Genomic DNA, 72,089 nt, shown 5'->3' on the forward strand with positions numbered 1-72,089 from the left:
ATTTCATTAGAATTTCTAGAAAAAAATTTAAATAAATTTTGTCCAAAAAATTAATATAAGAACTGACCCTACCTACAACCATGCCCGGCACGGCTCGGCTCGGCCGGTCGATCAGACGGCGGCAGCGCGCGCGCGTGTGTGGTGGTTTAGGCTAAGGTTCAATTTGTCCATAACTCATCCCTTCTATAAACTTGGGGTGTCCCTTGGGGCCCAACCCAAGTGTTGCAACCTAAAGCTTATATACATACACAAGCTCTCTTAAAGTTTCAATGTAGGACAACCCATTTCAAGGAAACCCATATTTAATTCTTTAATTGTCCATTCCACGAACCCGAAAACGATGTCAAGTCCCCATTTACTCATAAATGGTTTTGATGAACCGTCTTCACCGTATGACTTGCCATGCGGCAAGAAACACATCACTTCTTCGGACCCACCTCAAAAGATGTGTGGTCCTACTCAATTTTGGGCTCAAAGATGGCCCAAAATAAGCCTATATAAAACCAATTTTCCAACAATCCCCCACATGAATGGAATTTGACGAAGAGAAAATGTAACAACGTGATCTAATAACAGAGAGTATAGAAATTGGAAATATTCTGCAAAGGATAGGTAGCTTTTGGCTTTGAACCTTCCCTTGTGAGACACTATCGGATTTACTAGCTAACCAGTGAATATGGTGTCTTGAACTGTTCAGCCGTTTGTGTAAACTAAGATAATAGAACTCACACAGTATATCTCCAGACACAGTTTAGTTCTCACTATTGTGTTCATTTTGGCCCTAAACAACCTGGTCTTTTATAAGTGCTCTAGAGAATTGTAACCCTTCACAAATCTCATAGAACCGGCCCAGTTCACACTCACATAGGTGATTCTTATGAAGAGTATCCCGTCATACTCCACTAGGTTTATCTAGATATAAGAATCATTAAAATTTTACTTAACCTAAAACATTGTAGACATCACTATTTCATCCTAGAAATTGGTAAGAGTTTGACTCCTCAGTGATCCTTCTGAGTCATACACAACTCGGTTGTCCTTTTAAACCTAGATCTTGGGATCTCCAGTTAACTAGGTTGGGTTGCCTTTGAGGTAACTCTTATTTAACAGGCTTATGTCTCATTCCCCTCAATGAATTCTCAACTAGCTCTCTTGCTAACCCTTTGGTTAGTGGATCCGCTATGTTGTCTTTAGACTTCACATATTCAATGGAAATAATTCTATTAGAGAGTAGTTGTCTCACGGTGTTATGTCAACGACGAATGTGTCGCGACTTACTATTATACATATGACTCTCTGCTCTACCAATTGTTGATTGACTATCACAATGTATGCATATAGCAGGCACCGGTTTTGGCCATATTGGAATATCTTCAAGAAAGTGGCAAAGTCATTCTGCTTCTTCTCCAGCTTTATTTAAAGTTATGAATTCTGATTCCATGGTAGACTTAGCAATGCAAGTCTGGTTAGAAGATTTCCAAGATACAACCGCACCACCAAGAGTAAAGACATACCCACTGGTGGACTTTGAGTCTCTAATATCCGATATCCAATTTGCATCACAACACCCTTCAAGTACTGCTGGATATCTAGTATAATTCAGCCCAATGTTACGAGTAAATCAGAGATATCTTAGAACCCTTATAATTGCTTTCTAGTGTTCTACTCCTAGATTACTCGTATATCTACTTAATTTACGTACTGCATAAGTTATATCTGGGCGAGTGCAGTTCATCAAGTACATTAAGCTTACAATAATTTGGGCATCCTCTAATTGAGAAATACTTTCTTGTACATTCTTAGAGAGAAACAAATTAACATCCACAGGTGTTCTAGCAAGATGATCATCATCTTTGCTGAATTTATCAAGTATTTTCTCAATATAACGAGATTGTGACAAAGCATAACCTTCTGATGTTTTGATAATTTTCATACCAAGTATTACATCAGCAATGCCCATGTCCTTCATGTCAAAATATTTATTCAACAGTTTCTTGGTAGTTTTAATCATGTCATTATTACTACCTATGATGAGCATATCATCCACATAAAGACATACTATAACATAACCTTTGTCTGTGTTTTTAATATAAACACATTTGTCACACTCATTAATTTTAAATCCATTTGACATCATTGTCTTGTCAAATTTCTCATGCCATTGCTTTGGTGTTTGTTTTAAACCACATAAGGATTTAACCAATTTACACAGTTTCTTTTCTTTTCCTAGAACAGAAAATCGTTCAGGTTGTTCCATGTAAATTTCTTCATCTAACTCATCATTTAAGAAAGCAGTTTTCGCATCCATTTGATGAATTTCTAGATTGTACAAAGATGCAATAGCAATTAGCATTCTAATGGATGTTATTCTAGTAACCGATGAGTATATGTCAAAGTAATCAAGACCTTCTTTTTGTCTAAAACCTTTGACCACAAGTCTTGCCTTGTATTTGTCAATTAATCCATCTACTTTCATTTTTCTTTTGAAAATCCACTTGTACCCAAGAGGTTTACAAACTAGTGGTAAGTCTACTAATTCCCAAGTGTGATTTTGCAAGATGGATTCAACTTCGCTATTTATAGCTTCTTTCCATAAAGGAGCCTCAAGACTGGGTATAGTTTCTTTAAAAGTTAAAAGCTCATTTTCTAACAAAAAATTTAGAAAATCTGGACCAAAAGATTTTGAGGTTCTAGCACGTTTACTATGCCTAGGTCCCTCTTCCTCATCTTGATATATCTCTTACTCTTGATCTTGTTCTTGATCATTGCTAATAATAGCATGAAAAAATCTTTTCTTATTACTAGTCTCTTATCCAATTTTATTCGGAAACACATGTTCAAAGAAAGATGCATTCCGAGATTCAATAGTAGTATTTACATGCATTTCGGAATGTTCTAATTTATTAATCAAAAACCGATATGCACTACTATTCTTGGCATAACCAATGAAAATGCAATCAACGGTTTTAGGACCTATCTTAGTCTTTTTAGGATTAGGAATAGCCACTTTAGCCAAACACCCCCCACACTTTTTAAGTATTTGTAGGATGATACTCTTCCATGCCACATTTCATAAGGTGTTTGATTCACTTTCTTTCGGGGTACTTTATTAAATATATAGTTAGCAGAAAGTAATGTTTCCCCCTCACAAGTTCTGAGGCAATCCAGAACTTATTAACATGGCATTCATCATTTCTTTTAAAATCTTATTTTTCCTTTCAGCAATTCCATTTTGTTGATATGAGTAAGGAGCGGTGGTTTGATGAATTATTCCATGTTCTTTACAAAATTCACCAAAAGGTGATTCATATTCACCACCTCTATCACTTTTAAGTTTCTTAATTTTCTTACCAAGTTAATTTTCAACTTCATTCTTGAATTGAATGAAAATTTCCAAAGTTTCATCATTGGTTCGAATTAAATAAATATAACTATATCTACTATAGTCATTTATAAAAGTGATAAAATACTTTTTCTCACCTCTAGTTTGAATTGATTTAAAATCACAAATGTCACTATGAATTAATTCAAGTGGTTCCGTACTTCTTTCAATTGAATGAAAAAGATTTTTGGATAATTTTGCCTCAACGCAAATTTCACATTTATGATTTGAATCAATGTCAAATTTAGGTAAATATTCCATATCAATTAATCTACGCAAAGATTCATAATTAACATGTCCAAATCTGCCATGCCATAAATTTGAAGACTCAAGCAAGTAAGAAGAAGATGTATTTTTATTAATAACAGAGAGTACAACAGTCATTACATTCATTTTGAAAAGGCCATCAGGTATGTAACATTTTCCTACATACATCCTGTTTTTGATAAGTACAAACTTGTCACTTTCAAAAACTAGCCTAAACCTATTTTTACTCAACAAAGATTCAGAGACAAGATTCTTGCGAACGTCCGATACATACAACACATTGTTGAGAGTGAGTTCCTTTCCAGATATCATTTTCAGTATAATATTTCATTGTCCTTCAACTTTGGAAGTTGAGTAGTTGTCCATAAAAAATTGTTCACCGTTGTCCACTGTAGAATAAGATGTGAACATCTTTTTGTCAACATAGATATGGCGAGTAACACCAGTGTCCACCCACCATTCTTTAGGATTTCCGACAAGGTTTTCCTCGGAAACAACTGCAGAAAGATTTATGACATCTACACTATTGGAAATTTTATCCACTTCGGTCATATGGGCTTAAACAGGCTTCTTGCTTGTTCTTCTTTTGCTTTTGCATTTGCTACGGCAATCTTTGGCCCGATGTCCCTCTTTGTCACAGATGTAACACTTGCCATTAAACTTGTACTTTTTAGTTCCCCCCCCCCTCCCCCCTTTAGAGCCTTGTGATGAACTTTCTCCAGAAAACTTTCATTTCTTTGCTTTTGGAGCATGTTTTACCACATTTGCCTAAGACTCCATTGGATGCTTACCAGCCTGCTTTTCAAAATTACGGTTGTCCTCTTCAATCCTCAAATGCACAATCAATTCTTCTAAAGACATCTCTTTGCGCTTGTATTTGAGGTAGTTCTTGAATTCCTTCCAGCCTTGTGGTAATTTCTCAATTAAGGCAGCAACTTGGAAGGATTTACTGAGAGACATGTCTTTTGCGTGAATGTCATGCAGAATGAGTTGGAGATCTTGAACTTGGCTTATCACAATCCTAGAATCAACCATCACAAAGTCCAGGAATTTTCCAACCACAAATTTCTTTGAGCCCGCATCTTCTGTTTTGTACTTTTTTCTCCAAAGACTCCCAAAATTCCTTTGCTGTCTTGATAGGACTGTAGACGTTGTACAATGTATTGTCAAGTCTGTTCATGATGTAGTTCCGGCAAAGGAAATCAGCATGTTTCCAAGCATCGACTGTAACAACTACTTGCCGGTCAGTTTCATCCTCTTTCAGAATAGGAGCATCTTCATGGAGAAAGCGTGCCAGGTTTAGAGTTGTAAGATAGAACAACATTTTCTGTTGTCATCTTTTAAAATCAGTTCCTAAGAACTTCTCTGGCTTCTCATCGTGATTGACTGGCACAATCATAACAGGAGGAGGGGTTGGCGCAATTGCAGCCACCATACTCGTACTTGTTTGAGCATTACTTTGACTAGTTTCAGTAGCCATGAATTCTAAATTATAAAACAAAATTATAATTAGAATTTTTTACTACACAGAAAATTTAAACCAAAACCACATAATTAAATTCTGTAAAAATAAGAAACAAGAATTGTAACTTTTATTTTCAATTAATTTGGAAATAAAATAAAATTTTATTTAACCAAATTAATTCTACACAGAAAATTAAATTTCTGTAACACTTCAATAATTAAAATACTGAAACAGAATTTTTATTAATAAACACTCAGATATAATTTCTAAAAACCAAAATTAATTTCTGACAAAATTCCACAAATAAATATTCTGAATTGTTAATGAAACCAGTATATTACTACTAGTTGTAAAAAAAAAAATAGACAATAAATTACTACAATCTGTCAAACAGTATATTACTACTATTTATTTTCCAACCAGAATATTATTTTGTAAAATCACAAAAAATAATTTCTGTAAGAAGAAGAAAGAGAAAAGGAAACAAACTAAAAATTCTGTGAACAGCATAATTCGTGTCTATCTTAAGATTGTAGGAACAATCTTCTATGTACAATAAATAAATTGAAACTAAATCAAACAAATAAAATAAATAACTTACAGAATTTATTTTATCGAACTGAAATGAATATTTAAAAGATCAAGTCGAGTGTGTGACACTTTGTTCTTAAGACAGATTCGCCCCGGTACAGTGCTTACGAACAAATGGCGTCTATCTTTCAGAATACAATGATCTTCACAAATTGTAGTAGCACTCCAAACAATTTTTACGACAAACAAAAACCTTATGTTCTATACTCTCTTTAATTTTCCTAAAACTTAATATGAAGAATTTATGCAAACAGAGCAAATAAACAACAAAATGAATTTTTTCAGACTGTTTTTCGAATCACCAAACTGCTGGAATTAAACTAGTATTTATAGGAAAAAAATCTTGTCCGAACAGGTGCTATAAAAACCTGAACAGATATGAAACTGTTTTGAACATATTCAATTCAAAATTTGAACAGATCTGCAAACTGTTGGCAGTTTTAAAACTGCTCGGAACTGCTAGGCAGTTTTCCCAATCTATTGGATAGTTTGAACCTGTTGAACTGCTGGAAACTGGACTGAAAATCGGGTACAATTTTGGACAAAAAATTAAATTCAATTTTGGCACAAAATTTGAATTCAATTTCATTAAGAATTTCTGGAAAAAATTCAAATAAATTTTGTCTAAAAAATTAATATAAGAATTAACCCACAACCCACACCCACGCCCACACCCGGCACGGCTCGGCTGGCGGCGGCGGCGCGTGTGTGGTGGTTTGGGCTAAGGTTCAATTCGTCTATACTCCTCCCTTCTACAAACTTAGAGTGCCCCTTGGGGCCCAACCCAAGTGTTGCAATCTAGAGCTTATATACATACACAAACTCTCTTAAAGTTTTAATGTGGAACAACCCATTTCAAAGAAACTCACATTTAATTCTTTAATTGTCCATTCCACAAATCCGAAAACAACGTCAAGTCCCCATTTACTCATAAATGGTTTTGACGAACCGTCTTCACCGTGTGACTTGCCATGCGACAAGAAACACGTCACTTTTTCGGACTCATCTCAAAAGACGTGTGGACCCTACTCAATTTTGGGCTAAAAGATGGCCCAAAATAAGTCTATATAAAACCGATTTTCCAACACTTGTTGTGTTAAAGAGGGTGATTTTGGGAAAGATGTAATTATATAAGTATATTTTACATATAAAACTGTTACATTTAAAACTGTCACATTACTTATATGATGTGATGCATTCATGATCATAACTATCTGTATGTTGTTATTATTTAGAATCATTTGAGATCTCTACTGGATTTTATGTTCATGCCATGTTGCTAATCATATTTCAAGTATAAATTGAGAAGTCGTTCAAGGTTGAAGAATCTTCTTAAATTGTTGGCCAAGAAGCCTTTTATTTGTTGGCGGGAGGCCATTGTAAAAGGGTTAAGCCCTTTCTTTTTATGTAATAATGTAAGCTTATGAGCATTTCTTCAATTGTAAAACATTTTGCATCCAATGTATATACGAATGAAAGAATTTCCATTCATTTATGAATGTGAATGTATATAGCTTCCACATGTTATTAATGAAGTTGGATTATAATAATGGATGTGGTAATATTATTCAAGTAACAAAAAGTGGGGTGTGACATTGCAGTTGGGATTTTCTTAATGATTTGTATGCTCTTTAGCTTTGTTATGTGTTATTTTGTTAAACAAATGATTTGAGAAAGTTAGAATTTGATTAATTTATGTATTAGTGCATGAAATGTGGATCTCTCTTTAGTTTTGCTTATTATTCAATTAAATGTTCATGTGGTTATCTTGTGACTTGGCTTTTAGAAGGAAATTGAGTTTTGAGAAAGAAGCCCCAACTTTTTCATAAAATCAAGAGGTATGAATGTTATTGAAAGAGGATTTGATCGAGAATATTCATGAGATCCTTGGAAATGTTGAGTATTTTTGAAATGTTGAGATTGTTGGAAAACAATTTTTTTTTTTTTTTTCGGAAAGTTTGAGAAAGACTTGAGTTTTATACAATGGTTGTCTTTCAATTATTGTATTAGAGAAAAATATAAATGAGCTATTTGCAAATCATGGATTTGTGAACTCGTTATTTTGTACTTCGGAAATGATTTCATTTTGAGAAAAAAATTATGAATATCATGGTGAATTTGGTTAAGGGTGTGGTTGTGAATAATTAATTTGGCTTTAGATTCATAGTGAAAGTCCAAAAACACGCACAGTGTAGATACCAAGTTCCTTCTAGTTAGAAGCCGGTAAAGTGATTTTTGGGTAGTGCTTTAAGAGCCTACTTGCAGACATTAACTCGTGGATTACCAATGTTGTATTTACTATCCTAATTTCTATTTAAAAGAACCTGTTTGGAGTGTGATTTTAAAACCCTTGCATGACATTGTTTAAAAAATGAAAACTCATGTTTTTGGGCATGTCATTTCATATGAATTCATTGCATGATTTTGTTAAACATCATATATTTTATTGGGTTATCTCTATTGAGCTTTTTGCTCGCCCTTTGTGGAAACAACTTTCAAGTACTAACGGTGTGCTTATGCCAAGATGATAGTTTGGGAGGATTTTGGAGTTTAGTTTTGTTGTATTTTCTTTTGTATAACCCAGGGTTTTAATGTATTATTAGGCTTATGACCCACTTTTGTTATAACCAAGTAAAGTCTTGGCAACTTATAACCTTTAAGGCATAAACTTATTTTTGGTTTAATGTTGTTCCTTATATATAATATGCTATAGATTCATATTTTATGATCGATGAATGTATTAATGCATGTGATGCTATTCTGTAAAACTCAAAGAACATTATGAAGGAAACACAGCTTGGACATATTTCTACTATCAAATTTTTTAAATTAATTAGACTTCCGCATGTTTAATGAGAAATATAATGTGTAGTTCGGTATCTATATGTTTTGGAAGTCACACCGAAGATAAAAGGGAGAGAGAGATAACAGTGCGGTGGGTTCAAAAATAATTAATTATCAAAAAGTAATAAACATTATAAATATTAATAATTAAAATCATAAATTTTTTTATTAAAGTATAATAATTCTTGAAAGGAGAATTTATTAGAAAATCATCTTTCAAGTACTTATATTTCAATTAGTACATAAGATAATTTTGTATTCCAATAAGTCCTATGGACATTTAATTCACCAAATCCTAATTATTATATTTGAGATATGTTATGAATAATCTTACGCTTACAAATATTTGTTGAACCCTTAGCAACTTGGTTGTGTAAACATTCACATTAAATAAATTTAATAGTATGAATGTTCACGTCATGAAATATTCATACTATTAATGTAAATATCAATATGTTTCATCATATTATTATGAGGGGTATTTTGGTAACTATGTCACCTATAGACTTTATTAAAATATAAAAAAAATAATTTACACTAAAAGGTTGTTTGTGATAATATAAATAAGTATACTTTTTGACTTTTTACTTAAAAGATGTATAGAAAATAAAGAAGTGACGTGACCTAAATAAATACACTTGTCTAAATAAGTATAATTATTTAATTTATGTCAAATAGTGCTTAAGTGAAGCATAAATAGGTGAGGAAAAATTTATGAATAAATTTTAGATAAGTATACCTATTTAAATAAGTATAATTATTTAATTTATATCAAATAGTGCTTAATGAAACATAAATATGGAGGAAAAATTTATGAATAAATTTAAAAGTTGACAACTAATTTTTCAAAAAAAAAAAAAAAAAAAGAGACTGTTTTGACACATTTATTTCCCCTCTCTTTTCTATCTCCCCAAACCAAACAACGATCCTATTTTCCAAAATGACTGTTTAATCTTCTCAACTACCCACTAGGAAAACTTCTACCGTTAATCTCTCTCTCTCTCTCTCTCTCAACACTTCTTTGAATGTTAGTTGGTGTCTTCTCTATATCTATATAATTCTAGTATGGCATATATGTCTTCTCTGTTTGTTTCCTGTGAAAATTTTTCAAAACAATCCCGACCCAGAATTTCTGCACCTCCCAAACTTCCACGAATCAAACCCCTACATTTTCCCAATGCTTTAATGCTAAATTTTGGGTTTTTCTTTGGTTTTGGTGTTATTTTTACCAAAATCAATGGCTTCTTCTACGCCAGTACCCAAATTATTTATCTTCTTTATCATCATCTTCACTTTGACTTGTACACTAACAACCACATGTTCTCTACCTTTTGTCGTCTTCCATGGTAATTTTTCAATTTTTCTCTTTTTTTTTTTTCTTTTGATTATGTAGTCATTAGCTAGCTACTTTGTCCTTTGTTAGTACTCTCACTATGCTCAGTTTGGTTCAATTAATTTACTGTTTGATGTTTAAGTGCTTTTACCAAGTTGGTTTGTGGAATGTAACACTTTGGTTGTTTTGGATTGTGGCTTTATGAAATTTTCTATATTTAACATTACCCTTATTTGCTGCGCTAAAAGCTTAAATTTTTAGGACTATTAGCATTAATACGAACACGGAAATTTCTTTCAAGTAACTACTTAATTTATGACCTTTTTGGTAATGTTGTGTGTTTAAGGTTGGTTGGTTGTTCTTGAATTTTGTCTTCCTTAAGTTAGTGATTTTTGTTATTTTTGGTGTTCTTTAAAGAAAAAAGCCACACCCATAATGTGCTTTCTATGAATTTCCTCTATTAAACTATAAATAAATAACACCTGTTTCTTTTTTTTCCTTTTTTCAAGAAGTGTGTATATACAGGCCCTTGAATTATGTAGTCTTTTTGTTTTTCAGGTCAGTTTGAATTATGCAGTCTAAATTGTTCTTGATTATGATAGTGGGTGATCTCATCATGGAACATACTTATATTAATATCTTGAAATTTTCATTAAACATCTTCAATGTGTTTCTATAAATATATAAATTATCATTTCCATTCTTCTTACATTCATAACATTTCTCCAATATGTCTGTAATGTTTTAATGATTCAGGACTACATTTGGATCGGGATTGATACCTATGTCCCTAGTTATAGTTCTGAATTTTTCTTTGAATCCCAATATTAATATTCCATACCTTTAATGATTGTTATTTCCAATAGTTATATGAGACATACACTCTGCTCCTTTTACCTTCCCTCATACCTTGTTTCTAGGAGAATTTAATGCCTTTTGATGCATACTTGATACAATAATGAATATAATAGCACCAGAAGGGTAAGGCAATTTGTTATCATTGCACACATCTATATATCTAATGGATAGTTTGAATTGATGCATTTATCTTCTTACTAAATAAATACCATGTAGTTTTCAAAATTGGTAATTATATTACTACATCTACAACCCTCTTCCTCCCTTCTTTTGGTCCTGTCTATTTTCAGCAACAACTTGTGTTGGAATATTTACGGCTATGTTGTGTTTGTGGATAATTAAGACATTGCGAGTTGGGGAAATTTATTTATGTTGTGTTAGTTCCAAGAAAAAAATCCCTCTGTTCCTTTAGAAGTTATTTATGATCTCGAGAAAAACCCAAGTCTTTTACTATTTTTTGAAAACATGCAAAACTTATGGAAAATCATCATTTCAGCGTGATGATGAAAAAGAATCCATTATTTAGTAATTTATTTATGTGACTTTTAACGTGAATAATACTATACCAAATTAGGCCGGGCTAATGTGGTCCTTACAGGAGTCTTTATGCCTTTGGTGCTACTATAAACTCTGAATTTTTTATGTCATCAATTTTGATATTTCCATACAAATTAGGACTCCAACGACCTTGATGTAACTGCACTAGGATGACCAGAATCTGTGACAGTCCAAAAGGAAGTATATAAAAAATTTGAAATAGCTACTTACCTTTCTTACCTGTTATGGCAGGGATTGCAGATAAATGCAGTGCTACAGGAGTCAAACGTTTCGTCAAGCTTCTAACCAATTGGACGGGTTCTCAAGGATATTGCGTGTATGCTCTTATTACATTGTATTGCTGACACTATTTAAGACTTTTCAACTTGAATTGCTCTTATTGTTTTTGTTTCATTTTATTTTAGATGAAAACACAAAAACACGTGTGTATACACACACATGCACATGCACATGCACATGCACATGCACATGCATATATGGTTTCTCTACTAAACTCAACCCCAGCCCACAAGCTGCTAGTGAAACTTGAAGATTTATCAAGATTTGATAAGTAATGTGTATATGTAAAATGTGTAGAAAGCAAAGTCCATAGATCTCCCTATATAGATGTAAAAGAAAGGACATTTTGTACTGAATCCAAAAACATCTAGAAGGATGGGTCTACTCCTCATATGTATTTTTTTCCTAAATTAGGTGATTGTCCTGTAGTAAGTGATGCAGGTGCAGAAGCAGAATTTTCCCAAGAAGATTAACATGAATCACAAAACAAAAGGCATTAAAAATAAAAAAGTCCTAAATAAAGTTATTATTAAAAGAAAATTTTCCTAAAATGACAAAAAGGGAAATTTGGAAACCTAACTGAGGGAATTTGTGCAAAAACTGCCTTAGGTCAACGCAAAAGCCTTGATTTTTTTCTCATTGGGCCAACAGAACATGGGCTCTTTAAAGAAAATTTGACAATGTTAACTGGAGCCCATAGTTACTGTTTTGCCACTTGTCTGCCAATTTGCTCCATATACCAGCAACGCGATCTACATTAGTTAGTCATTCTTATGTTCCTTAACATAGAACCATCAACAGAAATAAACATTAAAATTAGTTTTGTCCAATTTCATAATTTTGGCATCAGCAAAAGTAGAGAACTGAAATGGTTTCAACACAAACAATGAACCATTTGTCAGAAAGATTTATCCATGTAATTTTTTTAGGTATCTATTATTATGGATTTGAGACTGCTTTTGTTTTGTATGTTTTACTGTTCCCTAGTTGAATCCTCTTAAATCTGGAATGTAACTTTTGACTTTGGTTTTTTACCCACATAGAGAAATTGGAAATGGAGTATGGGATTCTTGGTTTATGCCCCTTCTTGAACAGGTGAATCTCACATACTTGCTTGTCATCTGTCATGCATTTTAATAACAAATTTACCAGTAATTTAACATGCTTTTGTTCTTTCACTTTGTAGACAACAATTGCTTGTGAGAAGGTGGTAAATCTGTCTGGTAACGTGTTTGATTCAATGGAATGGGATACAAAATTCAAATTTTTTTTCTCAGTTAGTGCTTCTTCAACTTGCAGGTGAAGAAAATAAGTGAACTCAGTGAAGGTTACAACATAGTCGGACTTTCTCAGGTGAAAAAAAGTGGAGGAGTATAATGGATTTGAATCTTTTTAGAATTCGCCAATATATGTGAATACATCCCTTGTTTCAAGGTTTCTTGGAGTGCGAAATCCATGGAATAAATATTTTGTTAAGTGTTTTCCCATCATACTATTCTGTTGAAGCTTTTGATATATGACTTTGAGCATGTATAAATTCTATATGAGTGTTTATGTCTTATTCAAGAGTCAGTTTTGTTAAGCATTAATTTGAATTGGTGAATAAAAGAAAAGTGATATCAGTTACATGTTATGATTAAATTGAAGACTGAACCAAATTTGTCACTTAACCAGTGTAAAATTTTAAGTTTACCTTCACCTCATCATTGAAATGTGAACCGAGATTTAAGTGACAAATTATCATTAAAAGCTGCAATATAGCATTTGTCAAATCTTGGTGAGTGATGGAGACTTTATGCAAAATCTAGGAGCATTTTGTCAACTGTGATTAGGATTAGCGAGACACACACACAAAAAAAAAAAAAAAAACAAGAAAGATAATATGAATCGAAATAATCACACACACAAGAACACAAGAGTTTACGTGGTTCACCCCAAAATAGGGCTACATCCACAATCACTGTAGTTTCACTGTGATCTGAAAATGATTACAACTCACTCACACGCTACAAGAGACACCCCTCATCTATAAAAGCATAGAAATTAAGACAACGCTTAAACAACAGAGAAACCCTCCAATTGGATTGAGGGCCCAGTGTCCAATACTTAACAGGGTCCACTATACCCAACAATATAGTCTATAATAATGTGTTGTAGCTTCATTCTTCCCCATGTAATATTTTGGCCAATAAATTTCCACATGCTTGTTCTTTCATTTCTGTTTCGATGATTTCCCATAATGCAAACATTTTACCCTATTCTTATGTTTTGCAGGGAAATATGGTTGGCCGAGGGGTTGTTGAGTTTTGTGAGGGAGGACCTCCAGTAAGACTAACTCATTTAAAGCTTTGACATAATATTTATTTGTCAATCCTTTCCATTCTCATCGTTATTGAGCTGCTCTTCTATATATTTTCACTTTAATAATGCCACGTTTTTAGTCTCTTGATTTGAAATCCACATCCATCCAAATGGACCCTTAAACTCTATGCACTCTCGTTCTTCGTATTTGGGACAGGTGAAGAATTTCATATCATTAGCAGGTCCTCATGCTGGGACAGCTTCTGTTCCATTTTGCGGAGTAAGTGATCCTTTTTACACTTACTTTGTTTATTATGGTTTTGAATTCTTCATTATTTCGGCCTTTAAATTTGGAAAATATCTAGAAGGCTAAAGGTACATTCTATTTAGAAGGTGACATTTATTGTTTATGGAAGAGAACCTCAGAAAGTTGTGTGAGGTTGAACACACTGTAACTTGGTATAAATACAAAATTGCTCTCCTTCACCATATCCACATGCAGCATAAACATTTTCCATTCTCTTGCATATACGCCCCAGGGCTTAGGCCTGGTTATTACATGATATATGTGAGACGGGGGGATTACATGAACCCAAGGGATTAGTCAAGGGGAAGCCTCAGACATTCTCACGAGAGAGGGGGGAAAAAATGGAAAGATTAGACAAGGTTAGAGGAAAATATGTGTTCATGATTTTAAGCAGGTGTCTCTGTTTGATTGAGTTTTTAGAACTTGTTTCCTGAAACATAGAAACTAATTTGACAAAATAATCACCAAAAAGTTAATTTTGAATTTCCAAAAATTATTTCTGCCCCAAGAAAAGAGAAAATCATATGAAAATAATGGGTGTTTTTTATTATTATTTTTTCACCAAACTAGTTTTTCAAATTTTTGTTAAAAAAACAGGTTCTAAAAACTCAACCACAGATAAAGGGTTGGAAAAAAGTTGTTCGGTTCGGTGGAGGTTTAATTTTTATGTGTTATGTGTGATTTCTTCTTTCCACACACAATCAAATATTGCAGTCTTAATTTGATGTGTCCTATTATTGTAGTCTGGCTGGTTGTGCATTCTCGTGGACTATTTAATCGAGTTAGCGGTTTACAGCGCCTATGTCCAGGTAAAACAACCCATCTTAAATATGCTGCCACTTAATTTCTTTTTTAATCAAGGACCAATTGCTCTCTCTTCCCTAGTTTTGTGTGTGTGTGTGTTTTGTTCTGTTTTCCTTTTTTTTTTTTGGCTATATTCTCTATGTTACCTCACGTTTATGTGATTGCAGAAACACCTGGCACCTGCTAGTTATATCAAAATCCCAACAGTGAGTATAGTGCTTTACTTTAGTTTAGAAGTTCTTTAAACAAGCTGGTCTAAGGCATGTCATATTTTAAGTCTCATATTCTCAAAGCTGCATATAGTTTGAGTGTACATCACTAACACAACATGACATGACATGACACTTCCCAACATTTAGACACACACAAAACAATTACAAGTTTAAATTAAATAACTTGGAATTCAATTGATAAAACAAAAAATATATAAATTTATACCAATTCTCCTTTAGACTTCAAAAATTATTATCTTTGATTTAAATATTCATATATATGATAATAATTGTTCATCCTTATATATTGTAAGAAATAATGTATAGAGAAAGAGAGAGAATAAATTGTATGTATTATTATTGATTGATGTAATGTTGATATCTATTACAATGATTCATGATTCCTATATATAGAAGAGGGTGAGTGTGTAGTAGGTAAGGAGTAGGTGAAGTGGAGGTAGTAGTGGTGTAGTGGGTTAGGTTTAGTGGAGTAGGTGAGGTGGTAGTGGTGTAGTGGGTTAGGTTTAGTGGAGTAGGTTTAAGTGGGTGAAGTAGGTGGAGAGTAGGTGGATTTTAACAGCCCCCCGCAAACTCAAGGGGGATAGGAACTAACCAACTTGAGTTTGGAGAGAGTAACAAAACAAGAAAATACATAAAAATAAAAGAGGATAGGAGACACGGTATGGTCGTGTCAGACCATTGGTGAAGACACTGGATGGTGGTGTCATAACGTTGTAGAGGACACTGTATGGTGGTGTCAGACCGATGTAGAAGACAGTTTATGGGGTCATGTCGGACCGTTGTAGAAGACAGTTTATGGGGTCATGTCGGACCGTTGTAGAAGACAGTTTATGGAGTCTTGCTGGACCCTTGTAGAAACTAACCGAAATCAATGTCGGGACAGTTTACAGAGTCTTGTCGGACCCTTAAAGGAGCTAACCGGAATCAATGTCGGGACAGTTTACAGAGTCTTGTCGGACCCATGAAGGAGCTAACCGGAATCAATGTCGGGACAGTTTACAGAGTCTTGTCGGACCCTTAAAAAGTCGCACCCTCAAAAGGTGTGCCCAATTCATAAAAAGGCGTGCCATCAAAAGGCGTGCCCAATTCATAAAAAGATGTGCCATCAAAAGGCGTGCCCACTTCATCAAAAGACGTGCCCGACAGAAAGCGTCGAGCCATCAAAAGGGGCGCCTGACACGCGGCGATGCACGTGATTGACAGAGCGCGTGTCGGCCTCGTCGTCTCTGTCTTTATAAACCAAAGCGAAGTCTGAGGCTTGGAAGCATAACAAACCAGTTGAAACCTCTTCGTTCTCTGTAACATTCTGTAACCAACCCTTCTCTGAAACACTCAGCAACCCAAAAACATGGCTTCTTCTTCCCGTTCAGCTACCCAGAACATAGCCTCTTCTTCCCGTGGTCTGCTCACTCTCTTTCCCGACCTCAACGAGTCAACAAGAGAGATAACTGGTGCGGCGGCCTGTGAACCTCAACCAAACACCTCTGGTTTTGCTCCGTTGAACTTTCCGATGCGGTCGGTGGAGCAAAAAATGGCAGTGCAAACGGATATTGAAGCTAATCAGTATACATTGAAGTCCTGTGTTGAAACTATGACTGCGGTCACAAACTTGTCGAACCGGCTGCAGAGTAGGACAAATGAGGTGCAGCATTTAAACGCCCAACTGGCTCTGCTCCAACGCATGTATAAGGATGCGCGAGCAGAGATAAGTGTGCTAAAGGCGGAAAATAAGGAGCTGAAGCGGAAGGCCACCGTTATGTTCCGATTTGGAGGTCCGCCATATGCTGTAGTGGAGGAGCAGGGTGGAGTGATCGTGCCCAGTGGAGTGGGAAACACGGAGGCAACACCGTCAAGGGCCGCCCAGGACAGAGGCAAGAAGAAAAGACCGGCGGAATAGGCGAAAAAGTGAGATCGGTGGGTGGCCGTCTGCAGAAAAGAAAACAAATCTTGTGGTTTTTTTTTTTTTTTTTTTTTTTTTTTTTTTTTTTTTTAGGTGATCGGGGTGAGCCCCAACATGAATAAAATAAGGGAAGGTTTGGTGTGCAAATTTGTATTGTTTTTTTTTTTTTTTTTTTTAAATATATATATATATTCTATATATTCTAGTGGGATGAATGATGAGTTGTATGAAACGATGGGAACAAGTCCATGTGGGTTAGGGAATGGCGATGATAATGTGTTGTGGGTGGTGGAAAAAGTAAAGTGAGAGAGAGACACACTGTAACATATTAACATAGTTTATCTTAGGTTTACCGGCACATTCCTTTTCTGAAGATATGCATTCCAGCTCAAACCACTTCAAATAATTCACAAATCTCATCATCACCTCACGTGATAAGAAGACAAATTTGCAGCTGTAACACTGCCCAACGTGGGTGAACAGTTGGTTGATAAAAATCCTTTGGTGAAGTGATGGCGAATCATCCTCACTCTTGAGCCCCTCCATTACACCAACTTTGGTACCGTTTACCTTGGAAGGGGCTTGTGCATTGGCCTTAACCTGCAAACCCCCAGTGGCAGCAGATTTTGATTTAATCCCTCGTGCATCCACATTTGCTGGAGGTCCTCCAAGCTTGCTGGATGTCTTGGCACCAGAATCGGGTGGAGGAGATGCAACTGGAAAAAATGCAGAAGTAGCGGCGGTAGCAACCATTATGAAAAATCTATCACCAAGCTGAGAAGAAGCTGGAAGAGCACGGTAGAAAACGTCAGAAATTGGATGTTTTGGTGGCAGATTCGAAGCTGTCTGAGTGCGGAAAAGCAGTTGAGAATTGCGTGATTAGTGACGGTCGTTTGGTGGAGAACGGTGAATCAGAGACGACGTCTGCGAAACAGTGTGCATCTCCGACTTCAAATGTGACAAACGAGCCTGAGGTGGCTCAGAAATGCCCTAAGTTAGGCATGACTTCTGTGCGTGGAAGGAGGAGAGATATAGAAGACGCTGTGGCCATTCACCCCTTGCTTTGCCGCCGGAGTAGTCAGAATCCGGCGGATTTGCACTTTTTCGGCGTTTACGACGGCCACGGTTGCTCACATGTGGCGATGAAGTGCAAAGATCGATTGCACGAGATAGTGAGAGACGAGCTCGAAAGCCACGAAGAAGATTCGTGGAAGAAAATGATGGAGCGAAGTTTCTCTTCTTGCAGAGTTACGGCTGTGGAGAGTGGCAAGTATGTGTAGAAAATTCCAGCGGGCAGCAAAGGCAAAGGTGTCGGCCGGCTGCCCGCCGGTGAGAAAGAAATACAGGCTTAAATCTTATTGCTCTGATACCATGTAAGAAATAATGTATAGAGAAAGAGAGAGAATAAATTGTATGTATTATTATTGATTGATGTAATGTTGATATCTATTACAATGATTCATGATTCCTATATATAGAAGAGGGTGAGTGTGTAGTAGGTAAGGAGTAGGTGAAGTGGAGGTAGTAGTGGTGTAGTGGGTTAGGTTTAGTGGAGTAGGTGAGGTGGTAGTGGTGTAGTGGGTTAGGTTTAGTGGAGTAGGTTTAAGTGGGTGAAGTAGGTGGAGAGTAGGTGGATTTTAACATATATGATATGTAATAAATATATAAAATCATATATTTTGCCAGTGTCCTTCACATTTCGTGTCAGCGTGTTCGTGTCTATGCTTCTTAGATGCATTATAACACATGTTAGTTTTAACTACTTGTAAAGTCAAATTGCTTTCTTCGTATGCGTAATTGTAATCTTTGTGGCACCCTCTCATTGATGAACATCAGCTAGTACTTCCTATCCAAGGTGCTAAACTTGATTAAGTTATTTTCTCAGGACATTAAAGGCTATCTAGAAGGATGTAGGTTCCTCCCAAAACTTAATAATGAACGTGTGAATCATAGAAACTCCACTTACAAAGAACGGTTCTCTAGCTTGCAGAATTTGGTGCTTATAATGGTGAGTTGAAAAGCTATTGCTTTGTTTTCTTTTCTTTTTTGTTGTTGTTGTTGTTGTTTTTTTTTTTTTTTTTTTTTTGATGCTTTTCTGTCTTTGTACACCTCAACAGTTCGAACAGGACGCAGTTTTGGTGCCAAAGGAAACCTCCTTGTTTGGGTACTATCCAGATGGATCTTGGAGCACGGTTTTGCCTGCTCAAGAGGTATATGATGTAGGACACATTGCATAGTTAAAAATTTATTATTTGTTATAATTTTTATTTTTATTTTGTAACTTTTCATATTTAGGAGAGGGATTTTTAAAAAAAATATTTTTAGTTATTTTTAAGTTTCTAATAGTGAGATTTCAATCCTACAATAGGTTGCAATATTGATTACAAGAGTTTCTAGAAGGTTATCAGTTGTTGTCCAAGCTTTATAGGGAAATACCCTATTCAAGGGGTGACGAATATTGTAGTATTATTCCTCTTTAAAAGAATTGAGAATTTTCTCTTCTCGGTTCCTTGTGATTCAAGGGTTTTCTTCTTAGTGAATTCTAGGATTTTTGAGATGGAAGATGGCGTTCTTACTTCACACCTAGCATGTACGGCCTGGGACACGCACCCCACCATGAAGGGCCCAGCACATGCACCCTACCCATTTCTAATACCATGTTATACGGTCTTAGGTAGAAGTCAACTTCAAAAACTAACTTGTGAAGTGAGGGTGCCTCACGTGTATACATTGCACATTTACTTTGTATCCAGGTGATGTGGGACTTCGTTTCGCACTATGATGCACTTGTTAAGCAAGATTGTTTGTCGGTAGGATGCCAATGATCTTGTCCATTTCTTAGGAAAATAAGAAGTCCACGCTATCACAAAACTATCTAGTTTTAGTGCAAAAATCCACAATTGTATTCACTTTGGGTCAAAATTTAGCTTATATTTCATTCACTTTCCTTTCTTTTTTCTTTTCCTCCACAAATCCCCTCTCAAATCCTTGAACCAAGCACAGCCTTAGGATTCCTAGAAATAACAACATATACATCAATTCAAAAAAGAGGGAAAAGTGATCAAAATCTAGCTTATATTTCCTTCACTTTTCCTTATCCTTTTCTTTTCACTCCACAAATCCCTACTCAAATTTTAATCCAAACACAACCTAAAGATGGTGCCTGCCACCATAGATAACATGAGGGACTTTTTCAAATGACATGTGAAATGAATGGAGTCGTTTCGATGTTGCATGAAACAAAATGAATAACAAGTCAAATGATTTATTACTACACCAAGAAAAACAAAAAAAAACAAAAAACAAATCCACAATCAAAGACATTTTTTGGGCCTAGAGTATTTTCCAGCCTTGTAGAAGGCTGCAAAAAATCCAGTTTGTTTGATCCCTTGATTGCTGTCAAATGAGGAAATGTATTAAGCTCGGTCTTCTTTGCTATTTACAACACGTTACCTACGTTACATGGACTCAGGTATAAGTATCGAGTAAGGGTGCATGTCCAAGTGTCAGACCTTTATAAATTTAAATTTTAGGATATTGTGATATGTATCTAAAATAGGATATGGGTACAGAGAATTGTTATGTACACACATATATATTACATGAGAGAGAGAGAGAAGTGCTTTTTGGCATGGGCTTCTGGTGCCAATGAAGTGAAAGAAGACGATGAGGCTGTGAAAGAGAGTTTTGTAAATTGCTTACTGTGAATTTGGTGTGCTAATGGCGTGCATTTGTAGTGAAAAAAGAGATGGGATTGGAGAGAGAGAGAAAGAGAGGTGCTTTTTCTGGTGCCAGTGAAGCGAAACCACTCCAATTATCTGATGGAACAGCCATTGGAGAAGGGTCAGTAGAAGATTACTCTCTATGGGGTTATCATTACTCTCTGACAGTAACCAAATCGTATGGATTTGAAACTGGGATTGTTTTGTTTTGGTCAAGAAGAATCTGCAACCCAGGCAGTAGTAGATTGTAAAATAATTCAAATTATTCGAATTCAACTGGTGTTCAGTTTATTAAAAATTTATTTTAAATTGACGTGTTATGTAAATATGTCAATATATTTTAAAGCTCGTTAAATTGTGACGTCAAGTTTGGATAATTTAGTACTTGGCTTTTGATTGGTTCAATTAAATCTCGTTTAGGATCGGCTAGAAACATAAGTAAGAAAAAACTGAACACAATTTGAAACTATTTAAGTTTTAAAATCAATTTTAAACAATTTATTGCTCGTCTTATAATAAAAAGAATAATCACAGTCGGTTGGTTCTCCTTAATGAGATCCTCTACTACTTGCGACATATTGAGTATCTCTGACGATGTGATTACCATCTTATTCATTTTGTAATTCAAATGAATTGATTAAAAGCTTCAGCTAAAGATGAGAGCATTTCATCAATTTAGTTTCACCATCAGTTTCTGCTTCCAGCATTTCCTGTTCATTAATGAAGGATATCCTATTTGTCTCATTTCAAGAGAATAAACTCATAATTTATGTTTATTAAATTAATGTTACCTCTTTTGGTCCTGATCTGAGGAGCATCATTGGGGGAGTTTTCTATGGAAAAAAGACAATACTGTATTATCGTGTAATTGGAGCCTTTCAAGATATTGTAAATTATGTAGTGATGTACTTAAAATTGAATGAAGTTTAGGAAAAATGTGGGATTTTGATCTCTTATCTATGTTAAAATGTTTCTTTTCTAGCAAATATAAGTTTCTTATTCTACAAACATTGTGAAAAGTTGAAGAATCCAAGGATCTAAATTAGGTACGAGTGTGACACAAATTTCACACCCTTATCCTTGTCATATCCGGTGGACATGGGTATTTTACGGGAATTAGAAGAATCCATGTAACATAGCACGTTAGAAATAAGAACAATTGGTTGACAGAATTTTTAAAGTGAACATAGGCAGGATTTGGAAAATACCTTTTAAGTAGCTTTTTTTACTTTTTTTGAAGGAGAAAGTAGTAGTTGAAAAAGCTGATAATTTGGTAAATGCTAAAAAAAAAATTTTTTTTTTTGGTTAATAGAAAAGTCTAATGTTTTTGGCTGAAATAGTATGTCATGTTTTAGAGATCAATTATGCAACTAATCTCTAAAATAGTCACTCATTTTTTTTTTAAGGAAAATATTTCTTTGATTGAGTACTGTTAAATTTGAATTATATTGTATTTCGTGCAGACAAAGCTCTACACAGAAGATTGGATCGGTTTGAAAACGTTGGATGAAGCTGGGAAGGTGAAATTCATAAACGTGTCAGGGGGTCATCTCCATATCTCTCCAAGCGACATTGAGAAATACATTGTACCGTACTTGTTGGATGAAGCTTCCATACAACTGGCGAAGATAGCTAAACCATATCACAGAGAATAGTCTTTCTTCTGCATATTCAAAATTAGTTTTGAATGCCTTCATTTCCTACATGAACTGGTAACAATTGTTTAGATTGAGAAGGCTTATTTTTTGTCACATACTGTTAATTCATTTATGTAACCATCTTTTGATGGCTTTTTTTTAATCTTTCTAAGTCTGGGACGAGCATTGTATGCCATGGGTTGGTGTAACTGTTTGCGTTGTTCTTACTTAGACGTGCGAGAAAAAGAAAAAGAAAAAGAAAAAAAACTCGTGTAGTTTGAGAAGATGAGCAGCTTGGATTGTGTTGGTAAGATGATAAAAATCAGTGGGTCTGTTTGTCAAAATTTGTAACTACAAACCGACTCAACTTGCCTCCATATATGTATGTAAAAAAAATTCACTCGCAACCAACCCCTGCCTATCATCAAAACCGACAAATTGGATGAACTTTATAGTGGTTTCAAACTGGTGAGTTAGACTGGTTGGTAGGTTAACTTTGCGAGTTTTGAATATACAAGTTAATGGAGCTTGACAGTATTGAGAGATAATAATATGTTTCTTTTGTTACATGATAACATTATTAGGGACTAGGATTAAATGGACACAATCAGAGTAGAATATGTGCAAGGTTTATCATATTAGCATATTACTATACTACTTAACTAGATGGGTTGAGTTACATTGGGTTAAGGCGAATTAAAAATTTGTAAATCACAATAAACTAACACACCTACTTTCATCTTATAACGCACCCAACCACACCTAACCTGTCACCTCTCTAACTTTGGGTTTCATGTTGAGTTAGGTGGGGTGACTTCGCAGATAAATTGCACACCCTTACATTGTGCCTGTTTGGCAGAAATTATAATCAGTTTATTTCAGCTTTCAGCTTAATTTAAACTATTTTGATGTGTTTGGTTTAACTTATACCTTATAGCTTATAACTTTTTGAAAGTCAGAAATCAGCTTATTCTTTGCGTGGGGCAGGAGATGCTTTAAAAATAAGTCAGAAATCAACTTTTGTTCATAGTTATAAGGTATAAGCTGTTTAGGCATAAGCTATAAGCATTTTCTCACAGCTCTACCAAACAGGTCTATTATACCATTAATCAAATACATCCACCCTTTATTTTTATTGCATATTTTCACTTTTTTTTTTTTTTTTTTTTTTGCATATTAAATTTTAAATATCATGCATCAATTAATTTGTTGATTTTGAAGGAGAATTTGCAGCAAATAATAAGTTTCATTAAAAATTGTAACATGTTCAATATATTTTCTTTCCTATTTTGTATTTTTAACATAACCCAAATCGTTCAAATCTCTTGATTGAAATTGCCAAAAAGTTCAATCAATTTGTCAATTTTGATGATGAGTGTATTGGCCGCAAATTGATACAAAAAATGAATAAATACATAAAAAAGAAAGACGGGGACATTTTCGTCATTCTGTTTCAAGATTCCCTAATTGTGTATTTATTTATTTATTCTTTCTTCCATTGCTACCGTAATTTTTTAAAAGTTCCCATGATTTATAATAAAATTTACCCAAAAAATAAAACACACAGATCAATGGCCTGAGGGACACCAATTGTGTCTCACTGCATATAGAAACCAATCTAGGTGACCCCATAGTATAGTACCAAACACATAATGAAAAAAATGCACTCCCAATGACCTATACAAGTCTGAACAAACTAGTTTACAGTATAAGTTTCACCAAGCAACAACTACTCTAAAAACTCAAGCTCTGTTTGTCACTATCTGATTTCAACCCAAGTGCTCTACTGAAAATGACTCATATAAAAACTCTCAATGGAACCAATACATATCACATATGATGGCTACCTAAAAAAAGCTTCAAAAAAAATAAAAAAGAAGCTAAGCTTAATCCAGCTGATCTAATTCAACTTTCATAATTCAGCATTAAGCATAGAGTATACATATTTATCTCATAATGCTTATCAAAATTCTCTAACAACGGTTACCAAACAAAGCCAAAGCCACACCCAAAAAAAAAAAAAAAAACAAAAGAGGCTCCAAATATACGATTTTACAGAAGATTGTCACAATGAATATAAAAAAAAAAAACCAAAAAAAAAAAAAAATGGCAAAAAGCTGGTCTTTAAACCGTCACTCAACAAAACCACCTTTTATCATGTTCATGTTTTTTTTCTTATATAATCACGTTTATGATTAAACAGAAAAAAGGAAGAAAAAAATCACACAAACCTATGTGCGGCACCTAAAATCACAGAGCAAAACATATTTTTCCTGCGGTTCTTTAAGCTTCTGTCCAACCCATGGAAATCTAATCAAAGCTGAAATGCTGCTTCCGTTGACAAGTCTGGTTGAGATAGTCTTTCTAACAACCATAACTACTCTTTAGATTGAAGTTCTATCTGGTGGTGTTCTAGGTTGCGAAGTACAATTCTTGCAAAGATTTTGGCTTCAAGTGGAGCAGTTGCTGCCGCAGCTGCAGCACGCAGAACCCGTGGTGCTCCAGCATTCTGCAAAAGGCCCACGTGGTGTACTGCGTGACGGCCACCCGGGATGGTGAACTACAATGCAGTAACAAGAGGGATTTATTCAGGTACGTAAAGTCTGTCCGATTCTACCAATAGTCACTAGGAAAATAATTTTACACTCAATTTGTTTCAGTAGTGAAAACATTTTCTGATGGAAATGTGATGGTGAGTTGGTGGAGGTGCCAGTGGTGGGGTGGTGAAGGTAGTTGTGGGGCGGTGGTAACACTTAAGTCCGAAAAACATTTTCCATCTTTCAAAAGTAAAATATTTTCCACCTTTCAAAAGTAAAACATTTTCCACCCAAATGAGTTTGTTTTCCGTTGACCATAGAAAATGTTTTCCATTGACAACTGCCAGAAACTATGAAACTTGTTTTTCAGAAATGTTTTCCACCCAAACAAAAAGAGCTTTAGTCCCGACTTATTTCTAGCATTTTTATTTTTTAAATTCATCTCTACCTGGAGAAGGGCAAATGCAGCACACGCCTTGAGTATGGAAGAAGGATTTCGTAGCATAGCCACAAATCTGCCAACCTCAGCTCCACTGACAGAAATAAAAATGAGAAGAGAAATAAAGTCAGAAAATTCGAGAAGAAATTGATAGGAAGCATAAAAGCTTAAAGATAAATATGAATTTTTTAATTAAAGCAAATTGTATTATCTTCTTTCAAATGTAATTATAACATCCAGAAAAGCAGAAATTTCAATTAAATTCTACAAGCAAAACAAACTGGGCTGAAGAGAAAAATATGTAAACATGAAAAACAAATTCTCACGAGTGAATTTCATAACAAAGTACCTTCATGACCTAAATAGAACTGAAACATGCGAGAAAATAAGGTGATAGGAACTTATGAACAAATTATGATTTTTTTCAGCCTTCATAATTGGAGGAAAAAATGAAATCATTTAACAGTCTCAAGTTTTTTATGATATCGTAGCTCAACCTTATAGTTTACTAGCCTAAATCATTTAAATTTTCCACTAATGACATTTTAAAATATTGAAAATATTTCAGCATGCTGCAAGCATTTGTTCACTTCCCACTAGAGTTCTAAATGCTTTTAACACTTTACCTCTCACCCTTAACCTAAACTAACATAAGATACCGTCCAACATAACAAAACTTAGGTTGTGTTTGGATCATGGATTTGAGTAGACATTTGGAAAGGTAAAGAAAAATGTCCTTTCTCTTTCCAAATACCTACCCAAATCCATAATCTGAACACAACCTTGGAGATCTTAAATTGGGGTAATTTAAAATATATATACCACAATCTTTCTAGAAGAAAAATAATATATATATATATATATATTCTGATAAATTATAAACACAATGTATATATATTAGTAAGAGCACATGTTTATCAAAAAAATATATGTATATTAGTAAGAGCACATCTGTCGCTTGGGTTATAGTATTACAAGAGTGGTGATATTGAATCAACCATACATTTTTACTGAATACCAACAAGAATTCTATTAACCATACACGATATAGCCGGATTCAATGAGTCCCATCACACACACACACACGCAGAGAGAGAGAGAGAGAGAGAGAGAGAGAGAGACAGAACCTGCATCTGAGATGACCTGCCTCCTGAATACGAGCTGATTCAGTTACTTGTGCCAAAGCTGCAGGGGCTGATGATGCAGCAGCAGCAGCAAATGTGTGTGGATCAGAAAATGTGAGGATAAAAGTTTCAATATGCCTCAGAGCCATCCTCCTAGCCCCATCTAAATTAACACTTTTAGATATGCTTTCCGATGAAGTTCCTACCAGTGCAAATTCATCCATTCTGCATCAAATATATGCATCAAAATGTTAGAACACATCATCCAAACGAAACCAACCAAACCAAACCTTAAGTCCCATCAAATGGGGTCGGCTGCATGAATTCTTTTTCTCCACTTGACTCTATCCAAGGCCATTTCGTTAATCAAATTAAAGAGATTCATATCTCTACTTACTACACTAGTCCACGTCAATTTAGGTCTACCCCTTCCCCAAACATTATCATCTACCGTTACTGTATCAAATCTCTTCACTAATTTCTCTGTTGGTCTCCGTTGTATATGACTAAACAATCTTAATCTATTCTCTCTTAACTTGTCTTCTATCGGTACTACTCCTACCCATTTTAGAATATACTCATTCCTAACTCTGTCTTTTTTAGTCTTGCCACACATCCACCTTAACATCCTTATCTCAGTAACACTCATCTTATCTACATATTGTTTCTTAGTTGCCCAACATTTCGTCCCATACAACATCGTTGGACTAATATCCATTCTATAGAACCTCACTTTTAGTCTAATGGGTACTCATTTATCGCACAGTACTTCAGATACACTCATCCACTTAAGCTACCCCGCATTAATTTTGTGGACCACATCAACTTCAATCTCCCCAGTCGTTGTGATAATCAATCCTAAATAACGAAAATGTTCACTCTTAGGTAGTTCTTGATTCTCAATATTCACTTTTCCTCTACTTCCATTGTGATTGTTACTAAAATTACACTTCATATATTCTGTGTTAGTTTTGCTTATCTTAAATCCTTTAGATTCAAGTGTTTTTCTCCAAATCTCCAACTTCGTATTAACTCATTCTCTAGTCTCATCAGCTAACACGATATCATCTGCAAAAAGCATACAACATGGCACATCATCCTGAATATTGCGTGTTAACTCATCCTGTTAGAACACATCATCGTGTCACAAAAATTACCATATTTTGAAATCTTACTATTTTAGTTCCCCACAGACCTTAAAAAAAATTAATTAAAAAGAACTTTCTTCCATATACACAAATGTTTTGAGAAAAAGAGTTTGCTGAGTTGTTGGAGATAGTGGTCGGCAATAGAAGGTGGTTGGATGTGGTGACCAGAAGTGGAGCTGCTGGAGTGTCACCGGAGGTCACTAGTAGTTGCAGGTGGCATAAGCTCACTGGAGGGTGGCTAGAGGTCTGAGGAGGTCATGGGTGGTCCGAAGATCACTGGAACTCATAGGAGGGTGACCAGAGGTTGGCCAACCGCGATGTGGCCGATTGTCGGACATGGTAGATGGAAGTGGTGGCCGGGGGTGGTGGGGGAAGAAGCGGGGAGTGAAATTTTGTTTTGAAAAAAAAGAAAGAGAAAAAAGTCAACCCTTTTTTGTGTCCAAAAGTATTGAAAGTTTTGGAATTGATTTCAATTTTATGTAACGAAAACAATATATTAAGCAAGTTTTTGTTACCAATTTCCAAAACTACAAAAATCAAAAATAAAATCAAAAATAAAAACTAGGAAACATAAACATTAACATTAACAAACGATGACTAATATATTACTAACTTAAAGTTACAATCAACACTTGAGGACCAAGAGTGCATTTATTTACATTGATCACTTAAATATGCCAATTGCCAAGCTCAAATACATGTTCAATAGACTTAGCACAGACACTCCTAAGAAGGTGACTTATCTGTGCCATGTCCGTATCGGACACCGACACTCTTCAAAACATCTCCTATTTTTAAATTTTTTTAAAGGCCTGGACACTCTTTGGACACTTGGAGGGCACACGTATCAATCATTTAAACATACGTGTCTATCGATTAAACAAGTGTGAAACTAATTATAAGTTTGAAACAAAACAACTTAAGATACAATAATAAAACAAAACCCATATAAATTTATAAGAATTAGTGTCATATTGCATTTTTTATTATCTTTGAATGATATATATATATATATATATAACATATAATAAATATATAAAATTATATATTTCATGTGTGTCCCCCATGTGTCGTATCCTGTATTTTCTAAAAATTAATGTGTCGGCGTGTCCATGTCGTGTCGTGTCATGTGTCCGTGTCCGTGTTCGTGTCCGTACTTCTTAGCTTAGGCCTCTCTAGACGTGCATCCTTAATGCATCATCTCATAGTTTCATCAGGCCATTAAGAAAACATAAACAGTGACATAGCAACGGTGCAAAGGGTCATCCAAGTTACAATGCTTGATTTCTAATTCTATCGACTTTAGGAGCTACGCGACCATTGATAGAAGAAAAAGTTCATTTAATTTTTTTCCTTAATGTAAATGAATCATTTCCACTTCCATTCGAAATCCAAATTGAATCCATCGCATTGGCTTTAGTTTTGGAAAAGGAATTTGACTCTACAACCCATTATATCAGTTTATAATTCAGCTAGCTAATTAAAGATATTTCAAAAGGGACAAATTTCATCATAAATAAAAATCTTAAATTGTGTAAAATTGTGGAACTGAAATTGTGGGTCTCAGTATTTTTCCAACTGGAAATTGACTAAAAAGCTTGTGCCTAAGCAAAATCATAAGTGAGGTGAGGTGAGGTGAGGTGAGGTGAAGTGAAAAGGAAGCAAAGGAGAGGTTAGAAGGGGTTTTCTAGGTTTCTATCTTTTTCACTTAGTTCCTTCCCAAAACTAGGTGTAAACCCAAAAATCCCATGGAGTGTTATGCAGTTTCCATCGCCATGTTAAGATGATAAGCAGCAAAATGAAGATGCCGAGACTTCTGGCAGATCAATGCTGAAGAACTTTGGATAGCGTAGCACAGCACAGGAAAAGGGTTTCATTGTACATGGGAAGTCAAGTCTGTGTGTCATCTTCTCATACTATCTCCATTTAACAAGTAAAATTTCTTCTTCAATTGCATGAACCTGGTTTATGGCCCTAAGAAACCAGGGTTTCAACACCAGATTTTTTTATTTTATTTTATTTTTTTTTTGGGGTGGGGTGGGGGGATAAATAACCAAACTTTATGAAAAAAGCATCAAGATGGTGCAAATAATACAAAAATGAGAGCCAAAAGGCCCAACGAAACTAATCAAATCAAGTCCTTCACAAAATCCACAAAAACCAGAACATCTGGATCAACCCTACCCGTCACCCAACTATATAACACAGAAAGAAGTCACTTTCTAACCAAGAAATCGAGTGAGACACCCCCTGAAACACCCATCTGTTACGTTCCAACCAAATCAACCACAGTATACAATGGAAGGCAAGCATCCAAGCCTTCCGATGCCTCCACCCAACCCTTCCCCCCTACCCAACTCTACAAAACTGCCTGCACCAAACCCGGCTGCACCCATCCAACCCAAAGGTCATGACCACAAGCATCCAAAGCCGAGAAGAAACCGGACAATGAATATGCAAATGATCCACCGACTCTACATCCCCGCAACACATGCTGCACCAATTCATCAAAATATGACCACGGTGATTAGATTATCAATAATCAGAATTCACCCCAAGGTCGCCGTCCAAACGAAAAACACAACCTTAGAAGGCATCCCTGATTTCAGAAACGTACTAATCATGTTTCACAATACAAGGAATTTGTGTTGCCACACTGAATGCCTCTAGAATCAAACTAGCCCCTCACTTTTCCAAACAGACTAATTATATGTCTATTTCACAAAGTTCTTCAGAAAATAGTTTCAATTTCAGCAGAAGACAGTATGAATCATGTTTTGGTGCAAGCAACGAAGCACTATGTGATTAACTAAAAGAAACCTAAATGGCTAAATCTAGATCATATGGTAGATAAGATAGAGAAAAGTTCATAACTAGAAACTTGTGTTGGTGGAGAAAGTACATTGATGAATGGTTAAAAACAGGAAATCTAGGAAAGAGTAAAAAGCGAAACAGCATAAGCATTTCACTGAACTCAGCAGATACAGAACCAAGATATGGTCAAGTACCTGCCATCAAACATGTATGCCAATGCCAACGCAGCCATGAAGCGTGCCATTTTAGATGCTGATTTAAAACAAAGATGAACAAGGGCCGGAACCCCCCCTTCCTCCACTATTCGAAGAGCATTACCAGGAGTGAAAGCAAGATTCCAAAGAGCTCCAGCAGCAGTCTCATGAACATCCTGAAAGAGAATAAAAAAATATATATGAAATACTAATAAACACTCACAGCATGAAAATAACTCCCTGGTCCTTATTAGGTGACACTAGGGTTGCAAATGAACCGAGCTGTTCATGAACAAGCTCGGCTTGGTTCGTTTAGTAAATGAGCCGAGCTCTTGGCTCGTTTATCTTTATTTAAATTATATAATAAATATATTATTTATATATTAAATAATATTTTTTATTTAAATAATACAAATAATATTTTTAAAAAATTTATCGAGCCGAGCCGAACTTGAGTTTCATTAATGTTAAATGAGCCGAGCCGAGCCGAGCTTAAGCTCAATAAACAAGCTCGATAAGTAAACGAGCCGAGCTCGAGCTCAGCAAAGCTCGGCTCAGCTCGGCTCGGTTCGTTTTCAATCCTAGGTGACACAAACACTTATCCAGCAAAGATGCACAACACATTGAAGAGTCCGCACATAAGATTATACAAACAAAACTAAAATCTATATTCAATTTACATGGAAAAAAACAACTCTCCATCATCACACAAGCATGTAATGCGGAAAGCATGAACACATTTTGGTTATTTTTTTTAAGGATTTTGTATGCAAATCTTGAATGTATTCTAAAGAATCTGAGTATCGGTTAACAGATACAGACACATCCCTTCATAAATCACGATGGAAAAAGAAGGCAATTCTCCACCATTCTATTTTTGGAAAAGAAAAGTAAAGAGATGAAAGGGAAATGGCAGATTTTTTTCCTTCTCTAGTATGTATTTATACTTTAGTTTTTTTTGTTTTGTTTATCAGAGACCAAAGTCAGTTATCAGATCAGATTCATAAATTCTCCTTCAAAATATCAATCAAGAATCATGATGGAACAATAGAAAGGCATTCCTCCAATCTCCTCTGATTTACCTGTTTTAATTTTAGATTTTGAGGATGTCAATGAGGAAAAGAACGGGTTGCATAGAAATTGCTAGTTGTCTTCCAAAATCAGTCTCAAGCTCACACCCTTTGTTTATGATTCAGAAGGACAAAAAAACATGGGAGTGTTCAGTTTTGTTGATGTCTATGATGGACAATATCTTTGGGAGTCTCAAAATCAAGGTTTTATAAATTGGCCGCAACTGTTATGTAACAATTTCGGTGGTTACCACCACCCGTTACGCCGCTATAGCAGTATGACTAATATTCACAACTGTAGCAGCGACCACAATTACATAAACGTTGTATCGGCCATTACAACACCACCACGGACGTTACAACCGTTGCAATTTTATTTTCTGCATTTCGTATATAAGGCCACTTTTTCTTAGTTTTCTTTTTCTTTCCACTATTAAAATCACAAAAAAGAGACACAACTTATGAAAAAAAATCTTCAATCTATATGCTTTTGACTGTTCCACTTTCAAGATGGAGTTGCTATCCAGGTTAAATGAGCTTATGTTTATGAAACCATCATTTTTAATATTAAACATACTTTTTTATACAAGTGGGAAGGTTATCCTTAAATATAATTAGTAAAGTAAATAAAATTAAATGCATCCAAGAAAAAGGAAAAATCTCAGTACCGACTTAAAACTAGTGCAAAAATTAGTACATACATTGGATCATGTTTTAAACTAAATACCAGAAATATGCTAATGGTTATGAAGTATGACCTAAATGTGAGTTTGAGCAATGAACATGCAGGCATTCAGAATCTCTTTTGAGAATCTTTTGTACAATTAAAATCACACAATCTTGAAAGTGTCAAGCCAAGGCCTTATTTCCACTTTGAATTTGATGTTTCCCCTTCATCTTGTCTAACTATGCAACTCTTTCTTCTCAACATTTGGGAGCAGATCCATCTTAAAAATATCATATAACAAAAGACCATGAAATCATTCTTTAAATCAAAGTTCATGAGACATAAATCATAAGCTAAGACCATGAAGTCATTCTTTAAATCAAAGTTCATGAGACATAAATCATAAGCTACTTTATATAAGATGGACATAAAGAAAACCTAACATTAAATACTAATGTGCCAATTTAATATACAACCTATCCCCATATGAGCTATGACGGCAACTCTTGACAACCATTCAGTGTCAAATCCAAGTGCAAAATAGAATTTCTAAGCAGCCAACCATGTCAATTTGCTATTTTAATCAATCAGACAATGACACATATATGAGGAATGGTTTCAAAACTTCCATATGCTAAGTACATTGGGGCTGTTTGGTGCAGCTTTTGGAGCTGCTTATAGCTTTTTATTTTAGAAATTTGGGCCAGAGTGTTTGGTGCAGCTTCTACTTATAGTTTATGATACAAAAATAGCTTACATAAGTCGGAAAAAGCTAATTATTGGAAAGCAGGGGAAGAGGTGCTTTTAAGCTCCGCTTCTTTAATTTTTAGCTTTCAGCTTGCTAGAAGTTGCACCAAATATGCCCATTGACTTTTCATGAATACCAGAGATGAGACCAAATTACACTATAACCAAAAATGAAATTAAATGCAACAAACAAGAACACCAAGTGTGTAAATTTAATACTTACTTCACACTCCGAGTTTGCAAGTGCTATCAGAGGTGCAACTCCTCCTTCTCGTCCAATAGCAATGCTAATATGGAAACAACAAAAATATTAAATAATTGTGAAGACAAAACGAAAAGTAGGTATTTATCTTTACTGAATACGAATATGGTTTTTCTACACAAGATAACGTGATCAAGTATGACATGACAATAATAACCTCAAAGGGGAAGGTCAAAAGAAACTAATTAAGTAATTATTGTTTTCTTCTTCTCTTTTTAGCTTCTTATGTGTTGGGGGTTCTCAAATACAGGAATCTTTTTATTCAAGATGTGATGGATTGCTTTTAACCACACTGAAGTTAAAAAGTTTGAATTGTTTGACCTTTTGGAAACCAGACCACTCATCTCTATGTATTACACAGATATCACTACTTTGCATTGACAATCTCACTCTAGCGATTGGTAAACCATGAAACATCAGCCCCCTACAAAAAATAGCCGTCAATAAACACCCATAATATGAGTTTATGTTTTAGAACTGTTTACATCCATGTTACCAATTTCTGTTTGGCAATTGCAAATCCTGCTATTTATTTTCTTTCTACTGTGTTCATTTTTGTCCTACCCTTATCATCTTCTAGTCTATTTTCATTTCAATGGTTAAGACTTGGCCTAATAACCTTTAAGGTTATGGGTTCAAGTCTTGGGACCATCACTTTGTGCATTGTGCCAAAGGTTAGGTGTGTACTCAATCTTTCCCCTCCCAAACACACATTAATGTGTACTAAATTGGTTGTTGTTTTTTTTATTTATCAGAATTCAGCTCCTTACAACTAAGTATAGTTTCTCCAACTGTCCAGCAACTTTAATGTGTTTGTGGCAAACAGGCACCGATGGTGGCTTACTCCATTATTTAAAAGGTACAACAATAGTTGATGTGTTGGTGTATGGCCACTGAAGTTCTAACAGTGCTCCTGCAATAAAGAACTCAGATTGTCAACCAAGACCACTGATGCAAGCAGACAGCTATTTTATTCAAAGCCAAAGCCATGTAGCTGAAACAAAGCCTTAGGCCTCGTTTGGGAACAGGCCAATTTAGTAACTTTTTGGCTATTTGGCTAAAAAGGTAGGTAAAAAAAACTTGTATGTTTGGGATGACTTTTTGGCTAATTACGAAAAGATGTGCAAAAAATAGAGAGAAAAGAGAATCTTTGACTTTTTGGTATGGGTTGTTGGCTTTTTGGCTAATTTAGTAACTTTTTGGCTAATTGGCTAAAATAGCCTCTTGCCAAACGAGGCCTTAATTCTGTTTAAAAAACGGAATAGTGTAAGATATTACTGAGATCAACATCAGCACTCTAATGAGGCCACATGGGCTATTTCAGGTACCAACAATATGGTAAGTTAAGGTTACCTTAAGCTACCTTTTTATCTTCCAAATCTTCCACAATATGATGCATGTGAATGAGTGCTTATAGGATATAGCAAATATTCTAAAAATAAGAGAGGCCGGACACGAGCTGGCTTTAGTCTTGGCACCAGTGACTACTTGGGCTGCTGCAACCAACTAAACAAAAGATGGTACGATTTATTGGAGCAAGCCTAAATATTGACCTGCAATGATATTGGTCTTAGGGTCTTTCTAGTAAGTAGACCAAAAAGGTTGAGGAAGGAAAAAGAAGAGATGGAAAGAGTTTCTCTCATTGTTAGGAAATTAAGGGGAAGGGAAGCAAAGGAAAGAAGGGACATCTTGATCAAAGCCCATTATTTCTCTTTGTTAAGAGACTCATCCCACATCGCCTCTCCAAGTCACCCAAGCTTGTCCATATAGTCTAGAGGCCTTTCCGTTCCACCTGATGCCAAATGGTTTTGGGTAAGACATCTCCACAATTCCAAAATGAAAGCTAGGTCCTGCACGGTCTCGAGGGACAAGTCTCCGAACCAGGTTTATTTCTCGCGTCTCATTCATCTCTCTACCTCCACATGTGAATTGCACATACAGATGAGTGTTACAGATTTGTCCCACATTGCTTTTCTAAACCCATTGCTTTGAAAAATGTTCCTAAGCAAAGGCTTCGGTGAGAACCGAGGCAAGAAGTGATCAAGCCTCAACGTCTCCAGAAGCCTGAAGTGAGGCAAGGCCAAGGCTGCTAGCCTCAAGCTCAAGGCGGTGGCTTTTTTCTTATTGTCATGATTTGATCGCATCCATCTAATTTTTTAGTAGTAATAAACATATGACATTTACATACTAGGTCATAACTTTAAACTAAAAACTGCATCTTCTTTTTGTTATTTTTTTTTTTCTCATATAGAAAATAACTTGTTTCTTCACTTTAGCTAAGCAGTTGATACTTTAGCCGATGCTAGATACTAAAGTCTAGCCTCTGGGGACAATTATTTGTTGTGCAGTTAAATTGTGCTTTTTTTTGGATACCTTTTATGTTTTCGAATGTTAAAATCTTAAGTGTTTATTGGATGCCTTATAATTTCTTGGATATTGGTATTTAAAATATTGAATTTCGTTGGTTGTTTTATGGATATTTAATATTTTGAATGTTGCACACAATTTTTGAAATTATTGAGTTTTTGTTATGTTATTTATTTTTTTAAAATATCCTTCGAGTTTGCGTTACTTCGATGAAGCCATCACTTCACCTCATGCTTAGGCCTTAGGAGCCCTTGTCGCCTCTATTCATTTTTTGCCTCAAAAAAACACTATTTAAGCCACCTAAGGTAGGTTCATATTTTATAGGCCTCTACCTAATGGCAATTGATTTTCTGTTGGATGCATCCAAAATTTTAACACTACATCCAAAAGTAGCTAGAAAGAAGGATCCAAAAGAACAATGCCTTTCTTTTACTTTCTACATTCAAATAATATCCTTGTGCTTCATTCAAAACGATTGCATTGAAAGAATGCCACCCATGTACAAAGAGGCAACAAATCAAAAAGGCCCAGGTACACCTCCTTGTGTATACACACCATTGTATACAGATCCTTGTGTTACTACATAATGGTATAATAGTAAAATTTAAAAAAAAAAGAAAAGAAAACAAAGGCACACTCACACATTCCTTCTTTCTTTCTTTGCTCCTACTCAACCAACCAAAAGAAGGGAAAGACTACCTTTTTTCACGGATACCTTATACATACATTCTCTTCAATTTCCCATCCCTTTTACTAACAAAGCATTAATTTAAAATTGTGTGGTGAACACAAGGTAGCACAAAGGTTAGGTTAGGCCATAAAAGAAGTTGCAAAAACATCTTTTTGTAAACCAATGGAAACATGAACTATTCAACAATAACCTTAGTTGCACGAAACAGCAGTAGGGGGCAAGAGCACATAGAAGAGTCTGAGGTTGGGAGTACCTAAGGTAGCATTTATGTATTATATATATAAATATATACAAACATTGTAAGAAATATTTTTTTGCTTAGTCGTGGTCCTTGCGGGAAAATGAACACAAGGCAAGAGGTATGGGTAACTTATACTATTTCAATTTATGCTTTATATTTTGCCCTTAATTTATTCTAATGTGGACTGATATGCTCATCATTTTTAATTTATAAAGTACATATCTCGGTAGCTTTTCTTTTGTTTCTTTGGGATTCATATGTTTGAACAATCCCATCATAGTTGAACTGTGATTCCATCTCGATGAAAACACGGTTCTAACTTGATTATTATTTTGAACTGCCGAATAGAAGTTCCAGAGCGGAAACATCACCCTCACAATTCTTGTGACTAATATAATAATAATAACAAATTAAAAATTTTATTTAATCAAATCAATATAAATCTAAGTCCTGTATTACTACCAACTTTCCATTTTCCAAATTTCCCAAGTAGCAATAAAGCTACCAAGGCTAATATTGATACCTCAAGAACCAATGACCAGACAGTCTTGCTGTCTCAGTGAGGGATGCACAGATTAATGGGACATGGAGTTGACTCTCAAACATAGCTGTGGATGGTTAAGGACCTTAAGGTCACTACTTTAAAACTCAACATTAGGTAGCGCGCCCTGCTTAGAAAAGCATTTATGTAAGAAGTTGACTGTAGAAACAAATTTCTCATAGATAACAAGAAGTACAATTCCATAGAATCAAATAATGCACCAAACTAAATGAAATATAGATTGGTACCATAATAATGATGATGATAATATTTTATGAATGAACCTTTAAACCTACCTATTTGCTTCTGATACTGACAATCCCCACAAAGCGCCAGCAGCCCTCTCCTGAAGACCTGGAGATGCATTTGAACAGGAGTTTGCAAGAGCAACCTATACAACCATCATGAAAAGAAAGCTTCAACATATTGTGGAACTTGCCACCATACAAAACATAAGAGTATAACTTTGTGATCTGAATCTTCCTGGACATTTTTTCCTCCACACAGATACACAGATTTTTAAAAAATGAAGACAGAAGTTTAACTTCTGCAACTTTACATAAGAGCTTAGCATAGGAATTTTAAACATAGCTATTGTTCCCAAGAAATTGTTTTTGCAGATTGAACTTTGGTGTAGAAGTAATGGCTCTCATTTAATTACAAGGAGCAGGACTCTGCAAGCCAATAATAAAATCAAAAGTTGATACCCAATAGACATTCATGTAGAGCCTCCCTCTTTTTCCAAACCACAGTAATATAAAAAGGGGAGCAAAGACAAAACTGTTTAGTGCCACTTTGGTACAAAGGAAGTATTGTACACTTCTTCGACTATACAAAATTGACAGAATATCATGAAACTATCATCAAAAACGATAGACTAGTTGCTTCCGATTTTGGGGAAAAAATATAACACAGGCTGCACTGTTTTTAGAGGAAGGTGTAAATAAAATAAAAGTGTGTTTCTATGTACATAGAAAACTCAATAGAAAGAAATTTTGAAGAATAATAATATAAAAAGAGAGTAAGAAATCAATACTCATTTCCAAATCCTGTAGCTTTTAGACAGCTAACAGCTAAGCCATTAATCACACAGCTAATAAAGTCAGTCACTACTGAGACAGCTCATAAAAGTAGTGTCACTCCTATTCCCTCTAAAGCTTCTCTTAGGAGAATCCCTACGCTACACTCAACTTGAAAGCGTCGAAAGGGAGTCACAAGCCTTCTTCCTTTAATCCATAATAAGGAGCTGCCTAAACTACCTCAGGGTACTAAAGCTGTTCCAGACGGTCCCCTCTACAAAAAGGGTCTCCCTTCCTTATACAAATCATAGGTAAAATGGGAGTTATTCATATTTTATTTTCATTTTTTTGGTCTAATGGTTGATGGGTTACACAATGCGGGCTAGACTTCTCCCTGCTCATAAAAGCCCCCTAATTCAAATGAAAGCAGTATTTGATCTCGGGCATCCAGTAGTCTACCAGCAGAGTTTATAGCTAAGCTAGTTGGTAAAGTATGTATAACTTGTGAAAGTCTGACAAAATATAAATAAATGAAGACTTCAATCTTTTTCTTTGATTCCACGAAGGAAAAAAAAAAATACATAATGAAGAAAAATGTGCACACAAATGCAATGTATATAAGACAGTTATTTATAAAAAGTTAGGAGTTTTAAATTTTTATTTAATTTCAAATTTGACTCGGTAAGTAAAAACAAATATCATTCTAGGAGTTTCTTTTTGCTTTTTTTTTTTTTTTGATAAGCAACAATTAAAAAAAATTGTATTAGAAAACGTGCCGAGGGAGCACAACCTTTATACAACCAAAATAAAGAAAGAACTGAGGGTGAATTACGAATGAGAAAACATGATATAATACAAAGAAAAGAATAAGAATAATTCTCTCCATACCAATTTGTTCGCCTTTTCTGTTGGAATTCTTCGTAATAGTGCTTACTTTGTTTTTTTTTTTTTTTTTTTTTTGATAAGTCACAATACTATTTACTTTTAAAAAGGCAAAAACAAACTTTGAAATTTTCTTAATTATTTTTGTGTAGAGTACTCTAAAAGGTTACAAAACAAGCTAACTACATGAATCTTCTAATTTAGAGGGGTGGTCTAGGAAACTTGTGGTTTCCACTTGGATGTAAATTTATTAAGTGGGTGTTTGGAAAGTGGGTTTTTTTGTAGATTTTTTTAGTTGTAGGATATTATTGGAGAAATTTTTTTTTGTGTTTGGGAAGATAGTTGCGTTTTTTTGTGGTTGGATGTGATGTTTGTGAGAGAAAAAGTGAAATGATTATGGAATTTGATGTGATATTTTATTTGGATTTGTTTTTTTGGTTTTGTAAAACATTTGTCTTGTAGTGAAAAAAAACAAAAAAAAAACCCAAAAACCAAGTTCCCAAACACCCCTAAATGGTTGTATCCTCAATCATTGGCAGTGTTATCAGAGGCGAGCCTAAGCGCTCGCCTACGCGCTAAGCGAGGCGAGGCGAGGTGAGACTTTAGCGCTTCAGGCACACTGAGGCAAGGCGAAATGGTGAGGCAATGGAGAAGCGCCTGAAGCAAGCCTTAGGCGATGAAGCGGGAGGCGAAACGAAGCGACGCTTCACCAGATTTTTGCCTGATTTCAGTTCGAATCATTTGGGCTGTTCATCGACTTCGTTCGAATCATTTGGGCCCTTCATCGACAAAGTTAATTAGTTTTATAATTGCTTTATACTAAATAAGAAGTCCAAACCCTAGATCGACTTCGTTCGTCGACATTGAAAAGGCATACGGAAGTCGACTTCGTTCGTCGACATTGAAAGGCATACCGAAGTCGTTCCAGTCGTTCCTTCTTCTTCACCTGGTGAGTTCCTTCTTCTTCCTTTCTTCTTCTTCTTCCTTTCTCCTTTCTTTCCTTCGACTTCACTGTCGGACCCCCCCTTTCTTCCCCCCTGTTCTTCCTTTGTTCCAGTCGTTCCTTCTTCTTCACTGAAGAACACTGTCGAACCTTGTGTTAAAACTAATTCAATTATTTTTTAAAATTGATTTTTAATTCGCAAAAAATTAATTTTTAAAATTAATTCAATTATTTTTAAATTAATTTTTTTTAAATTAATTCAATTATTTTTTTCTGTGTTAAAATTTCAATTAATTCAATTAATTTCCTGGTTATTTTAATTTCCTGGTTATTCAATTCATTATTTTAATTCAATTAATTTGTTTAATTCAATTAATTTGTTTATTTTAATTCAATTAATTTCCTGGTTATTCAATTAATTATTTTAATTCAATTAATTCAATTAATTTCAACTATTTTAATTTCTTTATGTTCTTCAATGTTGTTAAAATATGTTCTTTAATTTCTTTATGCTGAAAATATTTATATTTTTGTCTATACCATTTATTTTTAAAAAAAATCCTTTCTGGTCGCCTTGATTCGATGAAGCCCTCGCCTCGCGCTTAGGCATTAGGAGACCTTGTCGCGTCGGTTCGCTTTTCGCCTTAAAAAACACTAATCATTGGGGTTAGATAGAGTACCTAAGATGAAGCATGATAAAATCTTTGTTTGGAGATAATCAAAGTTTGTTGTTCTTAGGTGGATGATGTTGCTTTGGGGGAGAAGGGGAAGAGAGATATACATATAAAAGCAGTTTTCAAATTTAAGGAAATTTCATGGAGCTTTCCATGTAAAGCAATACTAATATTCCCTTCCGCTTCATCCCGTTGCCAGGAAAAGAAAAGAAAAAGGCAAGGCAAATGATTCATTTTTCCTTGTTTGTTCAGTTTACATGAAAAGTATATGTACAAAAAGAAGTCATACTTTCCCATGATGCAAAACCTTATATTTTTTACCGAAAAGGATTTGAGAGAAACAGGTATGGTGGGAAAGAGAAATAATTAATTATATTAATAAAAAAATTCCTTTGAGGGGACTATGTGTATTAAATATAGTATATGAGTAAAAATACAAAAAAAATAAACAAAAAAGGGGGGCAGGCCAAGTATAACTAGTTTATGTAAACTGTGACAATTTTATATACAATAATAACTACAACATTCATGCATTAAATTACACATGCATTTGCGTGAGCATGCATATGATGAGACACACACATAGATAAACATACAAGTATTGAGGGGACAGATTCCTAAATTTATTGGTCCGCAACATTCAGTGTTTCGTATTGACAGGACAGTAAACAACTGTCAAATCCTCTATCAAGCTATTCAAAACAACCTATGAAATAGTTCGTCATGGCACACCTTCAATTCTAGGAAGTTGTATTAGTACCTTCAAATACAGTGGATAGAAAAGGTTTGCGCACAAGAAGGAGAAGTACATACCAAGGCTTCGACGCCACCAGCTGCCGCAATTGCTTCTCGATTTCTATCATCAAATGACAAATTCCACAATGCACCAGCAGCTTCTTGCCTGTTTGAGGCAAAGACAGAATGATAGTAATAAGATAATCCGTTTCCATTTTCCAATCAACAGGTAGATCAATAGGACATACACGAACACATACTTCACAAGCAAAGCATTTATCAAATTCGAAGTAGATTCATCCCCAGAATCGGTCCGATGTAATCAATTTTTCATAAGGGTATTACAGGTAAAATCTAGGAAGTTTCTATATAGTGTGAAGGATACCAGACTATAGAACTAGCCATCACTTTGACTAAAAAGACAGTGGATATCGGTTGACTTTCATTGATGTAACTACTAATATTAAATCTAATTAACAATCAACTTTTCAGAACCTAAATTAGATTAAGAGGACATCAAAATGGAACTTTTAATTCTTTTGTACGCAAATTTGACAGTGAAAGGCATCAAAATCATGAATAGTCCTTTATGTATTCTGGCATTAAAGTAATTTAAAGAATAACGAGTAGAATAATAATTTGACTTAATAACAACGTATATAGGAAAAGGTATTAGCTTGATAGTAATGATTTTTAAGACTATCCTTGGGAGGGAAGACAGGATGATGTCACCCTAAGTTTTATTCTAGGGCAGTTGAAGTGGATAATATCCTCAACTCAACAAAGCCTTGTCCCAAGACTCCCAACTATTATGGGTTGGCTACATGACTTGCGTTTCACCATTCTGCTCAATCAAGGTTCATACTCAACTCAAAAGAGCACATGTTAAGAAGTCTTTGCTTACCATCTCAACCGATGTTAATTATGGGGCCAGTGAAGTGGATGCATATTCTTAAAGGTTTTTAATAATGAAGAAAATGAGTATCGGGCATCTTTTGCTGCGTCAATTGGCGGGAAGGGAAATTAAAAAGAAAATAAAATTTGTTTTCCTTTCTTGTATGCGCGTTCAGTTGTTGCAAAAAAATTTTGACCCCACTAGAACTGCTCTGCTTTCTTGAAGGAAACATTTTTCCTTTAATCCTTTTTGTATAAACTACATTATTATTATTTTATAAGTACAATAAAAAGGGCACCACGGGGGGTTACAACCATGCAACCCTTGTACAAAAGCAACTATAAACGGCTATACATCAATAGCCTATTTGAAGGTCTCTACAAAACTCACAAATTGTCTCAAAGATGGGTTAATTGGACAACAAAAATACTCTTCATTCTCGCAATATACTTTTCTTTTCCTCCAAAAATTCTTCTATTTCTCCAACCCAAATGAACCATATAAGTGCCAAAGGGACCAAGCACTAAGCTTTCCTCTTACTCCTCCCCACACAAGCTTCTCTCCAAGATCCAAAAAGGTTCCCAACCGCATGAGGGAAAACCCACACAACACCAAACATGAAAAGAATCAAGGACCACCACTCTCTCGCCAACTCACAATGAATGAGAAGATGATTCACCACCTCCTCATCATGGTTGCATGTACAACACCAATTAACATGAAATTACTTACTTCTTATCAAATCATCAATGAGGAGGATCATGTCATGAGCCGCACACCACACACACCAAAAAAAAAAAAGATTACTTTCAAGGGTGCCCTAGTACCCCACACCTCCCTCCACAGAAAGAAGACCCCCTATGGCCCAAATGAGTCTCATAACAAGACTTTATATCAAAACAATCAGAATTGGACCTTCTCCACCAATATGAGAGGAATACAGAAGTGCAAGTAAATCCTCTAACTCCCCCCCCACCCAATCATTAAGTCCTCTGCTCAGCCCAATATCCCAAAAAAACTGTCCACCCTCAGTCTTCAAATACTCGCTCACTGAAGTTCCCTATTTAAAGCAACACAAGCAATATTACGATAAGCCATCTCCAACTTTTCCTCCCCACACCAGGAATGACAACAGAATCTCACCATCTCAATATTACCCACCACAAACTGGCCAGAAAAGGATTCCCACCCCTATGAATACCTCCCCATAAAACTGCACACCACAGGACATAGAAACATCCTACATAGTCCATCCCACCAAATCCCACTCCCCACATAATAATACTTGCACTCCACCAACTTTCTCTAATACCTCTTTCTCTCTCGATTGCAAATCTCCACAACCACTTTCCCAATTATGCCTGATTGAAGATAGCAAGATTTCAAAAACCCAAGCCCACCCCCCTCTCTTCAGAGAGCACACAAAGTGTCCTAAGACTAATCCACCATATGGTATTGGAACTCTTCCCCCACCCTATCACAAAGGAAGTCATGCTGCAACTTCTCTAGTTGCTTCACTACAAAAACCACTATAATGAACAAGGACATCAAGTAGGTGGATATGCTTGATGAAGTTATCTTAATCAAAGACAATCTCGCTCCTTTGGATATAGAGTGCAGGATAATGCATCATGAGAAAGTTCAAATTATTTTTGTACATAAACTTTCTTGTAAATTGAACAGTTAACGAAAAAGTATATAATTTGTATTTTCTTTTCCTTTAATTCATTTTTCAGGAAATATTTTCATGTACAGTATTCCTGAAAATTGAATGGAGCCTTTGGTTGCAATGAAAATTATCTCTTGAAAAAAAGACATAATTCAACATCGGATTTGAATTGCAGCAACTACTATAATACATGCACTTCTCAAGTTGAACAAAAGACGAAAATTTTTCAAGGGTTTGGTCCCATCAATACGATGTGTTTGAATGGGTAAATTCGGTTACTGCAGCAACATGTATACATATTCAAGATAGTGTTAGATAATTAAAAAAGATGATGATCCTGAGTACTTATTAGAGCAGCCATCCTTTTTTATTTTTTATTTTTTTTTTCTTGTCTCACTACTTTGGTTTGTGCCTCTTTCATTTTATTTACTTCACTGGTGGGTGTGGTCGGGCAAGGACGCCTAGGGGCTAGGCTTATGTTTTTGACACAGAGTAAGCCCATCCTCTGTTTGCATTTTTATCGAAATGATCACTACCAGCCATCATCATATGTATTTTGACCATATCAATCATTTAGGGCTCTTTTTGCTTCAATCAGTCCTTACGAAGGGAAGGTAGCCAAAGAAAATTCACAATCAAATGCATCCAAGAAGCTGAAACCTACCTGACACCTTCATGGGGAGAACGGGTAAGTTGCACCAGTGCTTCGAGAGCACCTGCCTCTTGTCCAACAGCAGCATTATTACTATTGCTATCCCCATGGGCAGCCAAATTAGCTAAGGCACGAGCAGCCTGGAAAATGACCAATATATGTTACACATGGGAAACATTATATATGGACTAAATTAAATTCCAACATAATAAATGGATTTGAGTTCAAAATTTTACAGAAACCAAATAAAATTTGGAAATAAATGTAACGTTACCATGACTAGAAAACATTAAGATTTTATTCTCATGCCAATTAAATTCAGTGACTGCTGATATGGAACAACCATCAGAAGAGGCAAAAGAAAGGTAAAGGATCATCCCAAGGGGGAAAGGAAGCAAGTAAGCTTTTATAAGGAAACTGAGATAAAGCAAAAATAGTAGGATCCATATATTACTCTTGTGAAAGTAATGCACTGAATCTAAGCTGAATTCATTCATACTCTAATAGGGAAGTAACTTGCATGAACGCCTTAATTACTGACTAAAAATTTGCTAGCTTTAATCACAGAAAAACTCACATAATTCAAGCCTCAATGAAGAGAGTGCCAAACAAAAACCATAATGAACAGATGATTTTGAACCATCAGAAGCTGAAGAATGTTATAACCCACACAGCATTACGAAGAAACCTTACATTTGTCATCTAAAATGAGATAGTAAAGCTCAATGAGCGACAACATCTAATTATCCAAAATTTCTAAATATAGGTTACGTATGTATCTAAGCCCCCTAGGGTTTTCAGTTGAACCCAGATCCTTCTTTTTTCAAAAGCTTGTTTACTAGTAATATGGAACTTATAGATACACAAATCAAATATTAGTTTGATAATATTATACACTACTCCACCTGCTCCTGAACTCCCTCAAACTTGCAGCAGCGAGCTAGCATCACCAGAGCATGTACACCACCTACCACTGCAACCTCCATGCTACACTTGTCATCAGCTGCCAAATTCGCCAGTGCACCAGCTGCACGTTCCTGGGAAAAAGAAAAAAAAAGAAAAGAAAAAGGAAATGAATCCTCTACTTGTCACACACCGGACCTTGGTTTGTATAATTAAGTTTGCATGTTCAGGACAGTGGTTGTGCACGTGCGCAATGTGAAAGCGCCTACCAGGACTCCATCACCACCACTAGACCATTTGAAAATAAGATCAACTAAAGCTTTTACACCGCCAGCCTCAGCAATTGCACCCTATAATGGAAATTCTGGTTTATTAGAGTCCGAAAGTCAAACCATATCTTGACCAAAGAATTTCAAAACAAACAACCTTATGCTCTTCCCCGACAGAGAGATTCCATAGTCCTCCAGCAGCCTCTTCAGCAACCAACCTATTCATAGACCGTGCCAAATTTGCAAGAATATTGATTCCTCCTTCTTCTGCAACAGCTTTTGCAACATTCGTATTCACAGACAAGTTTGCTATAGCCTACACATCCCAAAAGATTGACAATAAATCAAATTTGTACATTGCATGCAAAATAAACTGATAATGTAAGGAAAGAAAATTTTACACGATAACAAATGCGAGTGTAAAACATACTGTATTATTATAAATCATGATCACTATCATTATACTTCCCTATAAATCTTACCTTTGCAGCTTCTGACTGAAGCCCCTCCCGCCAAGATCTTGCAAGGTTTAGAAGAAGACGTATCCCACCATCCCGCATAACTGTTTCAGCCCTTCCACTATCAATGCTAGCATTTTCATCATCAATGACAACAAAAGTTGCAAGTCCTGTGGCTGCCCTTTCCTGGACATCCTCTTGTGAACTCTGCATCAAACTGAGCAACAGCCCAGCACCTTGGCTGAGCCAGAAACTACCTAAACCCTGTGGATTGCTCTCGGCCATGCGTAGAAGTGAATGGGATATTATCCATTCAAGCCAAGTCATGATTTCATCCAAGTTCTTATCCTTTTTCTTCAAATTTCTCCAATCGGAGAATACATTTCTCTCTTTCTTTGTAATATCGGCAAATAGAGAAGCTAACCCCTTGAAAATGTCAGTGCTAAGGGTAAGTACCAATTTACCTTTATTATTATTAGTAGCAAAGTTGGCATCTTCCTCGAGAGCAGTGCAATTCAATGCACACAAGACCTTCAAGCTTCGTGAAGATGACAACAATCTCAAAACAGTAGTTGGAACGACATCCGTTCTTGAAACATCTAAACCTGTCAAGTTAGGCAGTTTACTCCAGTGCTGTGAAACCAAACTCCACTTCATATTTGTTGTTCCTGCAACCGAGAGGAACTGAAGTGAAACAACATTTGCTAATGCTATCTCATCAACATGAAGACAGTCTATGAACCCAATGTCCGTCAAATTCTGACAATGCTTAGCCAATGCATTGATGGCTTCCCCATCAACATCCCGGATACCTGAAAGCTTAAGCTTTCTAAGTTTAGGACAGCAAATAGCAATTGCTTTGATTGCATCACTGCTGATCCTTTCACAGAAATCTGGCCCAAGCTGGAGACTCTCAAGTGCCTCATGTCGAGCCACAATCACGGAGAGGGTAGCATCAGTAATTTTCCTGCAGTAATCGCCGCTGATTTCACGCAAACCTCTAGCTTGAAGATTAATTATTGCATCAGCAGATTCTGCCCCACGAAACCGGAGTTTCTGAAGATTCATACATCGAGTGGCAAGTGAAGCTGCTGTGGTAACATCACACTTGTGAGCACGAAGATCCAACGATTGCCACAAACATGGAGAAATACCTAAACTCCTCCATGTCCGGCAGGTTGATGACAAGCTCGCCCGGTCACGATAATTCAGACTCGAAAACAGCTGAATCACTGTATCATCAGGTAGTCTAGTCCAATCCACTACCACTTTCTGGTCCAAACTCAAACCCTCATCCTCAATTTCTGGGTAACTTGGCAAAACCACCTTATCCTTCCCCTTCCTTGCCACTTTTCTACGGACCCTCCGACTCATATCTCAATCAGTCACACACACTCCAACTGAAACCAGTTATCAGACACAAAAACCAATACCCAATAGCCTTAGAGACTCGAATTCAGAAACTGGTTACAAAACAGACAAGAACCCAGAAATCAGTATCCCTTCACCTCAAAAACCCAAATCTTGAAACCCGCAATAGATGACACAACCTCAGAATCTGATGCCCTTTAACAACAAATTACCAAATTCTCAAAACAGTAATGGAACACAGATAAAAACCCCAGAAACAAATACCATTCAACCTCAAAAAACACCCAAAATCTTTAAACAAATGATGGAATGAACAAACCCACAAAACCCATTTCCCTCAATCTCAAAAAAATCAAATCTCTAAACCAGTGAAGGACCACATCAAACCCAGAAACGAATGCCCTTTAACCTCAAAAAAAAAAAAAAAAAAAAAAAAAAAAAAAACCCTAATTCTCAACGCACTCATGAAATTGTTGAACAAGAGAGAAGTCTATATACATAGCACAGAGAAATTAAAGACTCGTAATATACAAAATCCAAGCCAGCGGTGAGAAGACCACGCAATTATAAATACGTTAAAGCGAATAAAAGTTGAATGATTCTCTCAAACCTGATTGCTAGGGTCTCATTGGCTTGTGGGTATACCCTTAAACATAAATCTATCGCCTTTTATGAAGATTGCATTGACAAAAGCTCCACTGGAGCTGTAATGGCGAATAGAGATATAGAGAAAGAGGCAAAAAGGGTCGCAGCGAATTTAGGTACGTAAACACATGGGTGAGGAAGCAAAGCCCAACCCTTAAAAGCACTTGTCTACACCTCTCTCTCTCTCTCTCTCTCTCTTCTTGATGTAAGAATTCTAACAATTACACACAGATAAAAATGGAGTGAAGATTGCATAGGGCCGAGAGAAGAATTGGTGTGAAATCACAACTCATCATAGCAACACAACACAATGAAAGATTATTATGCAATTGCATATTGAAGTGATTTTTATTTTTTTTTATTTTACTTATTTTTGGGTATTGATTAGATTACCAAGGTTGATGTGTTTTATATATTGAGAATTAAACTTAATTATGGCTATAAATGTTATTAATTACAGAATCAAAAAAGGGGAAAAAAATATTTTGAAAATAAAATTTGATAAGAAAACATATATAGTGTGTTATTCAATGTGTTTTCAAATATCAAAATAAAATTTGATAAGAAAACATATACAGTGTGTTATTCAATGTGTTTTCAAATATTATTAAATATATCCAATAATAGATTTGAAAATATGTGACTAAATTTTCAAAATACGAAGTTTTGCCTTCAATAATCGGTTTTAACATTTCATTTATTGTATATTTGAGTCACTTTATTTTAATCTTCAGTTGTTGGTAAAGTCAAAATATGTTATTCATAAACATGTGAAATAATCATTTTGTTAAATGAATTTTTTTTGAGAATATTTACCAATAAATCCTATCTCACAAACTGTTATACCAATGAGTCCCTACTTTATACTTTTGTTCCGGTAAGTCCTACTGGTTGAAAGATTTGTTCCCTTCTGATCCTTTTTTCCATTTTTTTCTTTACTAGTGGACAATTGTACCCTTTTTTGATTGGAAACTTTTTTTGCTCACATTTGGTAGTTTGAACGGAATGTTCACATATGTGTCAGCCATCACGGGTAGGGTTTTGTGTCGTCTAAGTTTGGGTGTCTGTGGACGACTGTGTAGCAGCTTGATAGAGATATCATTTCCATCGGCGGGACGCCGTTGTTACGAAGGTACGTTCCCTTATGACAGCTATGTGTTTGTGTGGCATACATAGCAATTTAGTCGCCGACACATCCGTCTTTTGTCGTTGTGTGGATGCGTTTCCATGTTTTGTTTCTTTACCTGGTATGTGGGTTATGTGTTTCACGAGGGGTTGTGTGTTTTGTTTTGGGATGGGTGTGGGTTGTGTGTGTTTGTGACTCTGTATTTACTGATATGTGCATTTTACTTCTGTGTGGGTTGTGTGACTGTGTGTTTTATTGCATCCTATTTTGTGATTGTATCTACTTGTTTTTCTGTTGTGATGGAGACACATGTAATGTTGTGTCACGTAACCCACTAATGCCTCAAACTATGGAGGTGCCACACACTCCTACCATACACATCACACACTAGAGCAAAAAATGCTTTAGTGTCCTTTCATTTTGTGTGGCACCCACAACTGTGATACATGACAAGCACCACTCTCAAATTATAAAGGTGCAACACACAACAACCACACAGCAGCCCATGTCAAACACACGCGCAGAAACACTCACACACCCAACGTATTGCTTACACCAATATACATATAGATGGCAACAATGTCCTTTCACAATAAAAAGGACCAAACGGATCATTAGAAAATATTTGGGACTAATTGGATCAAAAGTTCAACAATTAGGATTTATTAGTAAATTTTCCTTTTTTTTTATATGTTACATTTATTTAGAGTGAGGAAAATGTCAGAGATTCTTATAAAAGTTTTTTTAATTTGACTCACAGTAATATGATATAATATTGTTATTCACTATTTGCAAGGATCATTAAGTATATCTTGTAGAAGGTGAAATTATCTCTACAGAGAAAGTGAGATGATGCGCTCAATCCTTTGCACTCTGTAAGGAAAAACTAAACATCAGTGATGACTCCAAACCAAGTTTTGTCAGGGGGAACCTTCGACGATTAAATCAGTATACTGATTAGCTATAGTGAATAAATATAAGAGGAAATATTTCTAAAGTGGAAATTAATTAAGATTGAGTATAACTGAGTTAGATTAGATTTACTCACTTATTTTTTTGCGCTTTGTTATCTTACCCATTTATAACTATTTTGGCTCAAATCTCATCCATCGGATCTTATTTTGATCGAAGGATTCTACCACATCTGGCTTTTAGTCGGGCAACTCCCCAAGTGTGTCTTGTCCTTGCTCGTTGGATCTTTGGTGCATGGATGGTTTGGATGATGTCAGATGTTAGCGGACAACTCACTGAGCATTTCGTCTGTAAGATTAAATTAATCAGATGACTCTTCCTTTTACTAGGTCCAGCCTATACCCTAGTCTTGTATGTTCTACACTTGTCACTGTTAGATGATACCTAATCCGACGCCTCTCTTTTAATTTATAGATTTACTTCTAGAAGACTATCTTTTGTATTTGTTTGTCCTCTCGCGCACCTTGATTAGATGCTAAGTTGTTGCCAGCTGTCCCTCGCGGGCTCCAAGGGATGGGTTTGGACTTAACACTTTTTGTCTTGGGCTAGCATAATTAGATTTAGGCTTGAACTCATATATTTTTCCCTCCACATATCTGATAATAAGTTTGAAAATATGGAACTGAAATTACAAATTACAAAGTTTTGCCTTCAATAATCAGTTTTAACATATCGTTCATCGTATATTTGAGTCATCTTGTTTTAATCTTCTTTTGTTGGTTAAGTCAAAAAAATTTCAAACTCTTAATATGTGAAGAATTAAGGTTTTTGTTAACTTATGTCCTAAGGCCCTGTTTGATTCCAGGATATAAAGGTTAGGATTGGATATTATATCCTATGGGGTTCACATATCCCATGTTTGCAATTTTTTTTTAAAGATGATATAATATACCATGGGATTGTATATCCCCCAAAATTAGAGGATATACAATACCATCATCCCCCCATTATATCATATCCCTTAGGCTGGGATATGATTTAAAAAGTCCAATTTACCCTCTTGTCTATCTAATATATACATAGACTAGGGCTCAAGAAAACATATGCAGCTCATACATCTAGCAGAGAAAAAGACTCTGGTTTTGCAAGTGTAGATCTACTCGATTTTGTGACCGATTTCCGTTGGCAAAACTTCTTTCTGGTGATAATCATCGTTTCCTTTTACTTTACTCTTTTTTTTTTTTGATTTTCTGGTTTTGGGTTTTCCTTGTATGATTTTTATGTAAACCATTTGTGGTCCTTCAACTAATTTTTGTTCAATCTAAACCCTCTTGAGGCTGATTTTTACCCCCTTGTCTATGATTTTTGGAACTTTCTAAACCCACTAATTTTTGTTCAATCTAAACTTTCTAATCATAGACAAGAGGGCCAGAAAGTTTCTAAACCCCCTGAGATAACAAAAATCGTAGACAAGAGGGCTAGAAACCTTCAAAAGTTTCAATCTAAACTGATTTTTGGAACTACTGATTTGGAACTTTGAAACTTTTTGGCCCTTTTTGGAACTTTTTGTTCAATCTGATTTTTGTTCAATCTAAACTTTTTATGATTTTTGGAACTTTCTAAACCCACTATTTTTGTTCAATCTAGACAAGAGAGCCAGAAACTTTCTAATCAAACAGATTTTGTTTTTTTTTTGTTTTGTTTTTTTTTTTTTTTTGGGCTTTGATTGTTTTGTAATTAGATTTGATTCAAGCAATAAAAATTTGTCTCTATTTTATTGGAACCAAATTTTATGTTTCTATTTTATTGTTTTATTGTTTTTTTTTGGGGGGGGGGGCTTTGATTCAAACAATAAAAATTTGTTTGTTTTGTATGTAAAAATCTAGGGATTTGATTAAATCATACTCTTGACATTAAAAAAAAATAAAAATAAATAATCTATGAAGAGTTTGATTTTTTTACATAATCAAATTTTATATATTGGGAAAGGTAGTTTAAAGATTGATTTTTGTTTGATTATCATATTTTTCCCAAGATTGATATATTGGGAAAGGTAGTTTACATAATCAGATTTTTATAATCTGATTGATTTTTTTACATTATTTGATTGTCTACAAAATTATGTCAAAAGTTTGAATTTGATGTAGCTTAATAATCCTTCTTATTGAATGCTTCTTGTGGATAAGATTATTTTCTATCAAATCTTATTGTTTACATGGGGCTGCTGTGAATAGTAGTTAGCATTGATTTAGTTATCTATTTGATTGCTTTAGTTATTTAATTTACTTGTGCACTATTTCTTTTCATAGATGGCAAATAATAAAGGATTTGATGGTAGAAGGGAACTCATTGAGGCTTATGTTGCCCTACAACATATTGTATCATCCATGAATTATACTGGTGGAGTTTATATTGTCATTTTGCATGCTGCACTGGAAAGATTTAAGGGTACGAGGAAAATAAGTAGAAATCCTAATCATTTCAAACAACAACTTGACCACCTAAATAGGTTGGTCAGAGATAATGACATAGACTGCCATGAACAACTACGAATGAATAGGAATACCTTTATGCGGTTGTGTGGGCTTATCAGAACAAGGGGTGTGTCAGATTCAAAATATGTTGTGTTAGAAGAAAATGTTGCTATGTTCTTGACTATGCTTGGGCACCACCATAAAAATCGAAATGTCAAATTCAATTTTATGAGGTCTGGTCAAACAGTTAGTAAATATTTCAATGGTGTCCTTAAGGCTATGCTTCGACTGCAAGGTGTCTCACTAAAGACACCTGAACCAATAATTGCTAGGTGCACAGATGATAGGTGGAGGTGGTTTCAGGTAAATGCTAGTTTTAGTAATGCTTCATGCTTGATAAAATTTATAACATTCACAATTACAATTTAATAAGTAATAATTTATTTTTGGTAATTTTTGGTAGAATTGTCTTGGTGCACTTAATGACACTTATGTTAGAGTGCTAGCTCCTACAGTGGATAAAGCAAGGTATAGATCAAGAAATGGTGAAATTGCGACTAATGTCATAGGTGTTTGCTCCCATGACATGCAGTTCATATATGTCTTACCTGGATGGGAAGGTTCCGCTTCAGATTCTAGAGTACTTAGAGATGCCATAAGTAGACCAAATGGGTTAAGAGTGGCAACGGGTACAGCTGTATTTCACAATATCTTTACTATGTATAACCTTTGGCCTTGTACTTAAATTACGTAATTATGTAATTATATAATCCTACATTATTACAGGTTCCTACTATCTAGTTGATACGGGCTATACTAATGAGGAGCACTTTTTAGCACCTTATAGAGGACAACGTTACCACTTGTCCACTTGGAGAGAAGGGGATGCCCCAACTGATCCAGAGAAGTTCTTCAATATGAAGCACTCTGCGGCTCATAACATAATAGAGAGATGTTTTGGTCTTCTGAAGCTTAGATGGGCAATATTGAGGACATATTCCTACTTTCCAATTAAGACCCAATGTCGAATTATCACAACTTGTTGTCTTCTACACAAGCTCATCAAATGTGAGATGCCTATGGATCCATTACAGGTAGACTTAGATGACACATTGCCAAATAATCAAGAAACAGGGGACGAGTACATTGACACAATTGAGGGATCCGACCAAGGCCACGTGGAAGTTCAAAATAAGCCCCTTTTGGAAGTTTGAAATAAGCCCTACAGTTCAAACTCCCGCAGTTCTGAATCTAATCTCACTAGTGCAACGTGAAATTGATAAACACCAAAGAGTCCAAATCTGGCAAATCTTTTGAAAAATTGATTTTGCATAAAAAATGCCAAAATTGGACTGCTTCGCCAGATACAGAGTCGCCACCTAAATATTTTATTTTGGAGAAATTTAGGAAACCCATGACTCGTGCCAAAGGCCACGTGTAAGTCATCACCAAGATTGTCTCAACTCGAGAACTTAGGTACGAGATGAGAAGGTTATGAATTGAGCACCCCTGCTCGCCCGATCAAAGATCGGCCTCTACTAATCATAATATGATTTTTATCAACATTATATGCTCTTGTTCCGGTTTATTAGGTTGGCATTACTATGTGATGCGCACACATACAAGGTATAGACTAGTTTGCTCAAATTGGAACAATTCAATTTCATGTTTGTTTTTCGTTAAAGCGTTTGAATTTGCCACTTGACAAAATGGGCTTACACGTACATTCATTGAATCATTCCAATTCAAGCAACAGCCCTTCATCCATAGGCATACAAACATTTTAACAAGTAAACATTTAGTCTCATGGCAAGCATGCTAGTCATGGTAGTCACTCACACTCATGCAAGTGTATTAAAAGCACTAAAAACTCACCTAGTACTCCAAGCTAAGATAAAACAAAAGAGTTGGAAAAAATATGCATGATACCTAACTGTACAAGATGGCTAATGCAACGCATGCAATAATGCAACTAAAATAGGCTCTGCCACTTAATATGTTATTTGCAACAATTTGACAACATGCGGTCTAAGCACGTATTCAAAGAAGTATTTAACTACCAATGCAAGTTTGAATGATGAACGAGCTTCAATGCATGCAATACAAATGGATGCAAACATGAGGAATGCTAAATAAAATGTGATGTCCCTAAACTAACCATCATAAGTAGATAAATAAAAGGGAGAAAGACGTGGGGTTGGAAGACATACACATTACATTATTACGTCATTTTGCTCTCACGAAGGAGAGTCCGAATAAATAAACTAGCTAATTAACTAACTACTTAAAGCCAAGTTAATTAAGCTAATTATTACAAAACCAAATGAATGAATAATAATTAACTTAACTAAGCTAATTAACTACTTTATTACAACAATTGAATAAATTAACTATTATAGTAATTAACTACTTTATTACAACAATTGAATCAATTAACTATTCTAGTTAACTAACTAATTACAAAATGAATTTGAATAACTAATTGACTAACTAATTAGTTACAACACTTTACAAATTAACTAGCTACAAACCAATTAATTACAACAAGATTAATTTACATTCGACAAAATGCGTAAGTGAAAATGGATGAAGGTTGCATGCACAGCGCCAGAGAGCTACTCTGTCTACCCAAGCTGCCTCTGTTTCACCTTCAGCCACTGCCTTTGTTTTCTGCAAAACGGCACTGCTGGCCACACACTAAGGGCCGGCCGTGCATCACTGATGGCCGGCCGGGCCTACAAATGGCTGGCCGTGCATCAGTCTGGTGCAAAGGTCTGTTTTTGTGTTCTAAGGTGAACTAATGCAGACAAAGTGTCCTCAAGCTCTGTTTGTTCCTTTCTTCCTCCTCTGTCATGGGAAAGCCTTGAGAGAAGGTCAAAATTGATTCCAAAACCATCAATGAGCAAAATGATTGCTTGATGATCTCGGATGCAATTTTGGACAAAAGTCGATAAAATGCAAAGAATAAGACCACCCCTCCCTCTTGTCATAGTATGAACTCAAAAGAGGGAGGTTGCAACGCTTCAAGAATCATCAAAATGCCATGGATTAGCATGTGACGACTCTTGGTGCAAGTAACTTGGCATAACGTCTGGCCAAGTTGAAGCAATTTAAGCTACTTTCTTTATGTGTGTTGAACCAAGTTTTAAGCTAATTTTATTAAGCCTTGCCATTCTTTAGTCCATTTGTCCACGGTGATGTTAAAGTCCTCTAACAAGAAGTAATATCAAACGAGAGGTTCTTCTAAAGCATGAGAGAAAGACTATACCGTTGGTAATGAATCTTCGAAAAGATTAAGCCATTAAGTAGGAGTCTTTCTTACATGTTTTGAGTAACCTCAATCGGTTGAAATCATTCTCAAGCATGAAAGAGATGGATGGTGGATTGATTGTTAACCTTAGACTCTTAAACATGGAAATGAGCAAAGGAAAGCTTGGAATAACAGGCAACAAGGTATCTATGCTAACTTATAGGACAACAAATGAATTAAACAAAGCATGAACTAATGTAAAAGGCTTGGACAGCCCTAAAAACAGCCCTTAACATATGAAAAACAGAGGCTAAAAGTTAATGAAAATAGCCTAAAAAGCTAAATAATGAAGAAAAGAATAAAGGTTAGTAAGCAAGAATAAGGAGGGGTGACTAACCCCTCCACTTTTGAAACTTTATAGCATGATTTTTGGCCCTTTGAAAACTCTAAAAATCAGTGTAGATATCAAAGAAAAAAGAGTGGAAAATGAAGGGTTTGAGCTATAGGTAAAGGTGTAGAAGGAGCAAGCTCTCTCTACCCTTTTGGTAGCTCTTCAAACCCAATCTCAAACACTTCAAATAGACTCAAAACAACACAAAACAGTAAGAATTATGAAGCAAATGGAAGAAATGAAAGCAAGAGAGAAGAAACCAAGCTTATACCTTTCAAGGGGTAAGCTTGTTGTTTGTGATCCAAACTTGGTTTCAATCCACACTCAAGCTTGAATTATGCTTCTCTAAGATCGACCAAGACTCTAAGGTGGTGAGACAAGGTTGTTTATGGAGTATAGAGATGACACAAGGAAGCTAGGTTAGCTCAAAGGTTGCTTGCAATGGAAGAAGGAGGAGGGAGTAGCTTTTAAGGTGTATATAGGCTCTCTAAATTTTGTTCAACCCTCACAACAATCACCTAGCTTCGTTTTTATAGAATTCGAGCTCAAAAGGTGATAACTATCTTCAAAAATGGACAGCTGGCAGGCTCCCGCCCAGAACAGTATTTTTCGCCACCAAGGGCCGGCTGGCCATTCATAGCCACGGTTGGCCATCACTGATGCACGGCTGGGCTTTGATGTCCTCCCCTGTTTTTTGGTTCGAACTCAACTCAAAGTGGAAAAAGGTCCAAAAATGAAACTCATAGGTTCAAACAAGGTAAATGTTGAAGATTGGAGGTTATTTCGAGAGCCTGATTGAATTCGAATTGCTGCGAATTTATAATTCAACTTTCATCATCGAGTGTATCGAACCAAGCGCCTAAGTCTTGAGGGTAGTCAAAAATGGGGTGTCTACAACTTGTCATTGTTAGATGATACCTAATCTGACTCCTCTCCTTTATTTTACAGATTTACTTTCTAGAAGACTATCTTTTATATTTGTTTGTCTCCTTGCACGCCTTGATTGGATGCCAAGTTGTTGCCAGCTAGGATTGCAAATGAACCGAGCTGCTCATGAACAAGTTCGGCTTGGCTTGGTTCTTTTTGTAAATGAGCTGAGCTCAAGCTTGAATATTAGACTCGTTTAGTAAACGAGCCAACCTCGAGCTCGCATAAGCTCGGCTCGTTTATCTTTATTTAAATTATATAATAAATATATTATTTATATATTAAATAATATATTTTTATTTAAATAATATAAATAATATTCAAAAAAATTTATCGAGCTGAGCTCGAGTTCTATTAATGTTAATGAGCTGAGCCAAGCTTGAGCCTAGTTTCTTATCGAGTCGAGCTCGAGCTTAATACACGAGCTTTATAAGTAAACGAGCCAAACTTGAGCTCAGCAAAGCTTGGCTTGGCTCGGTTCATTTGTAGCCCTATTGCAAGCTGTCCCTCATAGGCTCCAAGGGATGGGTTTGGACTTACCACTTTTTGTCTTGGGCTAGCGTGATTAGATATGGGCCTAGACACATATTTTTTCCCTCCACATATCTAATAATAAATTTTGAAAATATGGGACTAAAAGTACACAATACAAAGGTTTGCCTTTAATAATCAATTTTAACATATCGTTCATTGTATATTTGAGTCATCTTGTTTTAATCTTCTTTCATCCATTTTCAAATTCTCATTTGTTCAAATAAATATATGTTTTTAGCACTTACAAGCTTTTCACAAACTTAATCCAAAATCTAAATGTTAACATTTTAAATTTCTAGGATTTTATTAAAATTTAGGGATTTCTCATTTAAAAAAAATATATATTCCTCAAAATTCATGAGTCATACAAAAATTACACTCAACTAACAAGAGATTTTCAAAAAAAAGTTGAAAACTTTCCTCTTTTTATGCATTTAATATATCATTAATAAAACCCTAATATTTTCAAATATCACACTATCAAAATAATACATAATAAAGCTAAAACACATACACAATGTTTAGAAAATCCCTACCTCAAAAGCTAGAAGAGGAAACAAGCAAAAACCCCCAATTTTTAACTTTGTCGGATTTCAATCTCCAGTGATCAAAACGTTAGTCTCGCCAAGCTCTTCACTTTGGCCTAAAGAACTAGGGTCCTAATAAATTTTGGTGGATCAAAGATTTTGCATAATAATTGTAAAGGAAAAAAAAATATATGTGAGAGAGAGAGAGAGAGTGAGAGCTGAGAGAGAGGGGAGCACTGCTGCTCATGAACAAATAAAGAAAAGAGAAGGAAGTGATAAGAAAAGGTGGAAGGGAAAGGGCACAACAACCCCTCGTAGGTCTACCCCTTTCCAAACATTTAATTTAATTTTTTTACTACTTTTTTTTTCCAGGCGCATCTATATATATATAATGAAAAGTATTGTAATGTCCCAACTTCCAGACTGTTAATAAATCAAATCAGCCTCAAATTTAAAATTCTAACTAATTAATAACCTCAAAAACACAAATTGACTCCAAAATAATTACACAAATGTCTATAATTTATAATTTATACAAATCTCCAAAAACAATATATAATGGTGGGCCCAAAAATCTCCAACTCAATAATTCTTTAAATGCTTCAACTTCAATCACCACTAGATTTGCTCCACACCCAAAAAATAAATTATTCAGGAAGTATACAATACGATAGGAATAACAATGCTCGAATAGAGAATAAATCAATAGGGATCCAATAATTTACGATATGGCACAAACGATTCGAGTCGAGACACCAAGCAAATTACCAAATTGCACAAACAAGTTAACTCGACATATAATAATTTATCTAGGACCAAATACCCAGTCCTACTCGGTACATGACCAGTGACCGGCCTTACCCACCTCACCTAAGCACAACTGCTTATCCGGACTATTGGTCTAAGCTATTGGCAGGGTCCACTTGATCTATGTACGGAGCATTTTCACGTTATTTAGCAGACAAATCAACACTAACTACACATAACAACTTCACAAAATTTATCAAATGACTAGAATAATCAACCGTATCAACGAGAATGATTTCATATAATTTAACATATGACCAGAATAATCAAGAGGAGTACAAATGAGAAGTAATTAAAATAAACACTCTTTGCAAAGAGATTTAGAGGAAGCATATTGTATATCATCTGAGTTACCTCAAAAAAATTCCATGACCACTTGATGCAAAATCCTTTAGACACCAATGCTTTAATCATCTACTATATCACCATAAATCTCCAAAGGTTGTGTATCCAAAAGGTATGTAAAGTTTAACAAAATCTACAATTCTCATCTTAAATAAAATGCTAACTCTCACTCTAAATACTCTTAATCTAAACTCTCAATTTCTATAATTTATGAGAGAACAATATGAGAGAGAGATATGGATGGATCAAGAAGAAGAATGGAAAGAGGTTGAGAGGATGAGTTCCAATTTATAGACAAAACAAAGAGTAGCGTCCAAGTAAACTTGGAGAGAAAGAAAGATAATTGACTTGTAGGCAAAGAAAGGTTGCTTGGAGGAAAAGAAAAGAACATTTGCATGGAGGGGAAGAAAAGAACCTTTGCTTGGAGCCCAAGCAAACTAAAAAAATAAATAAATAAAAGAGATGAATAATGATAATAATGAAATGGAGATAAAAAGAGATAAAACGAATAGATAAAATAAGTTAGGTTCTCATCTAAAAATCTTACCACCAAACTACCACCAATATCTCCCACTAAAATATTAATGCCTTAAAAATACGGGATTTCACAATCTATTTCCCTTAAATAAATTTCTTCCTCGAAATTCACAATCTCTAATACTCTAAAATTTAATAACTACTAACTCCTCAAATAACATGCTTTCGCTACGCACTCTGATATAAACAACAATTTTATTTTATTTTTTTACCTCAAATATCAGTCATTTTTTTTTACCTCAAATATTGAACCCAAATATTAATCACCCAACAGATCCCATGTAAGACCTAATCCCTATATTCTGATACCATTCTATAATGCCCCAACTTCCGGGCCATTAATAAATCAAATCAACCTCAAATTTAAAATTCTAATTAATTAACAACCTCAAAAATACAAATTGGCTCCAAAATAATTACACAAATGCCTATAATTTATAATTTATACAAATCTTCAAAAATAATATGTAGTGGTGGGCTCAAAAATCTTCAACTCAATAATTCTTTAAATGCTTGAACTCCAATTGCCACTAGATTTGCTCCACACTTGAAAAATAAATTAATTCGGGAAGTACACAATACGATAGGAATAACAATGCCCGAATAGAGAATAAATCAATAGGGATTCAACAATTTACGACATGGCATAAACGATTCGATTCGAGAGACCAAGCAATTTACCAAATTGCACAAACAAGTTAGCTCGATATATGATAATTTATCCAGAACCAAATATTCGGTTCTACTCGGTACATGACCAGTGACCGGCCTCACCCAACTCACCCAAGCACAACCGCTTATCCGGACTATTGGTCCAAGCTATTGGCAAGGTCCACTCAATCTATGTACGGAGCATTTCCACGTCATTTAGCCAGACAAATCAACACTAACTACACAGAACAACTTCACAGAATTTATCAAATGACTAGAATAATCAACTGTATCAACGAGAATGATTTCACAAAATCTAACATATGACCAGGATAATCAAGAGGAGTGCAAATGAGAAGTAATTAAAATAAACACTCTTTGCCAAGAGATTTAGAAGAAGCATATTGTGTACCACCCGAATTACCTCAAAACAATTCCAAAAGGTGTGTAAATGTTGTGAGTTGCCTCAAAACAATATCGTATACCACTCTTTGCAAACACACCAATGCTTTAATCATCTGCTATATCACCATAAATCTCCAAATGTTGTGGATCCAAAAGGTATGTAAAGTTTAACAAAATCTACAATTCTCCTCTTGAATAAAATGCTAACTCTTACTCTAAATACTTTTAATCTAAACTCTCAATTTCTATAACTTAAGAGAAAACAATATGAGAGAGAGATATGGATGGACTAAGAAGAAGAATGGAAAGAAGTTGAGAGGATAAGTTCCAATTTATAGGCAAAACAAAGAGTAGCCTCCAAGTAAACTTGGAGAGAATGATAGATAATTGACTTGTAGGCAAAGAAAGGTTGCTTGGAGGAAAAGAAAAGAACATTTGCTTAGAGGGAAAGAAAAAAACTTTTGCTTGGAGCCCAAGCAAACTAAAAAAATAAATAAATAAAAGAGATGAATAATGATAATAATGAAATGGAGATAAAAAGAGATAAAACAAATAGATAAAATAAATTAGGTTCTCATCTAAAAATCTTACCACCAAACTACCACCAATATCTCTCACTAAAATATTAATACCCAAAAAATACGAGATTTCACAAGTACATTATAATTACATCATAAAATTTTATAACATAATTTATACAATATTATAATTTTTCTCACCATAAAATATATTTTGTTTATTATAATACACCATAAATCTTTGTAACTCTCTCAAGATTATAAAATAAATAATAATAATAACCACAACAATAATACATGGTTACAAATGAGTCGTGATTCAATCCATTGGATCCAAAATGAATGGAGTTTAATAATTTAAAATAAATCTCCAACTGAGATTGAAATATAAAATAATTTTAAAAGACTTAAGGTGGTCCCCACCATTCACATAATTAAATATGAATCAAAATGATTAAGTATAGGCTAATCAGATAAGTCCCAAAAATTAAATTTATATCTCATTTATTACTTAAGACCCAAGAATAATTAAAACTCAAAAAAAATTGCCAAGTGAGCCTTACGAAGTTGAAATCGAGAAGTAATATAATCTATTTTCACCAATTTATACAGAATGTTCCACGATACCACAACTATAATAATAATAAGGGCAAAATTCAATTTGATTCAACTCGTTACATTTAATAAGTTTTGGAGGGTATTTTCGAGATTTGGCAATGCTTCATGCTTGCTGTTTCATTCAAATCCAATTATAAAGAGGGCACTTTTGGAATAGATGAAGTAAAATTATTTTAAAAAAATTATTCATATAATGATGTTTGAAGGTGTTTGATGTTTGAAGATATTTAAATTTCGGAAGGTGTTTGGGTGTTCGGTAGATGTAGGTTGCTGTGTGATGTTTAATTAATATGTTTGGGAGGGTATTTTCGAGATATAGAAAAATTAGAAAACGTATGTGCTCTTCAGATTTTTAATGTGATGTCCCAAGTCCTGGGGCTGGAATAGTATTGTGTAGTAGGGTAGTATGCTTTTCTTTCGGTGTTACCGTATCGGGTCGTTAAGATTTCCTTTCTACTCCTACTTAACTTCTCTTAACGTTTCTGGGTTGAAAATTTTGAGTTTTGAGCATTGGAACTTGTTTTGGATTGCAAAAACTAAACTTTGGTTTATGGGCAAAACCACTCGTACGGAATTAGGAGCCGCCCGAGCGGATCGTCACAGAGTCTGGTGGGTTTTCTGGGCAAAAAACTGCTCGAGCAAACTTGGGGTCCTGCTCGAGCGGATTTTTGGTGAATTTCTAGGCAGCTCTCTAGAGCAATCCATCAATGAGGTAGAAAATTCCACTCATGCCTATTGGGAATTCTACTCGTGTGGAATTGAAACTGTTCGGGCAGATTTCTGTGCGTCAGTCTCAAAATTTGTGCTCCTTTCCTTAAAACTAATGCCAAAAGTGTTTTTGCACAGATTTTCTCTTTTCTCTCTCTCTCTCTCTATATATATATATATATATTCATATTTTCTCTGCCTTCTCTCTAAAAACACACCTAAAATTCAACTTCTCTCTAAGATCTAGCCCAAATCTTCGAGAGTTTGAGGGGGCTTTTTACACCAAATCGAAGAGGGCAACGAGGGCTATGTTTATAACTGATTTGATTGTGTTTTCGCCAATGTTGATTTCTAGGGTTTGTTTCCTCTTCATCTCCCAAGCTTGAGGTAGGGATAATCTTTGAGTTATATATATATATATATATTGCAAGATTATACTTGTTTGGAACATTTATCACATATTGAGTTATGATTTTGGGTTGTTGAACCCTAGATGATGTTAGAAAATGATTTCATCTATTTTTTCTCAAAATTCTTGAGAATATGAGTAGGTTCTAAGGTGTAGGTGTTGTTTTGGAATTTTTTTTTTCAAAAATGGAACAAAAACCTTATTTTGGTGGAAACCCTAAAATTTGGGATTTTTGGGAAAAAGTTGTGATATTGTGAAATTGATACTTGATAATTTGCCATGTAAGTCAATGATGGAGGAAATTCTATAGTTGTATCAAATGAAGAGATTTCATGAGAAAATGAGAAATTATATAATTGGAAAGCTTGAGCAATAGCTTGTTGTTGTTATTTTGGATAGACCAAATGCTAAAAATGATGATGAATTTATAGAAGATGCATGAAGATTGATATTGTATTATTTATTCTCTTGTAAGTGTATCATGACGATATAATGACAAGAGATGTGGGAATTTGATCACAATGGAGGATTGTGTGGATGAATTGAGAAATTGAGAAATTTCAAGACATTGATATAGAAATATATTGCATTGGCACTTGATTTAATTATCATCGCCTTTCAAATTGGCATTGTTGAGTTATTTAAATGGAACTTGATTATTGCATTGGATATTTTCATCGCCATTCCATTTTATCATTGATGCAATTGATTTTGAATATTACATTGGGAAAAGTATTGTTTTGAGAAAGGAAATTGTTTTGTGAAACAAGATCATATTGATTTGTTTTTGAGGTAAATACGTTAGTAAGTTCGGATAGGGGGTGTAGTTGGTATTGGTTAAGCTGGTCTGAGTGTCCATGGTGAAAGACCGAAAACACACATGGAGGAGGTACCACGTGCCTTCTGGTTAGCTACCGGTAAAGTGAGGATTGGCAGCGCTTGTTACGCCTACTTGCAAACACCAACCTAAGGATTACTTGAGTCGTATTTATCGGCCCCCATTGAACTACATTGAAATTATTAAATTGTTAAATTCTCAAATCGCATTGTGTACATAAGTTTCAAAAGATAGAGATATATGTTTTTGAATATGACATGGCATATGCATTCATCCATGGAATTGTATAAAATGTATATACTTTGTGAAGATTTTCCTATTGGGCTTTGTGTTCACCCTTATGAGATTTTGTGTAGGAAAAAATGTGGTGATTCCACTGAGTTAGAGGCATAGAATTTGTTTTGAGAGCACAAGAATCTTTTCTTAGTTGTAATTATTTTTGACAAGCCAAGGCCTTTATATATATGGGTTCAAAAACCACTTTTGTGAAACCGGGCTTAAGCCTTGGAATTTGTAGCCCTTGAGGGCATTTATTTGTACTTGACGTATTATGCCATATGCTATAGATTCATATATTAGGGATGTTGAATGTATATTCGTATGTGAAATATCTTTTGTAAATCTCTTGATGGTTAATGAACACGTATGTTGGGGACTTGAGAATGATGTCAATATTGAGATGTGGTTTCCGTTTACATTATGCAATGTAAGTTAATGAATCTATATTGTGTTAATTTTTGGGGCGTGACAACTTGGTATTAGGGCTACTAAGTTTGAATACTTGGGGCTCGCGGGAAGTGGTTGTTTATCCACAATGGGTTCATTTCGCTTAATTAAGAGATGTTCCATGTTTTAGGTGTTATGTGATAACATGCTTACTTGACTAGATGGGTATGAGATTGAACTTTTGGTATGTGGTTTACATCTATTAAATTCCTTGAGGTCTTACATGACTTGATCAATAAGACTTCGTGGTATTTTGTGGGATAAATTTCATTGTAAGAGAGTAATCCGTATGTGTTTTTGTGGCTAAGTGCTTATGTGGAGTGAAACTAAGTATTTTTGTGTTATAAAAATATAAAGAATTGTTGTAATAGGACATGTAAGATAAGTTGTGAGCACATTTGAGTTGTGCTAAATTTTTTACTTTTATCCTTAATTAGGATATCAGGGAGAGGTCAAGCACGTGGTGGTAGAGACGGGAGGCGCGGTAGGCCTCGCCGAGGTGTGCATGAGGTAGCAGTCTATAAGGTTCCTATGCAAGAGGAAGGGTTCGGCCAAGCTAATGCGATCGAGCAAGTAGGCCAAGCTAATGTGGTCGAGCAAATGGGACAAGCGGGAGTCCCAGAACAAGCGGGTCAAGCCGCAATGGGTGCCATAGCCCGAGAAATTGTGGGGGCTTTGAGGGAATCTATGAACATTTTGAGGACAAAAAATTAAGCCTGAGAGAATGCCGTGGAGTCAAGGGCGAGTTTTCTTACTAGAGAGTTTTTGGGGGCCAAGTCGAATGTGTTTCATGGTGGCCTCGAGTCCAAGAAGGCGGATGAGTGGCTCAAGCAAACAATGAAGACATTTGAGATGCTTCACATTAAAGATAGTGAGCTAAGGGTGACTCTAGTGAGTTACTACCTCAAAGGGGATGTGGGCCAGTGGTGGAAGTACGCCAAAGGTAGAGTAGAACCGACATGGAAAGCTTTTGTCATTGCTTTCCAAGACAAGTACCTACCTCCCACTGCTAGGGAGAGATTGAGGCAATAGTTTCAGAACCTCAAGCAACTTAACCTGTCTGAGGCCAAGTTTGAGGTGGCCTTCACTAGTTTGTCCCAATTTACACCGGAGTTAGTGGCAATGGAGGAGTGCTGTTGCATAGAGTTCGAGAAGAGATTGAGAATTAAGATCTTGTTCAAGGATGCTGGGAATATGATCCGGAACTATGACCATCTTGTAGAGGCGATGGCACATGTAGAGATTACCGTACAGGCAGAGGATGAGAGACTTCGGGGTTCAAGGTCTAGGGGTTAAAAGTCTTAGGAGGACTTTAGACCTAGAAAGAAGAACAGGGGCACTTCTTCATCCCAGCTCCATTCACAGCAGTCTAGATCTACTTTTCCATTGCCAAGTGTTGGCACAGGGAGGAATGCTCAGGGGAGCTTCACTTGTTTCAAGTGTGGCCAACCAAGTCACAAGGCAAATTCCTGCCAACAGAAGGGAAGAGGGCAGCAGATGTTACCATCACCACCACCTAATCGATCTCAGAGTCAGTCCTAGAGTAGGGGGCAAGGACCTACTTACTTTTAGTGTGGTCAATTGGGGCACTTAAAGAGAGCTTGCCCACAGTTGGGAGGCGTATCTGGCACATCAGGGTTGAGGAAAACTAAGAGCCATCAGTAGGCTCATTCAGTCTAGACTTCATGAGCTAATTAGGGAGCCATTTTCACTCAGTCAGTTCAGCAAGCCTATGCTCCGAGAGATGAGAAGGTTGATTAGAGGCCACAGGAGTGCGTGTATGCTGTTACAGTGCCAGAGCAGTTGCCAAGATCCTCTATGGTGAGAGGCATTTTTATTGTGTGCAATTCTTTGGCTAATGTGTTAATAGATATGAGTGCACCTCATTCATTTATATCTTCTGCTTTTGCTTCTGCATTAGGGTTAGAGGTGGCTTAGTTAGCGTCTCCACTTGGGGTAGAGTCACTAGTTGGGGGTAAGGTTGACTTGGACCGGGAGTGTCATGGTTGTGAGATAGAGGTTGTCGGGCGCCGACTTCCTTTTGCATTTGTGTTGCTAGACATGTCGGGTTTTGATGTCATTTTGGGCATGGACTAGTTGTCTTTGTATTGTGCTGTTATTAACTATTGCTGTCAGAGGGTTACGCTATGCACCTCGAGTGGTGACTGTTTTTATTCTCTGGGGGACCGAGTTGATAGAGTGTTATCGCCAGTTTATGACCCTCGTAGTAAGGGCGAGCTTAGTTGTCTTTTTCCAACTCTCTTGGATAGTGAGAGTGATGGGGTCTGAGTAAAATTGCCGAGGGTAGTTTGTGAATACTTGGATGTTTTTCCTAAGGATATTACTAGTTTGCCACTCCACCGAGAGATCAAATTCTCCATTGACTAAGTACCTGGCACGACACTGATTTCCATGGCACCTTATACATTTGCACTCGCAGAATTGCATGAGTTGAAGATTCAACTCCAAGAACTTTTAGACAAGGGCTTAATTCGCTCTAGTACTTCACCTTGGGGAGTGCTGGCTCTCTTTGCGAAGAGGAATGATGGGTCATTACAATTATGTATTGATTACTGCAAGTTGAATCAAGTTACCGTTAAGAACAAGTATCCTCTACCCAGAATAGATGACTTATTTGACCAACTTAGGGGCTTGCGTTGCTTTTCGAAGATAAAGTTGAGATCGGGGTACCATCAGTTGAGAGTTTAGGAGGAGGATATCCAGAAAACAGCCATTCACACGTGTTATGGCCACTATGAATTCCTTGTAATGCCTTTTGGTTTAACCAATGCTTATGTTTCCTTTATGGACTTGATGAATCGAGTCTTCTGAGAATTCTTAGACCGTTTTGTGGTCGTCTTTGTGGACGACATCTTGATTTATTCGACGTCCAGGGAGGAACACGAGGAACACTTACGGATAGTGCTTAACTTGCTTAGGGGTGCACCAGTTGTATGCTAAATTTGAGAAATGCGAGTTTTGGTTGATTGAAGTGAAGCTTTTTGGGCATGTTATGTCGAGAGAAGGAGTAACTGTAGACTCTTTTAAGATAGATGTCGTGCAAGATTGGGAACAATCTAAAAATGTTTTTGAAATCCAGAGTTTCTTGGGATTAGCCGAGTATTATTGTCGTTTTGTAAGGGACTTCTCCAGACTAGCCGTACCGTTGACTAGGTTGACAAGGAAAGGTGTCAAATTTGTATGGAATAAGACTTGTGAGAAGTCATTCCAAGAGCTTAAGACTAGATTGACCATCGCACCGATTTTGATAATTTTGGAAAGAGGCTTGGGTTATACTATTTATTGTGATGTGTCCTGGGATGGACTTGGTTATGTTTTGATGCAAGAAGGGAAGGTTGTGGCCTATGGTTCATGACAATTGAAAACTCATGAGAAGAACTACCACACCCATAATTTAGAATTAGCGGCAGTAATTTTTGTTTTGAAGTTTTGGAGGCATTACTTGTATGGTGAAAAATTTGATGTTTTCTCTGATCATAAAAGTCTAACATATTTGTTTTTCTAAAAAGATTTGAATTTACTCCAACGGAGATGGATGGAATTTATAGAAGATTATGACTTTGAGTTACACTATCATCCGGGGAAGGCTAATGTAGTAGCCGATGCCTTGAGTCAGAAATTCGTGAGTAGTTTGGCAAGTGTGGCCATTCGAAAATGGGATATACTAGGCGCTATAGGTGAGTTTGATTTGCGATTGGGTGAGTCTAGTGAGGGTGCTACCTTGTTTACCGTGATTGCTTAACCTACCTTGATTAGTAGAGTCATAGAGGCATAATAGGGTGACCGTGAGGTGGAGATAATCCGTGATAGGATCTCTAACGGGAAGGAAGAGAAGGGTTTAAACATACACTTGGATTTGAGTATGAGGTATCTAGATCGTTTGTTTGTGCCAGAATCTTGTACAGAGAAGATTCTTCGAGAATTTCATCACTCACGCCTTGTGGTACATCCTAGAGGCACAAAAATGTATCATGATCTTAGTTGCCAGTTTTGGTGGAGGGGTATGAAGCGTGATGTCGCTTCATTTGTTTCAAAATGCCTTACTTGTCAACAAGTGAAGGCCAAGCACTAAAAGTCAGTGGGTTTGCTACAACCCTTACTGATAGCCGAGTAGAAATCGGAACATGTTACCATGGATTTTGTAGTTGGGCTTCCTAGAACACAACGGGGCAATGATGCCGTTTGTGTAATTGTTGATAGGTTGACTAAGTCTATGCACTTTATTTTGATGCGCACTGGTGACTCAGTTGAGCATTTGGCAAAGTTGTACATTAGAGAGATAGTTCAACTTCATAGGGTCTCAGTGACCATTATCTCAGATAGAGATCCTCGTTTCACTGCCTAGTTGTGGCAAAGCCTTCAAGAGGCGTTGGGAACTAAGTTGACCTTTAGCACTGCTTACCATCCTCAGACCGATGGGCAATTAGAGCGTACCATTCAAATTTGGAGAGTATGCTTAGAGCTTGTGCCCCTGATTTCAAGGGGTCTTAGGAGAGGCACCTACTATTGATTGAGTTTGCCTATAATAATAATTATCAGGCCAGTATTGCGATGGCACCATTTAAGGCCTTGTATGGCCGATCTTGTAAATCACCAGTTTGTTGGGCCGAGGTGGGTGATGCACCGATATTGGGCCCAGAGATTGTTAGAGAGACGACCAAGAAAGTTTCTCTCATTCGAAAAAGGTTAGTTATAGCTTAAAGCCGACAGAAGAGTTATGCCAATAAGAGAAAACGACCTCTGTCTTTCGAGGTTGGTGACCATGTGTTTCTTAAAATCTCATCAAGATGGGGTTTGATGAGATTTGGTAAGAGTGGTAAATTGTCTCTAAGGTTTATTGGGCCTTTTGAGATTTTAGATCGGATTAGGGAAGTGGCATACCGTTTGGCCTTACTGCCATAGCTTTCTAGGGTTCACAACGTGTTCCATGTATTTATGCTTAGGAAGTATGAATCCGACCCTTCACATGTACTTGATTGGGTTGATTTGGAGGTAGATGAGGATGGCTCATACGAGGAGCGACCGGTTCAAATTTTAGATGCCCGAGAACAAGTGTTGAGGGGCAAGACCATACCGTTAGTGAAGGTGCTGTGGAGGCACCATAGGGTAGAGGAAGCGACTTGGGGCGAAAGTCCGCTCTAAGTATTCGGATTTGTTTGAGACCACTTAGTTTGTTCTAGATTGTAATTTCTCTTGTGTTTGAGAATAAATCGTTGAAATTGTAAACCACTTGTTGTTGTCTTTTGAGCATAAGAACTATTGTAGGGTTGTTACAATTATTGTTGAACTCACGCTTATGATTATCATATTAGTGGTTGTTGGATTGTGGCCTTGGCCCATGGAAAGATTTTGATAATGATATTAAAATGTTATTGAGATTGAGATATCCATCCTATGATTGATTTGTTACTATTTTGGATTCATTTTGTCATTAATGTGGTTGTTACCACTCGGAGCCTTGTTGTTGTTTTGTTCTTGTTCTTTGGACGTGTTGCTGAGAGGTCGGGGGTGAATTTTCCTGAGGGGGAGGAGGTTATGATGTCTCTGGTCTTAGGGCTGGAATAGTATTGTGTAGTAGGGTAATATGCTTTTCTTTCGGTGTTGATTTACTATATTGGGTCGTTGAGATTCCTTTTCTACTCTTACTTAACCTCTCTTAACTTTTTCGGGTTAAAAATTTTGAGTTTTGAGCATTGGAACTTGTTTTGGATTGCAAAAACTAAACTCTGGTTTCTGGGTAAAACCACTCGTGCAGAATTGGGAGTTGCCCGAGCGGATCTTCATAGAGTCTGGTGGGTTTTCTGGGCTGAAAACCGCTCGAGCGGATGTTGGGTCCCGCTCGAGCAAATTTTTGGTGAATTTCTGGGCAGCTCTCTAGAGCAATCTGCCCATAAGGAAAAAAACCCCGCTCGAAATTCATGCTCATTTTCTCAAAACTGATGCCAAAAAGTGTTTTCGCACATATTTTCTCTTCTCTCTCTCTTTCTATATTCATCTTTTCTCTCCCTTCTCTCTAAAAACACACCAAAAATTTAACTTCTCTCTAAGATCTAGCTCAAATCCTCAAGAGTTTGAGGGGGCTTTTTACACTAAATCGAAGAGGGCAACGTGGGCTACGTTTATAACCGATTGGATCGTGTTTTTACCAACGTTGATTTATAGGGTTTTCTTCCTCTTCATCTCCTAAGCTTAAGGTAGGGATAATCTTTGAGTTATATATGTATATTTTTGAAAGATTATGTTTGTTTGGAACATTTATCACATATTGAGTTATGATTTTGGATTGTTGAACCCTAGATGATGTTAGAAGATGATTTCATCTATTTTTTCCCAAATTTTTTGAGAATATGAGTATGTTCTAAGGTGTTGATGTTGTTTTGGAAAAATCTCTTAAAAAATTGAACAAAGTTGTGATATTGTGAAATTGATACGTGATAATTTGCTATGTGAGTAAATGATGGAGGAAATTCTATAGTTGTATCAAATGAAGAGATTTCATGAAAAAAATGAGAAATTGTAGAATTGGAAAGCTTGAGCAATAGTTGTTGTTATTTTGGATAGACCAAATGCTAAAAATGATGATGAATTTATAAAAGATGTATGAAGATTGATATTGTATTATTTATTCTCTTGTAAGTGTATCATGATGTTATAATGACAAGAGATGTGGGAATTTGATCACAATGGAGGATTGTGTAGATGAATTGAGGAATTGAGAAATTGAGAAATTTCAAGACATTGATATAGAAATAAATTACATTGGCACTTGATTTAATTATCATCACCTTTCAAATTGGCATTGTTGAGTTATTTAAATGGAACTTGATTATTGCATTGGACATTTGCATCGTCATTCCATTTTATCATTGATGCAATTGATTTTGAATATTGCATTGGAAAAACTATTGCTTTGAGAAAGGAAATTAT

The 72,089-nt window shown here is 35.7% G+C and overlaps 2 protein-coding genes across 3 annotated transcripts; one reads left to right on the forward strand and one right to left on the reverse strand.

Moving 5' to 3' along the window:
- The first annotated feature begins 9,458 nt into the window (after positions 1 to 9,458).
- On the forward strand, positions 9,459 to 22,677 carry LOC114307089 (alpha/beta-Hydrolases superfamily protein). The gene is made up of 12 exons (XM_028252451.2): positions 9,459 to 9,895; positions 11,530 to 11,614; positions 12,621 to 12,672; positions 12,764 to 12,784; positions 12,877 to 12,930; positions 13,852 to 13,902; positions 14,096 to 14,158; positions 14,929 to 14,994; positions 15,157 to 15,195; positions 19,008 to 19,130; positions 19,240 to 19,332; positions 22,308 to 22,677. The coding sequence occupies exons 1-12, from the start codon at positions 9,787 to 9,789 to the stop codon at positions 22,497 to 22,499; spliced, it is 948 nt and encodes a 315-aa protein (XP_028108252.2). The 5' UTR covers positions 9,459 to 9,786; the 3' UTR covers positions 22,500 to 22,677.
- Positions 22,678 to 24,377: 1,700 nt separating this feature from the next.
- LOC114288163 (protein ARABIDILLO 1) lies at positions 24,378 to 48,818 on the reverse strand. Of its 2 annotated transcripts, none has more exons than XM_082869426.1 (13): positions 48,404 to 48,818; positions 46,447 to 47,885; positions 46,122 to 46,280; positions 45,965 to 46,045; positions 45,698 to 45,829; positions 44,805 to 44,932; positions 41,655 to 41,742; positions 37,620 to 37,714; positions 33,445 to 33,508; positions 30,738 to 30,913; positions 26,585 to 26,806; positions 25,467 to 25,551; positions 24,378 to 25,041 (listed from the first exon to the last, which is right to left on the reverse strand). In XM_082869426.1, exons 2-13 carry the CDS (start codon positions 47,794 to 47,796, stop codon positions 24,859 to 24,861), a joined length of 2,763 nt encoding a protein of 920 aa, XP_082725552.1. In that variant the 5' UTR covers positions 47,797 to 47,885; positions 48,404 to 48,818; the 3' UTR covers positions 24,378 to 24,858. The 2 variants fall into 2 exon arrangements, with proteins under 2 accessions (XP_082725552.1, XP_082725551.1); XM_082869425.1 differs by having other exon boundaries at positions 46,447 to 47,988; positions 48,404 to 48,763.
- Between the last annotated feature and the right edge of the window lie 23,271 nt (positions 48,819 to 72,089).

Source organism: Camellia sinensis, chromosome 5, assembly GCF_055761805.1.
Source record: "Camellia sinensis isolate YWXY chromosome 5, ASM5576180v1, whole genome shotgun sequence".
NCBI classification, from domain to species: domain Eukaryota; kingdom Viridiplantae; phylum Streptophyta; class Magnoliopsida; order Ericales; family Theaceae; genus Camellia; species Camellia sinensis.

What these genes read in the sequence shown, in the direction of transcription:
- LOC114288163 (XM_082869426.1), bottom strand. Translation starts at nt 47,796, where the DNA reads ATGAGTCGGAGGGTCCGTAGAAAAGTGGCAAGGAAGGGGAAGGATAAG. An exon ending in GTGGTGGTGATGGAGTCCTG is followed by an intron (nt 45,830 to 45,964) that starts GTAGGCGCTTTC and finishes TCTTTTTCCCAG; the next exon opens with GAACGTGCAGCTGGTGCACT. An exon ending in TTGAGGGAGTTCAGGAGCAG is followed by an intron (nt 44,933 to 45,697) that starts GTGGAGTAGTGT and finishes GTCATTTTCCAG; the next exon opens with GCTGCTCGTGCCTTAGCTAA.
- LOC114307089 (XM_028252451.2), top strand. Translation starts at nt 9,787, where the DNA reads ATGGCTTCTTCTACGCCAGTACCCAAATTATTTATCTTCTTTATCATC. An exon ending in ACATAGTCGGACTTTCTCAG is followed by an intron (nt 12,931 to 13,851) that starts GTGAAAAAAAGT and finishes TATGTTTTGCAG; the next exon opens with GGAAATATGGTTGGCCGAGG. An exon ending in GTTATATCAAAATCCCAACA is followed by an intron (nt 15,196 to 19,007) that starts GTGAGTATAGTG and finishes TTATTTTCTCAG; the next exon opens with GACATTAAAGGCTATCTAGA.